Source organism: Hordeum vulgare, chromosome 7H (assembly GCF_904849725.1).
Source record: "Hordeum vulgare subsp. vulgare chromosome 7H, MorexV3_pseudomolecules_assembly, whole genome shotgun sequence".
Taxonomy (NCBI): Eukaryota; Viridiplantae; Streptophyta; class Magnoliopsida; order Poales; family Poaceae; genus Hordeum; species Hordeum vulgare.
This window is the reverse complement of record NC_058524.1, coordinates 61,440,376-61,512,464: the sequence shown is the minus strand read 5'-3', so window position 1 is coordinate 61,512,464 and position 72,089 is coordinate 61,440,376. Positions and strand designations below refer to the sequence as shown.

At 45.6% G+C, this 72,089-nt stretch overlaps 2 protein-coding genes across 6 annotated transcripts; both read left to right on the top strand.

The window, feature by feature from the left end:
- The first annotated feature begins 25,578 nt into the window (after positions 1–25,578).
- LOC123411482 (putative leucine-rich repeat receptor-like serine/threonine-protein kinase At2g24130) lies at positions 25,579–28,981 on the top strand. The gene has a single exon (XM_045104436.1). The coding sequence runs from the start codon at positions 25,742–25,744 to the stop codon at positions 28,838–28,840; it is 3,099 nt and encodes a 1,032-aa protein (XP_044960371.1). The 5' UTR covers positions 25,579–25,741; the 3' UTR covers positions 28,841–28,981.
- A 9,692-nt stretch (positions 28,982–38,673) lies between these two features.
- Positions 38,674–43,137, top strand: LOC123412639 (pentatricopeptide repeat-containing protein At2g26790, mitochondrial-like). 5 transcript variants are annotated; one of them, XR_006613556.1, is made up of 4 exons: positions 38,674–41,509; positions 42,184–42,417; positions 42,859–42,879; positions 43,031–43,137. XR_006613556.1 is itself a non-coding variant. In XM_045105587.1 (2 exons), the coding sequence occupies exon 1, from the start codon at positions 38,927–38,929 to the stop codon at positions 41,459–41,461; it is 2,535 nt and encodes an 844-aa protein (XP_044961522.1). In that variant the 5' UTR covers positions 38,674–38,926; the 3' UTR covers positions 41,462–41,509; positions 42,859–43,137. The 5 variants fall into 5 exon arrangements, 1 of the variants encoding a protein (XP_044961522.1); XR_006613557.1 differs by lacking the exon at positions 42,184–42,417; XR_006613555.1 differs by having other exon boundaries at positions 42,213–42,417; positions 42,859–43,137.
- The last annotated feature ends 28,952 nt before the right edge of the window (positions 43,138–72,089 follow it).

The following is a 72,089-nucleotide window of genomic DNA, read 5'->3' as shown; positions in this document are numbered from 1 at the left end:
TAATACAAGATCCCGCAACTTACACTAAGTTACATTGCTTGCAAGGCTTGTGTGTGATGTTGTATTACCGAGTGGGCCCCGAGATACCTCTCCGTCACACGGAGTGACAAATCCCAGTCTTGATCCATACTAACTCAACTAACACCTTCGGAGATACCTGTAGAGCATCTTTATAGTCACCCAGTTACGTTGCGACGTTTGATACACACAAAGCATTCCTCCAGTGTCAGTGAGTTATATGATCTCATGGTCATAGGAATAAATACTTGACACGCAGAAAACAGTAGCAACAAAATGACACGATCAACATGCTACGTCTATTAGTTTGGGTCTAGTCCATCACGTGATTCTCCTAATGACGTGATCCAGTTATCAAGCAACAACACCTTGTTCATAATCAGAAGACACTGACTATCATCGATCAACTGGCTAGCCAACTAGAGGCATGCTAGGGACGGTGTTTTGTCTATGTATCCACACATGTAAATGAGTCTTCATTCAATACAATTATAGCATGGATAATAAACTATTATCTTGATACAGGAATTATAATAATAACTATATTTATTATTGCCTCTAGGGCATAATTCCAACAGTCTCCCACTTGCACTAGAGTCAATAATCTAGCCCTCACATCACCATGCGAATTACATTGTAATAAATCTAACACCCATACAGTTCTGGTGTCGATCATGTTTTGGCCGTGGAAGAGGTTTAGTCAGCGGGTCTGCTACATTCAGATCCGTGTGCACTTTGCATATATTTACGTCCTCTTCCTCGACGTAGTCGCGGATGAGGTTGAAGCGTCGTTTGATGTGTCTGGTCTTCTTGTGAAACCGTGGTTCCTTTGCTAAGGCAATGGCACCCGTGTTATCACAGAACAAGGTTATTGGATCCAGTGCACTTGGCACCACTCCAAGATCCGTCATGAACTGCTTCATCCAGACACCCTCCTTAGCCGCCTCCGAGGCAGCCATGTACTCCGCTTCACATGTAGAATCTGCTACGACGCTTTGCTTGGAACTGCACCAGCTTACTGCACCCCCATTAAGAATAAATACGTATCCGGTTTGCAACTTAGAGTCGTCCGGATCTGTGTCAAAGCTTGCATCGACGTAACCTTTTATGGCGAGCTCTTCGTCACCTCCATATACGAGAAACATCTCCTTAGTCCTTTTCAGGTACTTCAGGATATTCTTGACCGCTGTCCAGTGATCCACTCCTGGATTACTCTGGAACCTACCTGCCATACTTATGGCCAGGCTAACATCCGGTCTAGTGCCCTATTTAAAGTGAATGCAGCTGTTTCTAATGCATAACCCCAAAACGATAACGGCAAATCAGTAAGAGACATCATAGATCGCACCATTTCTAATAAAGTACGATTACGACGTTCGGACACACCATTACGCTGTGGTGTTCCAGGCGGTGTTAACTGCGAAACAATTCCACATTGTCTTAAGTGAGTACCAAACTCGAAACTCAGATATTCACCCCCACGATCAGACCGTAGGAACTTGATCTTCTTGTTACGATGATTTTCTACTTCACTCTGAAATTGCTTGAACTTTTCAAATGTTTCAGACTTGTGCTTCATTAAGTAGACATAACCATATCTACTCAAATCGTCAGTGAAGGTGAGAAAATAACGATATCCGCCGCGTGCCTCCACGCTCATTGGACCACACACATCGGTATGTATGATTTCCAACAAGTCACTTGCACGCTCCATTGTTCCGGAGAACGGAGTTTTAGTCATCTTGCCCATGAGGCATGGTTCGCACGTGTCAAGTGAATCAAAGTCAAGTGACTCCAAAAGTCCATCGGCATGGAGTTTCTTCATGCGCTTTACACCAATATGACCTAAGCGGCAGTGCCACAAAAATATGGCGCTATCATTGTTCACTCTAACTCTTTTGGTCTCAATGTTATGTATATGCGTATCGCTATCGAGATTCAATATGAACAATCCTCTCACATTTGGTGCATGGCCATAAAAGATGTTACTCATAGAAATAGAACAACCATTATTCTCAGACTTAAAAGAGTAACCGTCTCGCAATAAACAAGATCCAGATATAATGTTCATGCTCAACGCAGGCACTAAATAACAATGATTTAAGTTCATCACTAATCCCGATGGTAGTTGAAGTGACACGGTGCCGACGGCGATTGCATCAACCTTGGAACCGTTTCCTACGCGCATCGTCACTTCGTCTTTCGCCAGCCTTCGTCTATTCCGCAGTTCCTGCTTCGAGTTGCAAATGTGAGCAACAGAACCGGTATCGAATACCCAGGCACTACTACGAGAGCTGGTTAAGTACACATCAATAACATGTATATCAAATATACCTGATTTTTCTTTGCCCGCCTTCTTATCTGCCAGATACTTGGGGCAATTGCGCTTCCAGTGACCCATACCCTTGCAATAGAAGCACTCTGTTTCAGGCTTAGGTCCAGCTTTGGGTTTCTTCGGCGGATTGGCAACAGGCTTGCCGCTCTTCTTTGAATTGCCCTTCTTGCCTTTGCCGTTTCTCTTGAAACTAGTGGTCTTGCTGACCATCAACACTTGATGCTCTTTACGGAGTTCAGACTCTGCGACTTTCAGCATCGCAAACAACTCGCCGGGAGACTTGTTCATCCCTTGCATGTTGTAGTTCAACACAAAGCCTTTATAGCTTGGCGGCAGTGATTGGAGGATTCTGTCAGTGATAGCTTCTTGCGGGAGTTCAATCCCCAGTTCAGCTAGACGGTTTGAGTACCCAGACATTTTGAGCACATGTTCACTGACAGATGAGTTTTCCTCCATCTTGCAGGCATAGAATTTATCGGAGGTCTCATACCTCTCGATCCGGGCGTTCTTCTGAAAGATAAACTTCAACTCCTGGAATATCTCAAATGCTCCATGACGCTCGAAGCGACGTTGAAGTCCCGGCTCTAAGCCATACAAGACTGCACATTGAACTATTGAGTAGTCCTCCTTACGTGCTAACCAAGCGTTCTTAACATCCTGATCAGCCGTAGCGGGTGGTTCATCTCCTAGCGCAGCATTAAGGACATAATCCTTCTTTCCAGCTTGTAAGATTAGCTTAAGATTATGAGCCCAGTCTACAAAGTTGCTTCCATCATCTTTCAACTTAGCTTTCTCTAGGAACGTATTAAAATTCAGGATGACACTTGCGTGAGCCATGATCTACAACACAAATATATTCAAAGTGGACTTAGACTATGTTCAAGATAATTAGAGTTCAACTTAATCAAATTATACGCTAAACTCCCACTCAAAAAGTACATCTCTCTAGTCATTTGAGTGGTTCATGATCCACTTACACTATCCCAAGTCCGATCATCACGTGAGTCGAGAGTAGTTTCAGTGGTAAGCATCCCTATGCTAATCATATCAACTATATGATTCATGATCGACCTTTCGGTCTCATGTGTTCCGAGGCCATGTCTGCACATGCTAGGCTCGTCAAGCTTAACCCGAGTGTTCCGCGTGCGCAACTGTTTTGCACCCGTTGTATGTGAACGTTGAGTCTATCACACCCGATCATCACGTGGTGTCTCGAAACGACGAACTGTAGCAACGGTGCACAGTCGGGAGAACACAATTTCGTCTTGAAATTTTAGTGAGAGATCACCTCATAATGCTACCGTCGTTCTAAGCAAAACAAGGTGCATAAAAGGATTAACATCACATGCAATTCATAAGTGACATGATATGGCCATCATCACGTGCTTCTTGATCTCCATCACCAAAGCACCGGCACGATCTTCTTGTCACCGGCGCCACACCATGATCTCCATCATCATGATCTCCATCAACGTGTCGCCATCGGGGTTGTCGTGCTACTTATGCTATCACTACTAAAGCTACATCCTAGCAAAATAGTAAACGCATCTGCAAGCACGTATGTTAGTATAAAGACAACCCTATGGCTCCTGCCGGTTGTCGTACCATCGACATGCAAGTCGATATTTCTATTACAACATGATCATCTCATACATCCAATATATCACATCACATCGTTTGGACATATCACATCACAATCATACCCTGCAAAAACAAGTTAGACGTCCTCTAATTTTGTTGTTGCATGTTTTACGTGGTGACCAAGGGTATCTAGTAGGATCGCATCTTACTTACGCAAACACCACAACGGAGATATATGAGTTGCTATTTAACCTCATCCAAGGACCTCCTCGGTCAAATCCGATTCAACTAAAGTTGGAGAAACCGTCACTTGCCAGTCATCTTTGAGCAAAGGGGGTTACTCGTAACGATGAAACCAGTCTCTCGTAAGCGTACGAGTAATGTCGGTCCAAGCCGCTTCAATCCAACAAAACCGCGGAATCAAGAAAAGACTAAGGAGGGCAGCAAAATGCACATCACCGCCCACAAAACCTTTTGTGTTCTACTCGAGAAGACATCTACGCATGAACCTAGCTCATGATGCCACTGTTGGGAACGTCGCATGGGAAACGAAAATTTTCCTACGCGCACGAAAACCTATCATGGTGATGTCCATCTACAAGAGGGGATGAGTGATCTACGTACCCTTGTAGATCGTATAGCAGAAGCGTTAGAGAACGCGGTTGATGTAGTGGAACGTCCTCACGTCCCTCGATCCGCCCCGCGAACAATCCCGCGATCAGTCCCACGATCTAGTACCGAACGGACGGCACCTCCGCGTTCAGCACACGTACAGCTCGACGATGATCTCGGCCTTCTTGATCCAGCAAGAGAGACGGAGAGGTAGAAGAGTTCTCCGGCAGCGTGACGGCGCTCCGGAGGTTGGTGATGATCTTGTCTCAGCAGGGCTCCGCCCGAGCTCCGCAAAAACACGATCTAGAGGAAAAACTATGGAGGTATGTGGTCGGGCAGCCGTGAGAAAGTCGTCTCAAATCTGCCCTAAAAACCCCATATATATAGGAGGAGGGAGGGGGACCTTGCCTTGGGGTCCAAGGGAACCCCAAGGGGTCGGCCGAGCCAGGGGGGAGGACTCTCCCCCCCCAAACCGAGTCCTACTTGGTTTGGTGGGAGGGAGTCCTTCCCCCTTCCCACTTCTTCCTCTTTTTTTTTCTTCCTTTGATTTTTCTTCCTTGGCGCATAGGATTTGGTGGGCTGTCCCACCAGCCCACTAAGGGCTGGTGTGACCCCCACAAATACCTATGGGCTTCCCCAGAGTGGGTTGCCCCCTCCGGTGAACTCCCGGAACCCATTCGTCATTCCCGGCACATTCCCGGTAACTCCGAAAACCTTCCGGTAATCAAATGAGGTCATCCTATATATCAATCTTCGTTTCCAGACCATTCCAGAAACCCTCGTGACGTCCATGATCTCATCCGAGACTCCGAACAACATTCGGTAACCAACCATATAACTCAAATACGCATAAAACAACGTCGAACCTTAAGTGTGCAGACCCTGCGGGTTCGAGAACTATGTAGACATGACCCGAGAGACTCCTCGGTCAATATCCAATAGCGGGACCTGGATGCCCATATTGGATCCTACATATTCTACGAAGATCTTATCGTTTGAACCTCAGTGCCAAGGATTCGTATAATCCCGTATGTCATTCCCTTTGTCCTTCGGTATGTTACTTGCCCGAGATTCGATCGTCAGTATCCGCATACCTATTTCAATCTCGTTTACCGGCAAGTCTCTTTACTCGTTCCGTAATACAAGATCCCGCAACTTACACTAAGTTACATTGCTTGCAAGGCTTGTGTGTGATGTTGTATTACCGAGTGGGCCCCGAGATACCTCTCCGTCATACGGAGTGACAAATCCCAGTCTTGATCCATACTAACTCAACGAACACCTTCGGAGATACCTGTAGAGCATCTTTATAGTCACGCAGTTACGTTGCGACGTTTGATACACACAAAGCATTCCTCCGGTGTCAGTGAGTTATATGATCTCATGGTCATAGGAATAAATACTTGACACGCAGAAAACAGTAGCAACAAAATGACACGATCAACATGCTACGTCTATTAGTTTGGGTCTAGTCCATCACGTGATTCTCCCAATGACGTGATCCAGTTATCAAGCAACAACACCTTGTTCATAATCAGAAGACACTGACTATCATCGATCAACTGGCTAGCCAACTAGAGGCATGCTAGGGACGGTGTTTTGTCTATGTATCCACACATGTAAATGAGTCTTCATTCAATACAATTATAGCATGGATAATAAACTATTATCTTGATACAGGAATTATAATAATAACTATACATTTATTATTGCCTCTAGGGCACAATTCCAACAGAAGGGATTCGCCAAGCATTGTCGCGATCGTTATGTTGGAGAATTGCTACAAGAGAGAGAGAGGTAGGGCGTCGCCAAGCAATTGTGTGTTGCCTGCCTCCCTCTCCCTCTCTATTTACAGTAGGAAGGGGTAAATAGGGCTAGCCTTGTCCCCTCCTCCAAGGAGAGAGGGTTCGACTGAACTAGGGAGGAGTCCACCTCCCACAAGGGAGGTGGACACCCTAGGGAAGACTCCTCCTCCACCAAGTCACTTCCTTCACCTATCCTTGGGCGCATGGGCATCTTGGGGTCGGCTGCCCAAGCCCACTAGGGGATGGTTGTCACGCCCAAGATGCGACCCTATCCTCAATTTGGCACGAAGGCCTCATCAGGGATAGAAGCGCATCTCGTTGTGTCGCAAGAATGGATATCGTTACAAGTACATGTACTGAAAAGAAGAGGTATATATATATAGAATTGGCTTACACTCGCCACAAGCTACATCAGAGTCACAGCAGTACATTACATATTCATCAAGAGTAAGAGCAGGGTCCGACTACGGACGAAAACAAACGACAAAAGAAGAACGACGTCCATCCTTGCTATCCCAGGCTGCCGGCCTGGAACCCATCCTAGGTCGATGATGAAGAAGAAGAAGAAGCAACTCCAAATGTACAATCAACGCGCTCGCGTCAAGTAACCTTTACCTGTACCTGCAACTGGTGTTGTAGTAATCTGTGAGCCACAGGGGACTCAGCAATCTCATTTCCAAAGGTATCAAGACTAGCAAAGCTTAATGGGTGAGGCATGGTTAAGTGGTGAGGTCGCAGTAGCGGCAAAGCATATATATGGTGGCTAAACTTACGAGTACCAGAAATAAGAGGGGGAAGATCTACGCATAACGGACGTGAACTACTGATGATCAAAAGAATGATCCTGAACACCTACCTACGTTAGACATAACCCCACCGTGTCCTCGATCAGAGAAGGAACTCACGAAAGAGACATTCATGGTTACGCACACAGTTGGCAAGTTTTAATTAAGTTAACTTCAAGTTATCTAGAACCAGTGTTAAACAAAGTTTCCACGTTGCCACATAACCGCGGGCATGGCTTTCCGAAAAGATTTAACCCTGCAGGGGTGCTCCAACTAGTCCATCACAAATTACCACAAGCCGCATAGAAATCCTCAATCACGAAGCTCGCGATCTCGTCGGATTCCCTAGTGGAAAACCTCAACTCTGAGATTACCCAAAGCATCACCGGAATCCCAATGCACAAGATATTTCGTCAAAGGTAAAACTAATACAGCAAGGCCGCCCGACGTGTCGACGATCCCGATAGGAGCCGTGTATCTCGTTCTCAGGACACGATGGATGAGCTAGACGTCGGGATCGCTAAACCTCCGGGTGACCAGAGGGGCGCCGGACATCGCTCAGGTGGGGCCAACACTCATGAGGAGCACTGGCCCGAGGGTTTATTAAATTAGTCCGCGGGTGCCGGTGGGTCCCTATGCATCATTATTAGGTTATTAGGCAAATGTAGTACCAAAGTTGGGCCTTGCCAGACCAGCTTTAATCTAAAACGAATTATCAAGGGGGTCCCCATAACAACCCCGATCGTGTTAGGAGCGCTCATTTATGTAACATAACAGCGGTAGCCGAAACTAAGGGGGCAAATGTGGAACAAAACACCAGGCTAGAAAGGTCGAGCCTTCCACCTTTTACCAAGTATATAGGTGCATTAAATCAAATAGCATTAATAGGGTGATATAACAAGGAACACATGTTATCACATGGAAGCAAGTGCACCTGCAACTAGCAACGCTAACAACATGGTTAAGCAAGCGGTAACATAGCCAATCAGTGGTTTGCTAGGTCGAACAGGTTGAAGGTAATCATGGCATTGTTGAGAGGCTGATATTTAACATGTGGTACGCAACGAGACATAATCCATAGAAGCGATAAAACTAGCATGGCAATGATAGTAATGGTATCTGGGGAAATGGTCATCTTGCCTGAGATCCCGCTTGGAAGAAGAACATCTCCGTGAAGCAGAAGAACTAACGTAGTCGAACGGGTCCTCACATTCCGACACGCTTGCGGAACTCTATCGAGACGGAGCAAACCGGAAACAAACATCAACACAGATATTCACCACACGATGCACAACATGATGCATAACCTACTATGATGCATGATTAGTTCCTTGATGCAAGGGATGGCATGGCAATTCACCTCACGCAAACACTACACATTAAGCGAAGCTCGATATGCAACGAGTTGCATATCGACGAAACTCCACGTTTACTTATTTAGTTCACTCCCGTTTATCTACACGCAATATTAAATGTTGTTAACATGGCAAAGGGGTGAAGCAGGTGATTCTACATGTCATCCTAGTTGGTTAACTCACAGAACATAGAACGGAGCTACGGTTACAAGAGACATGCAACACATGAATTTATGGCATGAATGTGTCATGCATGCTAGTTCATAACACCACAGGCAAGAAGAGAATGAAGCATGTGTCGCCATGGCGAACGAAAGGGAACCATGGCGGCAAAACGGAAACGGTGACACGGCAACGTTCCGGTCCCGAAAACTCGAGGAGATACCGGTGCCAACGAATAGGGAGCGCGTGTGTGACATGCCATATAATGATGGGGTGACCCCGGTTATCGGGTTTCCATGTGCCAGAGGCATAAATATGGGGGTACGTGCAACTAATGACATCTAAGAAACGAGCAACAACGCAACTCATACAAACATGCATGTCTAGGCTAAAGATGAAATCGCAGAAGGAAAAAAAAAGGAACATAGGTCGAATTGCAACATAGTGCAGCGGCCGAGGAATCTAAGTGTGTGCGTGAGTGCAACAAAAAGAAAAAGAAAGCATGGCAAAATGAGGGCTACATGGGACTTGAACCCAGGATCCCTTGGGTGGAGACTAAATGCACTAGCCAGCTCAGCTACACAATGAGTCTGATATAAATAAGTGTTGACAAGATGAATTACGCCGTGGTGCAGGTCAACAGGGATTCGAACCCCAGATCTCTGGGATGGAATCGGTTGACACAAGCCAGTGAGCTACGGCCATGAGACTGACAATATATAGCGTTCATACAGAAAAACTAGCTAAACCACACGGTGTAGAAGTGAAGCAAAATAAAAATAACCAGTGCCAAAGAAATGTGTCACGCATGGGACTCGAACCAGAGACCTCCAGGATGGTAGTTGGCCGCTCTAGCCAACTCAGCTAGCAAACTGCTTGTGAAAGAAAGTGATATCGAGGCTTTCTATAAGAAAACCTTCGGACGTTCTACAGGAAACAAAAACACACACGCACAACCTGCAGAGTTCAGTTCGTCGGGGACGAACGGATGAACGCGCGGGCGGCTGGAGGTTGGGAACGGGGCACGCATCGCGGGATCCGGTGCCTCTGGGCGCAGGACGACGTCCTCCTGCGAGGGGAGGCCAGGTCCGAGGCGGAGGAAGCTCAAGCCAGCTACCATGGATGGGAGTTCCTGCATAGAGAGAGAGGAAGAGATGAGACAGAGAACAGGGGAGGAGACGGAAACGAAGGGAAGGGGACCTAGGGACATGGGGTCCTGGCCTGCTGGTGTTCGTCGGCGGTGGTGGCACTCAGGCGGCTCAGGGCGCGACAGTGAGGGGCTCCAACGAGCTGGCTCGAACGCGGGTCGCTCGGGAGCTCGGGCTGCGGGCGCGGTGGATACTACGAGCGGGTGGACACTCACGCTACAGACGGCGGACGTGTCCAAGCGCAAGTGGCGGCTGGAGAACTACGGATGTGTGAGCTCGGGCACTAGAGGATCTGGTGGTTGCGCCCTGGGTGTTATTGGCTCGCAGAAGAAATCGAGGAGGGGTTGCGGTTGCGCAGATGGGATCTGGGAGGATACCGAGGGAGATGATTGTGGGTGGTGGCGGGTGACTGGGACTGATTGGACTAGGGTTAGGGTTAAGTTCATCTGGACCCTCCGATTTAGATTGGATGGTCGAGATAATTAGGTTAGGGAGTCCAATAGACAAACCGAAGACGTTTTGTGGTAAAACGGTGTTGATCCGGATCCAACGGTCATGATCGCCGGGTTCGGGTTCCGGGAGGTTTTCGGACGACGCCGCGCGTAGGGTCGATGCACTGAGCAGAGGGGCTAGGCGGAGATGAGAGGGAAAACGGGCACCCGACAACGTATTTAAAACACCGACAGACTCCGATGATATACCGAATACGGTGCCGCTACGGTCGACCGTTTGGGTACCAGACGGTCTCCGATCGCGACGAAATTCGACAGGCGGCCTAGCTATAACTAATCACGACCGCATGCCAAGTTTCACCTCGATCAGAGAAAGTTTTACGCACACTTTAAGACAAGATTTCGACGATGTCGCGGGCGCGTGCGAGTGCGGTCGGGCTCAGAATGGACAACGACGAGAAACGGCAACTAACATCGGATGCAGGTTTGAAAACTGGCGGCAACGAAGATGCCGATGCAATGCAGATGATGCGATGATGATGCGACAAATGAAAATACCCACACGACGAAAACGGAAAGAAAGGGGAATCTTCTGGGGCGTCGCCATCGGGCTGTCACAACTCTCCTACACTACAAGAGGATCTCGCCCCGAGACCCAAGAATGAAAGGGGGAGAGGATGAGAAAGAACAAGAGGTAAAAACTTAGTCGCTTCTTGACAAACGAGTGAAACCAACAATCCTTGAAGGTTGCGAAGAAACGAGGAATTATATGAGGAAGAAGCAAGAATTCACAGAAAATTTCGGCAGCACTTCGGTAGGAAAATGGGACAAAAAATTCTATAAGAAGGAAGAATTAGACAATATTCACAACAAACAACTAAATAGAACAAGGGAACACCATGATCTTGATAGAACAACATGATAGACCGAAAAGAGCAACATCACAAAGCCTTCGGAACAAGAGAATATGAACTAGCCCATGCGGAAGAAGAGAATGAAGAGAGAATGACAACTACTAACTCCAATGAACTTGGCAAGCATCCTTGCAAGAAGAATTGGACGGAGTTGTTGGAAAAACAACAACGAAAAAAAAACAAGACAGTAGTGGGCTTATGGAAATCATCATAACATTTATGAGGTGACAACCAACCACTAAAAGAAACAAGGGTTGATTGGGAGAAACAAGATATGAACATTTTCCTACACCAAGAGAATACATTGAGAACTTGGATTAATGACAAGCACCATGATAGCAACAATCCATAGGAAAAGCTTTAGGTGAAATCCAAACCAAGATAGCTCAATGAAGAAATCATGGGTTGCAAATATCTCATGATCATAGAATTGGTGGGTTTAATTATCTCATTCTTGAAAGGAAAAACTCTTCGAGGCTCCTACACTAACAAGACTGCTATAATACCACCTCGAAGGATAAAGGAAGAACAAATGCACTTGGAAATGCAAGAGAAAGAACACTTGAGATACTCCAACAGGAATGTTGAAGAAAACTTGAGAATGAATCACATCCTTGAAGAACCACCAGGAAAGACCTCCGTATACCAATGAATGATGCAAAGATATGAAGGTAGAACAGAATAAGATTATGGCCTTGCCAAGATTTAGATGAAGCTTCACAAAGACATACTTAAAAGAACTTGGAACTCCGGAAAAGAAAGATAGGCACTTGAGAAAAGAATTGATATCATGAGCCCTCCGGAAGAAGAATTCAGATTACTATGAACAAGAATAAGAATTATGTTATGCCCATCCTTCATCAAATTAAATTGATGAAAAAACAACGGATTAAGCATACAACTTATTCCTCTAGAAATGAATCTTGGAGAAACAGAGAGAAAAACACCACTTGAAGCAAAATTGAAGGAAGCACCGGTAAGAATTCACAATTAAATGGGAACACCACGGATTAATGGAGATACATGAGAATGAAAAGATCATGATCCACCTGAGAGAAAAATAGAACAAGGCACCAGAATAACTGAGGGACGAACGAAGAGATAACAATTAAGAAGAATTTGAGAATGAAAGCTGCAAGCTAAGAACGAACAAAATCTTCTAAAATGATGGCCTTCGGAGGATCGAGAATGAAAACAACTCAGAAAAGCACCGGATAGCAAAAAAAGGGATACTCATGATTGGAACAATTAAGATGATGGCACCAAGCTAAAATGATTAATCTCCAAGAGAATGAACCAAGGTTTGAGAGAAACACTCCTTCGGATTGCAAGCTGAGAATGATGACGAGAACAACACCAAGAATAGCTGAGACACTCCAAAATAAAGAAGAATGAAAGGTTGAGCCAATATGAGAATTAATTCAAACAGATCTTGAAGAAGGGATATGACTGATGAAATTCATACTTACGTCATAGTTGAAAAGAATTAAACATCTCCAGAAGATTACAAGAGCTATAACAGATCCTGGGAAAAACCTGTGGGTTATGGGCCCACTCAAAGAAATCACCGTTGAAAAGATTACTAGAACGGGAGATATTGCACCGGTACAAGAAAACTAGATGAGGTTAGCACCTCGAAATAACTGAAGGATTGAAAATCAGAACTTCTGAAATATCTTTAACACTCCGGATAGAAAGAGAGAGGAATTAATAAACGAGATAGGCTGAAAGAACTTCCAACGTAGGAAAGAATTACAAGGATGAATGGATAAGATGACACGGATAATTAAATTGGATTGGCCGGAAAAGATAATAAGATTGAATAAAGATGAACACTAAGCTCCTGATAATCTTCACAACGAATCACCGGGTAAGAGAGAAAGGACAGACAGCAGAAGCACAAAGAAATGAAATGCACTTGGATGAAATCCAATCACTGGAGAAAAGGGTGGGAGGGCGGGGAAAAACAAAGACAACTCGAGACAGATGAGATGAACTCCGGAATAAAATGAGGGAATGATCTGCAACAACTGGAGAAGATTGAATTCAGTTGCAGAGAAGCACACCGGTAAAATGGAATTGATACGACGACTCCGGTTGACAAGAATTGATAAGACAACTGATTGAGCAAAAGAATTAGCATTCACATAAAAATATGAGAACACCTCTTAGGAAAGATCTGAAATCACCACTTGACATCGAAGCAACTTGAATTACCATATTCAACAAAACAAAGGATGAGGCTTATGAAACAAGCCAGAACAAACTCATGAGAAAGATTTCGTCCGATATTTTCGTGGACAGGATCGCACAGGCTCGATTTTACAGTAGCCATCAAGTGCAAGGCAGTGCACCCGACATACGAAGCGTCCCTAGCAAGCTACAAGGACTCTTTAAGACACAACGTGTACCGCTGTAAGTCGACCGTGAACAAATGAATCCACTAGATGTCGAACCCCAACCTCACATCATGCATTTGTTGGAAGAATGTCCTATAAGTAACTACTTGAATTCCCACCTATGAATTCCCGAAATATCTGGTCATGCAATCTGGTACAGGGATACAAGGAGTAATAATCACACAACTCCTATACTAACCCGTCACCTGTATCACATCCGTCAACACACAACCAGAATCTCGAACCTTCATCTACAACAGACCCTCGTGATCACAACGATACAAAGTATGGCAGTACTCCCGAACAATCTGCACCAGTACTGGGGACATCGGGGTTATCTCGCCACTACTAGTATTGAAGCAATTACGAACATCCTTCGTTCTGAGATACTAAGAAATTTGAATGATAACGATGTGCTCAAGAGTCCCCTGGAGCTCAGCTCCCCTGAAACTTAAAGCAGATAGGAGGCACCAAGACAGAACTCTGTCACATCGGCATCATAAAGATTCCAAAAATACGCGTGATCCTAAAAAAATTGAGTGAGAAGAGGAGTAGAATTAAATTATTATGTCAAGATTCCTCACCAGAGCATAGAAGAGGAGAAAAAAGAATCCTACTCTTCGACATATAACTAGACTCAAAGCAGTTTTTCCATTAGACTCGACTCGGCCAATTTCGATCAATCAAGGGGCTCCTAGGTCGGTACTGCTCTGATACCAACTTGTCACGCCCAAGATGCGACCCTATCCTTAATTTGGCACGAAGGCCTCGTCAGGGATAGAAGCGCATCTCGTCGTGTCGCAAGAATGGATATCGTTACAAGTACATGTACTGAAAAGAAGAGGTATATATATAGAATTGGCTTACACTCGCCACAAGCTACATCAGAGTCACAGCAGTACATTACATATTCATCAAGTGTAAGAGCAGGGTCCGATTACGGACGAAAACAAACGACAAAAGAAGAACGACGTCCATCCTTGCTATCCCAGGCTGCCGGCCTGGAACCCATCCTAGATCGATGATGAAGAAGAAGAAGAAGCAACTCCAAATGTACAATCAACGCGCTCGCGTCAATTAACCTTTACCTATACCTGCAACTGGTGTTGTAGTAATCTGTGAGCCACAGGGGACTCAGCAATCTCATTTCCAAAGGTATCAAGACTAGCAAAGCTTAATGGGTGAGGCATGGTTAAGTGGTGAGGTCGCAGCAGCGGCTAAGCATATATTTGGTAGCTAAACTTATGAGTACCAGAAATAAGAGGGGGAAGATCTACGCATAACGGACGTGAACTACTGATGATCAAAAGAATGATCCTGAACACCTACCTACGTCAGACATAACCCCACCGTGTCCTCGATCGGAGAAGGAACTCACGAAAGAGATAGTCACAATTACGCACACAGTTGGCAAGTTTTAATTAAGTTAACTTCAAGTTATCTAGAACCAGTGTTAAACAAAGTTTCCACGTTGCCACATAACCGCGGGCACGGCTTTCCGAAAAGATTTAACCCTGCAGGGGTGCTCCAACTAGTCCATCACAAATTACCACAAGCCGCATAGAAATCCTCAATCACGAAGCTCGCGATCTCGTCGGATTCCCTAGTGGAAGACCTCAACTCTGAGATTACCCAAAGCATCACCGAAATCCCAATGCACAAGATATTTCGTCAAAGGTAAAACTAATACAGCAAGGCCGCCCGACGTGTCGACGATCCCGATAGGAGCCGTGTATCTTGTTCTCAGGACACGACAGATGAGCTAGACGTCGGGATCGCTAAACCTCCGGGTGACCAGAGGGGCGCCGGACATCGCTCAGGTGGGGCCAACACTCATGAGGAGCACTGGCCCGGGGGTTGATTAAATTAGTCCGCGGGTGCCGGCGGGTCCCTATGCATTATTATTAGGTTATTAGGCAAATGTAGTACCAAAGTTGGGCCTTGCCAGACCAGCTTTAATCTAAAACGAATTATCAAGGGGGTCCCCATGACAACCCCGATCGTGTTAGGAGCGCTCATTTATGGAACATAACACCGGTAGCCGAAACTAAGGGGGCAAAGGTGGAACAAAACACCAGGCTAGAAAGGTCGAGCCTTCCACCTTTTACCAAGTATATAGGTGCATTAAATTAAATAGCATTAATAGGGTGATATAACAAGGAACCCATGTTATCACATGGAAGCAACTGCACCTACAACTAGCAACGCTAACAACATGGTTAAGCAAGCGGTAACATAGTCAATCAGTGGTTTGCTAGGTCGAACAGGTTGAAGGTAATCATGGCATTGTTGAGAGGCTAATATTTAACATGTGGTAGGCAACGAGGCATAATCGATAGAAGCGATAAAACTAGCATGGCAATGATAGTAATGGTATCTGGGGAAATGGTCATCTTGCCTGAGATCCCGCTTGGAAGAAGAACATCTCCGTGAAGCAGAAGAACCAACGTAGTCGAACGGGTCCTCACATTCCGACACGCTTGCGGAACTCTATCGAGACGGAGCAAACCCGAAACAAACATCAACACAGATATTCACCACAAGATCCACAACATGATGCATAACCTACTATGATGCATGATCAGTTCTTTGATGCAAGGGATGGCATGGCAATTCACCTCACGCAAACACTACACATTAAGCGAAGCTCGATATGCAACGAGTTGCATATCGACGAAACTCCACGTTTAATTATTTAGTTCACTCCCGTTTATCTACACGCAATATTAAATGTTGTTAACATGGCAAAGGGGTGAAGCAGGTGATTCTACATGTCATCCTAGTCGGTTAACTCACAGAACATAGAACGGAGCTACGGTTACAAGATACATGCAACACATGAATTTATGGCATGAATGCGTCATGCATGCTAGTTCATAACACCACAGTCAAGAAGAGAATGAAGCATGTGTCGCCATGGAAAACGAAGGGGAACCATGGCGGCAAAACGGAAACGGTTACACGGCAACGTTCCGGTCCCGAAAACTCGAGGAGATACCGGTGCCAACAAATAGGGAGTGTGTGCGTGACATGCCATATAATGATGGGGTGACCCCGGTTATCGGGTTTCCATGTGCCAGAGGCATAAATATGGGGGTACATGCAACTAATGACATCTAAGAAACGGGCAACAACGCAACTCATACAAACATGCATGTCTAGGCTAAAGATGAAATCGCAGAAGGAAAAAAAAGGAACATAGGTCGAATTGCAACATAGTGCAGCGGCCGAGGAATCTAAGTGTGTGCGTGAGTGCAACAAAAAGAAAAAGAAAGCATGGCAAAATGAGGGCTACATGGGACTTGAACCCAAGATCCCTTGGGTGGAGACTAAATGCACTAGCCAGCTCAGCTACACAATGAGTCTGATATAAATAAGTGTTTTAGACAAGATGAATTACGCCGTGGTGCAGGTCAACAGGGATTCGAACCCCAGATCTCTGGGATGGAATCGGTTGACACAAGCCAGTGGGCTACGGCCATGAGACTCACAATATATAGCGTTCATACAGAAGAACTAGCTAAACCACACAGTGCATAAGTGAAGCAAAATAAAAATAACCAGTGCCAAAGAAATGTGTCACGCATGGGACTCAAACCAGAGACCTCTAGGATGGTAGTTGGCCGCTCTAGCCAACTCAGCTAGCAAACCGCTTGTGAAACAAAACGATATCGAGGCTTTCTATAAGAAAACCTTCAGACGTTCTACAGGAAACAAAAACACACACGCACAACCTGTAGAGTTCAGTTCGTCAGGGACGAACGGATGAACGCGCGGGCGGCTGGAGGTTGGGAACGGGGCACGCATCGCGGGATCCGGTGCCTCTGGGCGCAGGACGACGTCCTCCTGCGAGGGGAGGCCAGATCCGAGGCGGAGGAAGCTCAAGCCAGCTACCATGGATGGGAGTTCCTGCATAGAGAGAGAGGAAGAGATGAGACAGAGAGCAGGGGAGGAGAGGGAAACGAAGGGAAGGGGACCGAGGGACATGGGGTCCTGGCCTGCTGGTGTTCGTCGGCGGCGGTGGCACTCAGGCGGCTCAGAGGCGCGACAGTGAGGGGCTCCAACGAGCTGGCTCGAACGCGGGTCGCTCGGGAGCTCGGGCTGCGGGCGCGGTGGATACTACAAGCGGGTGGACGCTCACGCTAGAGACGGCGGACGCGTCCAAGCGCAAGCGGCGGCTGGAGAACTACGGATGTGTGAGCTCGGGCACCAGAGGATCTGGTGGTTGCGCCCTAGGTGTGATTGGCTCACAGAAGAAATCGAGGAGGGGTTGCGGTTGCGCAGATGGGATCTGGGAGGATACCGAGGGAGATGATTGTGGGTGGCGGCGGGTGACTGGGACTGATTGGACTAGGGTTAGGGCTACGTTCATCTAGACCCTCCAATTTAGATCGGATGGTCGAGATAATTAGGTTAGGGAGTCCAATAGACAAACCGAAGACGTTTTGCGGTAAAACGGTGTTGATCCGGATCCAACGGTCATGATCGTCGGGTTCGGGTTCCGGGAGGTTTTCGGACTACGCCGCGCGTAGGGTCGATGCACTGAGCAGAGGGGCTAGGAGGAGATGAGAGGGAAAACGGGCACCCGACAACGTATTTAAAACATCGACAGACATCCGACAATATACCGAATACGGTGCCGCTACGGTCGACCGTTCGGGTACCAGACGGTCTCCGATCGCGATGAAATTCGACAGGCGGGCTAGCTATAACTAATCACGACCGCATGCCAAGTTTTACCTTGATCAGAGAAATTTTTACGCACACTTTAAGACAAGATTTCGACGATGCCGCGGGCGCGTGCGAGTGCGGTCGCACTCAGAACGGACAACGACGAGAAACGGCAACTAACATCGGATGCAAGTTTGAAAACTGGCGGCAACGAAGATGCCGATGCAATGCAGATGATGCGAATGATGCGATGATGATGCGACAAATGAAAATACCCACACAACGAAAACGGAAAGAAAGGGGAATCTTTTGGGGCGTCGGCATCGGGCTGTCACAATGGTGTACCACCTCTAAGGCCCATGTGCCCCCACCCCCCCCCCCCGGGATGGGCGAGCCCCTCCCGGTGGACCCCCAAAACCCTTTTGGCACTCCCTGTACAATACGAGAAAGCCCCAAAACTATCTCGGAACCCGAATACCACTTTTCTATATATAAATCTTTACCTACAAACCATTCCGGGGCTCCTCGTGACGTTCGGGATCTCATTCAGGACTCTGAACAACCTTTTTTCATCAGCACTATAACTCAACTATCTCTATATCGTCATTGAACCTTAAGTGTGTAGACCCTGCGGGTTCGAGAACTATGCAGACATGACCGAGACACTCTCCGGTCAATAACGAATAGCGGAACCTGGATTCCCATATTGCCTCCTACATATTCTACGAAGATATTTATCTATCGAACCACGATGTCAAGGATTCAATCAATCCCATATATTGTTTCCTTTGTCCATCGATATGTTACTTACCCGAGATTCGATCGTTCATATCTGCATACCTAGTTCAATCTCATTACCGGCAAGTCTCCTTACTCGTTCTGCAATACAAGATCCCATGACTAACTCCTTAGTCACATTTCTTGCAATCTCATTGCGATGTTGTATTACCGAGTGGGCCCTAGAGATACCTCTCTGTCATACGGAGTGACAAATCCTAGTCTCGATTCACGCCAACCCAACAGACAGCTTCGGAGATACCTGTAGAGCACCTTTAGAGTCACCCAGTTACGTTGTGACGTTTGATACACACAAGGTGGTCCTCCGGTGCCCGGGAATTGCATGATCTCATGGTCATAGAAACACATACTTGACATGCATAAACCAGTAGCAATAAACTAACACGACCACATGCTACGCTCATGTTTGGGTCTTGTCCATCACATCATTCTCCTAATGATGTGATCCCCTTATCAAATGACAACTCATGTATATGGTCAGGAAACCTTGACCATCTTTGATCAACGAGCTAGTCCTGAGAGGCTTACTAGGGACAGTATGTTGTCTATGTATCCACACATGTATTTGAGTTTTCAATCAATACAATTCTAGCATGGATAATAAACGATTATCATGAACAAGGAAATATAATAATAACTAATTAATTATTGCCTCTAGGGCATATTTCCAACACCTCGAACTGATCTTCATGTGTATTCTTTTACAAAAAAAATTATATTGGTACCAAATTTGCCATGACAACTTTGATACCAGTATAGTAGCAACTTCATCAATCATGGGGTGGAAACTTTGAGTCTGATTTTTTTTTGGTCGAAACATTCCCCAATAGGAATCTTACTTTGAAGAACTCATTGATATAAAATCGGCGTTGAGAAAAGGATATCACGCGGATAAACAGTTGAAGTTACAAATCATATTAAATTGGAAATGTCATGTTATAAATGCCATATTTTTTCCACATAGTATATATGTTTGGGTGTGGACTCAACAAATATTATCAGTTTGCATGCATATGCATGTAACATGAAACATCAAGAGAATCCTACTTTGCATCCATGTTGTGAAGTACTTAGCAAAAATTATCCAGAGTCTTTAATAGAAACTGTAGCAGACCCACGCGGCAGGGTTTATACGGGCTAAAAATTGGAGCGACAGAACATAACTGTAAATGGAACAGGAATTTGAAAAAAAAGCGCGACAAATTATAATGCAAAAGCGGGCAAATCGTTCATACATAGGGGCAGATCGTTCATACATAGCAACAATATTACATAAAACGCTCGCCGGAGCTCGCTGGAGTTACCCTATCCTAGAACTTGCCAAAATCAAGCTCGCCGGTGCTGATATTATGCGGTAGCTGACTGGAGCCTAGCAGCGGCGCTCAATCGGAATAGGAGTCGGAAGTGAGGTTGACGAAGATCCTCTCCTATTATCGGCCTCGCGGCGCCACTCCTCCTCCTCCTTCTCGTCAAATGTGATGGCCGATGTAAGTCCCTGCTCGAAGATTATGATGTCGATCTCCTCCTCCCTCCCGGCCCGCGGCACTCTCGCTCCTCTTCCTCCTCCCGTGCACTACGCGCGAGCATTGCGGACAAAATCGTGTCCGCCTCTGTCGGGGGGAGGAAGTCCTCCGGCTTGATGATGCCACCGACCCACCGCTCCGGCTCCGCCTTGGCCTCTGGCTCCCTCTTCACCGCGCAGACCGGGGGGAGCTCCTACGGCTCCCTTTTCACCGGGGTGAGAGAGGAGCGTGAGCTGGACGCCCCGAAGGAGCTTTCTGAGTCAGAGTAAAGCCGCCCGCGCACGCGGTCGTACTCCTCCGTCTCGCGGCGGAGGAGCGATGTCAACAACATCGGCCTGTGGTTCGTGTACCGAAGGGCGAAACGCTTCCGTGTCGCGTCAGCCTTGACACAACGCCTGCGCTCGGGGTCGTCATCGCCACGTCGACCGGAGTTCCATGTCTCACGGATTGGTGGGCGGGGCAGCGGATTTGAGACGTTGACGTGGAGAAATATGAGGAAGAAATGAGGAAAAGCTGCATTGGAGGGATAGGATTTCGAGCCGTATCGACCTCGCGGACCCGCATATATACCGCACGGTGGAGCTCGTTTGCGGGCCACCGTAAAACATTTATGGACCAGGCCGAGTATACGGGTCTGTTATGACAAAAAAAAAAGGCTCAAACCCGTATACTTGCCGGAAATTTGCAGTTCGGACAATTTTACACTGTGTGCTCGGGTTGCTATAACAAGTCGTGGGAGAGAAATAGAGTACGAATGTTCGCTCTTTATAAACTCCGTTAGTTTAATGATGATTGGGGATTGCCTACTACTAACAAGTAGTGCTAATTCTTTGTATTATTAATTCTCCAACGAAGATGACACTCGATGATGATTAATCCATCCATATACTCACAAACATGCATGTCGAACTCCATTAGGCGGCCACCTGATCATCATAAGACAAAAAGGATTGCAAGTTAGGTCATTGTTCAGGTACTTTCACGCCCAAGTTGACATAAGCAAGCTAATTAAGGTTTGCTACATGCATACAAAGTCGGCACTGTTCGTTGCATCTATCTCATCAATCGATCGGTCGTGTGGCGGCCTTTCACCGCTAGTGTAGTTTAATGTTGTTGTAGATTTAGTAGGAACTCCAAGAAAGATTTGTACCTCACACATGCGATATACGATAAGAACTTGCATTACATATTCTCTGTCAGATTTTTTAGGCTTTTCCATCAGCATGCTTGTTGCTTTAATTACTCGGATTCAGGGTATATAACAGAAAGCGATCGACGCACTACGTACTTATGCTCAAGAAAGTTTGTTACTGATAGTTTTACTAATGTTATGAGGCTTTGACTTGAATATACAATGGCAAAGGGGCTTCAGGATAGTAGTACAAGATGTACAAGTTTATCAGAACGTATCAAAGATGATCTTTGTGGGTATGTGTATGTTCAGACTTAGTTTGTGACTCAAAGGTCATTTACTTCAATGAAAAGTGATTAGTATCTTATACAACATTGGAATGTTGACCATGCAATCACCAGACATCATATTAAGATACTTTTGGGGTCATTGCAGGCAAAGCAGCAATAAGCAAAGGTTGATGTGATGGTAATTAACGTTAATTAAGTGGCGTCTTCGTTTAATTTGCATCTACGTGTACCAATTGCGCATATCTGACAAATTTGATTTGTTCATGTTCTTTTGGTCGAAAAGATGATTCCCTCTTCCGCTCTTCGTTTTGAAGAAAGGAAAAGGTAGTAGAGCGGGAACCCTTCCAGTAATGCTTTAACTTTATCATCTTAATTGCGTTTGTTCCTGCAAATTTAGTTGTAGTTAGGTAAAACAACCAAGCTTATCATCTTCAGGTATCGCATGAGTCTAATTCACCTCAATTCATACATCTATAATGGGAAATCTGTCAAGACGCAACATAACGCAAACATGATCTTTTCGCGCAGCCCATCACAACATCGAGAACCGAGAAACTCATCACCAACTCCAATATGATCTTGTGGAGCACACGTGACAACTTCATAGCACTCAATTCTTGTGCTATTATCATGTTTTATCTTGATTATTACTTCATTGGGACCCTATGTTGTGTTTGAATTTGATATTTAAACTTCGAAACATTGAATTGAAATGTTGTTGAATTGCATGCATTGCAATTATCAATTTTCGAATTAATTCGTTGTGCCAAACTGCCAATATCGACTTGAAATGAAGTATGTATGCAAAAGGTTGGAAGAATTGGCAAATAAGTTTGTTTACCGAGTTAAGTTTTAGGGGAAGTATTAGCTCCACACGAAGACGATCTCTAGCAAATCCTGCAAAAGCTCGTCAGCCCCAAAAATTCCGACCGTTTGAAGGTTCTGGGTTTTTTTCTAGCCCAAACAGATCGGTTAAAAGAAGTCCGACTCATACAAAAATTATAGGGCCCACATATCTATCCCTCCAGCGCTATATGTACGGGGCCGGCTGGCTTTTAGGGTTAGCAAACTCTATTCCTTCCGGTGCAATCCGCCGGCCATGCCGCCAGGCCCTCCCCAACTCCGACGACAAATTCCGTCGCATCTCCTTTCTTTTCCCCTCCTTGATGATCGATGGTGCTGGCAGGCGTGGCGGACGAGGAGAGTCACCTCCGCGCAAGCTCTCACGACATGACGCAGAGGCCAACAGCTCCAGTCGGCCCGTCGTGGAGCCATGGCGGTCGAAGCAAGCACACAAACGCAACCGGCTCTCCCGGAGTAGCGGACAAAGCCCTTGGGTCGGCTTCCACGAGGTCCATGACCAACTCTTTTCGCACTTCAAGAGGTATCGGGAGGCCGATGCGAAGCATGTCGCCGTGGAGAAAGCTTTGGTGGATGGAGAAGGAGGTGGCACTGACCGTCTTGCTGCAGCTAAGAAGGAACATGACCTTGCCAACACGATCCTCAAGACCGCCGCCAAGTTCTACCTCGACGTTGACGAGTGACCATCAATTTAGGTGTAATTTGTAGCGTTGACCGTTGAGTATGTATTTGATACTAGCAAAAGGGCTCGTGCGTTGCAACGGGAGAAAAAAAATACCACACGCTTTTAATCTTTTTATAATCATTTTGATTTATTAAAATAATAAGCTAACTAACTAATGTAGTCAGTCCTATCCTATTTTGTTGAAAAATAAACCCGTCCATTGTTAATTCCGCCATGATGAAAAATTAAGCGGGACAAACAAAGCAAAACAAAGAGGCTACGTGAATTGATCAATGGACTGTTATCTTATTTCACTCATGGGGTAGAGAATGTGGGATCAGATGACAAACTGAAGGTGGTGTTTCATTCTCTGTCTCTACAACAATACAATCTTACATTCAATACGTTCATTCATCAGCAAACAAATCCCCACAAAACAAAATTTCTTGCCGGTGCTTGGCACACGGTTGGAGGCATGGGGAGGGGATCTCACCAGATGATGAGTTCCTGCCGGAGGAGGGGATACGATGAGGGGAGCAAGGGTTAGGCGCCTCTATCTGGCCATAAGGAGTCGCCGTTGCCGTGTCATAACCTCGGAGTTCCCCGTGTGAGCCATGGAGGCCCGCCTCCACCTGCAAGTACTTCGCTTCGCCGCGCCTTATTCGCGCGCCGTCGCCGTTCTGCATCGAGCAGACGCATCATCCACAATCACTATAGCTGTCGTGTTGATTTGATCCAGAAGCTGTGCTCGAGCGCCGAAACGGGGGCAACAAGCGGGCAAAGGTACGGCCGCGGAGGCGGGTGGGTTGAGATCGACAACAATGGTGGTTGAGGTCGGCCGCGGCGGCGAGTGTTGTGGCAGCGGCCTGGGCACAGGCCAGGGTGGACCAGGGTCGACGCGATGCGCTCGAGCGCCGCAACAGGGGCAGTGAGCGGGGAGAGGTACAGCCGCGGAGGCGGGTGGGTTGAGATCGACAGCGATGGCGGTTGAGGTCGACCGCGACGGCGAGTGGTGTGGCGGCGGCCTGGACACAGGCCAGGGTGGCCCAGGGTCGACGGGAGGAGGCGACGCGTACGGGTATAATTTTTGCAGCGAATCGTTTTTTCTTTTCCGTTGCAGATAAATGATGGAGCACGGGTTGAATAACAAAAATTATAGGGTTTTTTTTTATAAAAATACCACGGTGGGTTTTTCAACGAAAGCAATAGCCACTTTATTATTATATATATATATATATATTTGATTTGATATGTATGCACAATGGTTGTTGTTGAACTATTTTCTAGCGTGAAGACGCTTTTAAATATGCAGTACCAGATTTATGGAGTCTGTTTCGTCTGAAGATGAATAGGTTAAAAGTTTTTCCGCAAAAAAGAAAGAAAGAAAAGAAAAGCACCTTCCGTGAACCTTAAAACGATGTTACGGTACAAGATTTTAGCGGATAAGATGCTCTAGGGCAAAGAGGGTTAGAGATGCCCTTGGAATGGATCTAAGATCCTTAATCTTGCAAATAAAAAGGATGTGCGCGTGAAGGATAGGTGCAACAGAGGCTAGAAAGAAAGGAAGATGACCACGCATATTCTTGAGTAATGTATATAAGTCCACACCACAAACACGAGGCTCGGCTAAAAGCCAGCAAGTTAGTAGAGCTTGGGCTTACATTTGGGAGATTTAAGCGCGTGCAAATCTCCAGCGGGTCGCGCATGAAGTGACGAACCCTCAAAAGTCAAAACCTTGTACGCATGCACGCACACATGATTACGTCCAGCGCCGTCGTAGATCTCTCGTCTCCCCCTACTCCTCATACCTTAATTACTAGCCTCTGATTTGAGACGCCAATTAGTCGCATCCGATTAGATGACGTCGACCACCGTCGTCGTCTCGTCGAGCGTATCCAATTCCAAACCGCGAGGCCGGCACCACGTTTCAGCCAGGCATGCACGCAGCGCAGGCTCTCACCCACTCACGCCGCGCCGCGCGTCACGTACGGGGAGTCAAAAGCCTTGCTTGCCGCCAGCGCAATGTGCGATTAACGGCCGCCGCTGGACGGCAGTTAGGCAGGACGCCGGCGGTCGATCCTCCTTCTCCGTCCTTTAAAACCCCGCGCTGTGCACCAGACGTTGCTATCACCAACCTAGCCGGCTGCCTAGCTCCGATGTGAGCTTCAGCTCCAGCTACGTACCTAGCTATAACCCCAGCAGTGCCAGCGCCACGCACGAGCTAGCACGCGCTCTCATGGCGGCCACGCCGACCACCACAGTTCACCTTGCGTCCACGTTCCTCGTCTTCTCCCTCTTCCTCTTCCACGGCGCAAGCCCCACTCCCGTGGCCAGCGTCGGCGCCACGTCGGAGGAGGGCGACCGGTCCGCGCTTCTGGCCTTCAAGTCCGCCGTGTCCGACGACCCCAAGGGAGTGCTCGCCGGCTGGGGAGCCTCCCCGGACGCGTGCAACTGGACGGGCGTCGTTTGCGACGCGGCCACGCGGCGTGTCGTCAAGTTGGTGCTGAGAGAGCAGAAGCTCGCCGGCGAGGTCTCGCCCGCGCTCGGCAACCTCTCGCACCTCAGGGTGCTCAACCTCTCCGGCAACCTCTTCGCCGGTGGCGTCCCGCCGGAGCTCGGGAACCTATCCCGGCTCAAGTTCCTCGACGTGTCGTCCAACACGCTCGCCGGGACGGTCCCGCCGGAGCTCGGCAACCTCTCGAGGCTCAGCTCGCTCGATCTCTCCGGGAACGCCTTCGCCGGGCCCGTGCCGCCGGAGCTCGGGGAGCTCTCCCGGCTGAAGCAGCTCAGCCTCGCCCAGAACGAGTTCCGGGGCTCGATCCCGCTGGAGCTCGCGCGTGTCCGGGGCCTGGAATACCTCAACCTCGGCGGGAACAACCTCTCCGGGCCCATCCCGGCGGCCATGTTCTGCAACCTCACCGCCCTGCAGTACATTGACATGTCGTCTAACAATCTCGACGGCGCGATCCCCATCCGGCCGGATTGCCTTCTCCCCAACCTGACGTTCCTCGTGCTGTGGTCCAACAACCTCAACGGCAGCATCCCGCCAGCGCTGTCCAACTCGACAAAACTCCGGTGGCTGCTGCTGGAGACGAACTTCCTCGACGGCGAGCTGCCGTCCGACGGCATGTTCGGCGGCATGAAGAGCCTGGAGCTTCTGTACCTGTCGTTCAACTACTTCAGGAGCCCGCGGAACAACACCGACCTCGAGCCGTTCTTCGCCTCGCTTACCAACTGCACCAGCCTGAGGGAGCTCGGCGTCGCCGGGAACGACCTCCCCGGCACGATCCCGGCAGTCGTCGGCCGCCTCTCCCCCGGCCTCAGGCAGCTCCACCTTGAGTTCAACAACATCTTCGGCCCGATCCCGGCGAACCTCTCCGACCTCGCCAACCTCACCACCCTCAACCTCTCCCATAACCTCCTCAACGGCTCCATCCCGCCGGACTTAGCCCGCTTGCAGCGGCTCGAGCGACTGCACCTCTCGAACAACCAGCTCTCCGGCAACATCCCGCCGTCCCTTGGCTCGTTCCAGCGGCTCGGGCTCCTCGATCTTTCGCAGAACCAGCTCGCCGGCGCCATTCCTCCGAGCATCGTGCAGTGCGTTAACCTGCTAAAGCTCGATCTCTCGCACAACATGCTGCAAGGCGTGATCCCGGCTGGCTTGTCGGGGCTGAGCGGTTTGTTCTACCTCAACCTCTCTAACAACCTGCTGTCCGGCGCGATCCCGGCGACCATCGGCGAGATGGGTACGCTGCAGGTGCTCAACCTGTCGTCGAACCGGCTCTCCGGCACGATCCCGCCGGAGCTCGGCGGCTGCGTCATGCTCGAGTCCCTCGACGTCTCCGCCAACGCGCTCGGAGGCGGCTTGCCGGAGACCCTCGGCTCGCTCCAGCTCTTGCAGGTCCTCGACGTGTCCTGCAATGGCCTCACGGGGGCCCTGCCTCGGTCCTTGGAGAATATGGCGTCGCTGCTGCTTGCTAACTTTTCCTACAACGGCTTCTCCGGCGAGGTGCCGATCGGCGGGGCCTTCGCGGGCCTTCCGGCGGACGCGTTCCTCGGCGATGTTGGGATGTGCGCGCGGTCGGCGTCGATGGCGCCTGGCTTGGCTAGGTGCGGCGGCGCGAAGCGCAGAGTGCTCCATAACCGGCGGGTGGTGGTGCCCGTGGCCGTCACGGTCGCGAGCTTCACGGTGGCTATCATCGGGCTCGCCGCGTGCCGCGCGGTGGCAAGGACGGCGAGCGCGAGCGTGGGACGAGACGGGCGGCGCTCCACGCTGCTTTCATACGGCGGCGACGAGCCGATCGAGAGGGGCGACCACCCGAGGATCTCGCACCGGGAGCTCTCCGAGGCGACGGGCGGGTTCGAGCAGTCGAGCCTCATCGGCGCCGGGCGGTTCGGGCGCGTCTACGAGGGGACGCTCCGCGACGGCACGCGCGTCGCCGTGAAGGTGCTCGACCCGAAGACCGGAGGCGGCGAGGTCTCGTGTAGCTTCAAGCGCGAGTGCGACGTGCTGCGGCGGACGCGGCACCGGAACCTGGTGCGCGTGGTCACCACGTGCAGCCAGCCGGACTTCCACGCGCTGGTGCTCCCGCTGATGACCAACGGCAGCCTCGAGAGCCGCCTCTACCCGCGCGACGGCGTCCCAGCCCGTGGCATGGACCTGGCGCGGCTGGTCGCCATCGCCGGCAACGTCGCCGAGGGGCTCGCGTACCTGCACCACTACGCGCCCGTCCGCGTCGTGCACTGCGACCTCAAGCCCAGCAACGTGCTCCTCGACGACGACATGACGGCCGTCGTGGCCGACTTCGGCATCGCGCGGCTGGTCAAGGACGCCACCGACGGTGACGACGACAACATCACCGGCTCTGCCGATCCGTGCGACTCCATCACCGGATTGTTGCAAGGCTCCGTGGGGTACATCGCACCAGAGTACGGGCTAGGAGGCCACCCGTCGACGGAAGGCGACGTGTACAGCTTCGGCGTGCTGCTGCTGGAGCTGATCACCGGGAAGCGGCCGACCAACGTGCTCTTCCAGGAGGGGCTCACGCTTCACGACTGGGTCAGGCGGCACGACGTGGCCGCCATCGTCGCGCAGTCATGGCTGGCGGAGGCGATGTTCTCGGCGACGATGCAAGCGGACGACGTCGTGGCCCAGCTGATCGACGTCGGGGTCGCGTGCACCGAGTATTCGCCGCCGCTGCGGCCCACCATGGTGGAGGTGTGCCATGAGATCGCCCTCCTCAGGGAGGACCTCGCCAAGCACGGCGGCGCGGCTGCGTCGGTGGCGATGACTGTCAGCGAGGGGTCCTGCTCCACCACGGATTCATCGTTCTGACATGTGGTTGTAAATTCAAGATTAGTTAAAGAAAAATGACTAGTGATCAACTCTTGTTCTAGCTAGTACTAGTTTGTACACGGAATATTTGTGATCCTTCACTTTTTTGAGTCGTTTGTGTCTTTCATTTTTTTACTTCAGTTTAAATAATGGGAATGGCTAGAACTCATCTAGATAAGATATAATTTGATCTTGTTCATATAAAAAAACAAAAACAGATACAATCGTATCAACACACATGCATATTAAAGTATCACATTCAACGGCTATAAAAGGTGAATGAGACATAACTAAGTTTTAGTTACGTCTCATTCACCTTTTATAACATTGAATGTCATACTTTAAGTGGCATGTGTGCTGAAGTGGTTGTATCTTTTTTTATTTTCCATATAAATGAGATCAAACTATATCTCATCTAGATGAGTTCTAAGCACTCTTATAAAATTAACATGTGAATAAGAACAAAATCTACTCCTAGTATTAAACGATACCAAAATATGATATCTTCATTATACATGATTGAACACAAACGTCATACGTATTAATGTTGAGTAATAATCATAATATGAACACAAACTTATGAAATTCAAAAGTTTACATAAAAGAATTAATACTTCATAGTGATTCATGAGGGCGGATCTAAACCATCTTTAACTTTACTAAGCTCCCTCTTTTTGAAGCCCTCCCATTCAATTGAGGTTTTACATTTGAAATTCGATTCATAATTTTGACTTGGTCGTACCCCTTGTATCCTCTTGGGATATCTCACACAAGCGAGTCACTAGCACGTGGGCCCTCACAATCAGTATTGAAGTGGATTCCATGCGCATATCCTCCCTTCCGTTTGGTCCCCTTTGACTAACGTCGCCCCTCTAATTGGCTGCTCCCCTTTAAAGGACGTCGTCTCTCTAATTATTCGCTCCCCTTGGCACAAACGATGCGCCATCGCTACCCTTCGTTCCCTTCACCAAGGCTCCTCTTCTTCTACCAGCCTCCTTTGTGCATCCATGTCATACACCGCACCTTCACCTCCACCCCGCACCCCTTCTTGGCCCCTCTTCTTTATGTTGTCCACTGAATGGAACAAGAGAGGCGGCTAGACGACTGTTGACCGGAACACTTCACCCAGTGTGCACACCACCTACCTCCGTTGTATCCTTGTACCCTCTCCACACAAGGGGTTGCCGTCCTATTTGCCGCATCGACGCCATGGTGTTATGACCGCAACTCGGTGTAGCCTCTCCACATCCGCCTCACTAGGAGTGACATCTCAACAATTCGGATTCCCACCCCTATGTCTTTGTTGAACCCGCACTCAGAGCGATGAGAGAGCTACAAATGACGGCGCAGGGCGTAGTGGCTCAGATATTTATGAGGTCCGACAGTGAAAGTCACGGGCGCAACATGAGGAGTGGCGTCAAGTAGCGAGTACGAACAATGGTGTTTAGGTCAACTGCAACGCTCACGGCAACAACCTGCATTTGCCGACAAGGTCGTGACAATATCATATGGACCGACGGCTAGACGTGGCCCCTCGGGCCAAATCCACAACTAGGGTTGCAACAGAGAATAATTTTGCCAACCCGCTCCTTGATAACCCAGAAATGTAGCGGGTCAGTTGTAGCCTTTTCGATAAATAAAATCAAACCCAACGAGGAGTTGAAAGTATAACTAAAATTCTCTCAAATTCTATTGATCACTGATACAATTCTACGCACACTTAATGACCGCTTTAACTAGAACAAGAAATAAAACTACTTCACAAGAATACAAATATAGCTCTGTAAGATAATAAAAGTTAGGGCTCCTTTGATTTAAAGGAATTTTATATGTTTCTCGGGGACTGGAATCCTTAAGATTTTTTCCTATGTTGGCCTTTTCATTCATAGGATTAGATCCCATGGGAATTTTTTTTATGAAATCGTTTTACTACGTTTCATATGAAATCTAGCATCCACTCCAACTTTTTTTTACAATTCCCTTGATTTTTTTGGCATCGAACGTTTCTCGCTAATTCTATAGGATTCAAGCAGGCATGCCACTACAATCCTATGCTTTTCCATTCCTACATTTTCAAAATCTTGCAAATCAAAGATGCCCTTAAATGGATTTTTTGTGCAAAAGGACCAAGGGCTGACTCCAATTGCTGGAAAGGACCAGTTGCAGCGTCATTTCGCAGGAAAGACCCCCACCCCCCGTGGCGACAGGCGCGCCAGCTAACATGTGTCACCTGCCGCCACCAGGCAAGGCGGCCGGGGCCTGCCGCCACCGGACGAGGCGGTCGACAGTGATGCAAGCTTTGACACCAATCCGGATGACTGTGAGTAGCAGACTGAATTCGTATATTGGAGCACTGCTTTGGAATAGTTCCAAATGAAGCGTGATAGCAGCATCTACAGTATGACATAGAGATTTGTAAAGCACACACGGATCTGAAAGGTTCAGATTCGTTGAGTAAAACCTCTCTCACAAGCAAAACATGATAAACCCCATAACTCATTGGGTGTGAATTACATAGTGATGTGAACTAGATTATTGACTCTAGTGCAAGTGGGAGACCGTTGAAAATATGCCCTCGAGGCAATAATAAGTTAGTTATTATTATATTTTCTTGTTCACTATAATCGTTTACTATCCATGCTAGAATTGTATTGATTGGAAACTCAAATACATGTGTGGATATATAGACAACACACTGTCCCTAATAAGCCTTTGAGGACTAGCTCGTTGATCAAAGATGGTCAAGGTTTCTTGACCATAGATATGAGTTGTCATTTGATAACAGGATCACACCATTAGGAGAATGATGTGATGGACAAGACCCAAACTATGAATGTAACATAGGATCTTGTTAGTTTATTGCTACTGTTTTCTAATGTCAAGTATATGTTTCTATGACCATGAGATCATGCAACTCCCGGGCACCAGAGGAAAGCCTTCTGTGTATCAAACGTCACAACATAACTTGGGTGACTATAAGGGTGCTCTACAAGTATCTCTGAAGGTGTCTGTTAGGTTGGCGTGAATCGAGAATGGGATCTGTCACTCCGTATGACGGAGAGGTATCTCTAGGACCCACTCAGTAATACAACATATGGGATAACGACGATCCTTACGGAACGGGTAAAGAGACTTGTCGGTAATGAGATTGAACTATGTATGGAGACTAAGTAGTTAGTCATGGGTTCTTGTATTACGGGACGGGTAAAGAGACTTGTCGGTAATGAGATTGAACTATGTATGGAGATAACGACGATCGGATCTTGGACAAGTAACATACCGATGGACAAAGGGAACAACATATGGGATTGACTGAATCCTTGACATATAGGTTCAACCGATAAAGATCTCCGTAGAATATGTAGGAGACAATATGGGCATCTAGGTCCCGCTATTGGTTATTGACCGGAGAGTGGCTCGGTCATGTCTGCATAGTTCTCGAACCCGCAGGGTCTGCACACTTAAGGTTCAGTGACGTTTTGGTATAGTTAAATTATGTATGTTGGTGACCGAAGGTTGTTCGGAGTCTCGGATGAGATCCCGGACGTCACGAGGAGTTCTGAAGTGGTCCGGAGACGAAGATTGATATATAGGAAAGAGGTATACGGGTTCCGGAAAGGTTTCGGGCACTGTCGATAAAGTACCGGGAGTGACGAATGGGTCCCGAGGGTTCACGGGGAGAGGCCACCCACCCCGGGGGCCACATAGGCTTAAGAGGTGGCGCACCAGCCCCTGGTAAGCTGGGCAGCCAACCCCTATGGGCCTGTGCACCCGAATTGAGGAGGTGAGGAGGAATCCGACTAGGAGGAGGAGCCCTCCTAGCGCCTCCACCAAACCCAATTGGAGGAGGACTCCTCCTCCTCTTGGGTGTCGCCGGACAACCCTAGGGATTTCCCCTAGGGCGCCACGCCTTCCCTCCCTCCTATATATAGTGGAGAGGAGAGAGGCAGCCAACCCTAAGCCACGATGCAGCTCTCTCTCCCTCCACTAATTTATTCCACCTCTAGATCGATTAGGTAGTGCACGACGAAGCCCTGTCGGATCAGATCCACCAACACCGCTGCCATGCCGTCGTGCTGTCGGAGAATTCATATACCTCTTCGCTCCCTCTTACTGGATCAAGAAGGCAGAGATCGTCATTGAGCTGTACGTGTGCTGAACGCGGAGGTGTCGTCCGTTCGACGCTAGATCGTAATTGGATCGCGAGACGTCTTGCGTTTTGGATCGCGAAGACGTTCGACTACATCAACCACGTTTCTTAACGCTTCCCGCTTAACGATCTATAAGGGTATGTAGATGCACTCCCTCTCTCGTAGATGTTAGTCTTCATAGATTGATCTTGGTGAGGGTAGTTTTTTTTGTTTCCTATGCGACATAATGTGACATCCCCGGATTTGTGCTACAGTAACCCCTATAGTCCAGCGACAGTAATCCCACGCTAATGAAGCCACGTCATCATAAATTCTATCGTTGATCTCGTGTTAGTCGAAAACCAAGTCGAATTCGAAATTTAAAAATAAAATCGAACGAGAAACATTTTGTGATGTTAAGTAAAAATGTCGGGAGAGTTATCGAAATTCCCTAATAGGTTATAAAAATGAATCGGACATTTTTAATGGTATTAAAAGTCTTGTATAGTTAAAACAGAAAGAAATATATATAAAGAATACTAATAATAATAGAATGTCACAAAGTAAAAGAAAGAAAAAGAAATGAAAATGAAAATAAATAAATAAAAGAAAGAATTAAAAATATATATACTAAATTGTAAAAGAACGTAAATAAGGTTTAATAGTAAAATGAAATAATAGTAAGAAATAATAATAATAATATAAAAAAAACAAGGGAGACCCCCCTCGCCCAACTATGCCAAGTTGGCCCAGCCGGCCAGGCTCCCGGGAACCCTAGCGACCAAACCCCCCCGGCTCCCCTCGCTTCCGTGCCGCCGCCGCGAGAGGTTCACGCCTCCCGCTCGCTTACCAAACCCCACGAGCCCCCCTCCACCTACCGACCCTCAGCGATCCCCACGTCCCCCCTTCTCTCGGTAGCCTCACCGCACCAACCCCACCGAGAGGCTTCTCTCCCTCTCGGTCACGAGACCCCCCACCCCACGAGGCCCCCACGTCCCCCGCTCCTCCCGATCCACCCCCTTCCCCCTCGTCCTCCCATGGAGGCCGACCGACACCCATCCCCTGTCGGCCCCTCCCTCCTCCCGAGCCTCCTCATCCGCCAGATCCCAACCCCCCCACAGTCCCTTCGACCGTCGGCCCTCCCTGCACCTCGCGCCGGCCGAGCCCTCCCACTCCGGCGGCCCCCCACCTCACCTCCCCTTCGGCCCTCCCGTCGGTCCCTGATCCCGTCGGGTCCGAGGAGGACCACCCCTGCACCTCGCCCCTCCTCCTCGGCAAGCGCCTCCCCGGCGGCCTCACTCCCCGTTGCCAGAGCACCTCCTCGGCGGCGCCACGACGACCTCCGCACCGGCCGGCCCTCCGCAACCTGCGCCACCGGCCGGCCCCTCCTCGTCACACGACCGGCCTCCTCGTCAACAAGCTCACCGGAACCGCTCCATCACGCCGGATCCGCCCCGTCCCGAAGCTTCCCCTACGCCGACGCCGATCTCCATCAAGCCTCCCCCGAGCCCGTTTTTGCACATCTACAGGGCTCGATGAGAACACCCTTCCCTCCCTTTTTCCGCTCCGGATCCGTTCCGGCGAACTCCGCCACATTCCGGCACCGTTAGGGTCGTATAGGTGGAGGTTGTCTCCTTCCTCTTTCTATTGAGATGAGAAGGTTCTGTGAGAGGTTGTCTGTTAGCACAGAGGTTAGAGAAAGAGTTAGAGAGAAAAAAATGATATATGTATAAAGCATGTACGTATGTATGTATTATTATATGCATGTACGTAATAAAATGTATTATTTATGTATATGGTATATGTGTGTGTATAAGATGTGTGTACAAGAGATATGTGTGTGTGTGGCCGTTAGCCCATTGCCATGTGGGGCCAAACCCCTCACTCCCACTCTCACGGAGGCCCCACACCCGTTGTTAAGAAAATAATAACAATAAAGGTATATTTTTTTATTAAATAAATAAATAATTAGATATAATAATTAATGAATTAGTTAATGAATTAGTTAAATAGATATATAAGATAATCTGTTAATTAGAATAATGAATTAACCTAATAGAGAATGCCGCGTGGGTCCCTCACTAAATTAATCTGATTAATTAATATTTAATCTTAATTAAAACGTGTGCCTATGACGTTCGGGACCCACTGGTCAGTTGACCGGTCAAGTGTTGATGTCAGCATGACATCATGCTGATGTCATAATAACATTTTATTAAATTAATTAAATATGTTTTAAATTCCTAATTATTGAATAAAACTTTAAAAATTAATATTAAGTAATCCGTAAGTCAGATCAAAATATTTTCCGCATGAAAGTTGATCAGCAGAACGAGACGAACCCGGATACACTGTCCATTTGTGTGTCACGCGTCTCTAGCATAGCAAACATGGAACATTTTCATCATTTTCCAGTATGACCGGTAGTAGCCCGAGACCCGGAAAATATCGTCATATATTCTTCCGACCCGTCTATGACGGATGTTGCTGCGTTAGCTCATGTCTAGCCTGCATCTTGCCATGTCATGCTTTGTGTTGCACCATTGCTATTATTTATTGTTTCTTCCCCTCTTCTTAGCGGCAGACCCCGAGACTGACGCTGCTGCGGGGTACATCTATGACCCTGCTGATCAGTCCTTTGCCGCAGAGCAGCAAGGCAAGCAAACCTCCCCTTGATCATTCCTATATCGTCTATGTCTTTCTTCCTACTGCTTGCATTAGTATTTTGCTACTGTTGTAGTTAGCTCCTATATCTGATGCATAGCCTATTTTTGATGAACTGCTACTTTCAGTCATGTACCTTTAATATGCTTAGTATAGGTGGAGCAGTCATCCCCTCTGACCCCGTAGTTCAGTTGCCCCGCTTGTTCTCAAATCTCGATCCCTGATCGACGAGCCAGACCCGACACAGCACATACACCCCCTTAGTTGTACGAGCTACAGAGATACTATCGGGTACCGAGGGTGACACCTCGCTAAGTACTCCTGATGATATCTCTGTAGTATAGCTAGTCGGTCGTGGTTATCGAGGGTGATTCCTCTTTCACCATTCCCGACGATGCCTCTGTCGTACAACCCCTCAAGTGTGGGACCCTCGAGGGTGATTCCTCTAAGCCCACCTTGACGGATGCATCGTTCGGAATCCAACGAGGGTGATACCTCGGATTCCCCCCGATGGTACAACCACACAGTTACTCGACCATGTTGCTGGGATCATTGGTGATTAGTTGTAAGACGGGTGGATTCCCGTGAGACTGTGTTGATGGCCTAATTAAAATGTTAATGGATTTGGGTGTTTGATCTGGGTTGGTCGGAGACCTTTTCGCACTAACCGGCTACGCGGGAAGAATTATGGGTACTCGGCGTCGCGGTATCAGCCGAAGCTTTTCAGATGTCAGCAATCGTAGTGGCGCGCGCCCGAGTGGTCCCGAGATGCATTGCGCTTGTGATTAAGGGATGCTAGGACTGACGTCGGCCGCCCTCGCATCGTGCAGGAGCACGGAGGGGAACTGGGCCCATGAACCCTTTGCGCTTAGGATTTAGACCGGCGGACTGACCTCTCTGATTAGTCTTAGGTGGGGCTGTGACGTGTCCATATTCCGAGGCCGGGCAGGACCCAGAAAAGTATGTCCGGCCAGAGTGTTATCGAGCGTGACGGGACATGTGGTGCACCCCTGCAGGGATGAAATTAACTATTCGGATAGCCGTGTCCACGGTTACAGGACGACTTGGAGTTGTGCCCCGATCTTATACAACTACAATTGTTACTTAACTGGATCATTAGTTTGCCTCGGGATTGCTTCCTCGCAGGGAGTCGAGGGGGGATCTTTAGGCGTGACCTCACTTTAATATTGTTGCAACAATATGACTATTATGTTTTACCCCTGTTCTACTCTTGTCTATTGCTGCAAGACCTTGAAGATGCTAGTCTTCGATAGGACTAGGTCTTCCCTCTCTATTCCCGCATTGCTGCAGTCAGTCCACATATAACACCCCCCTTTGATACTGATGCATACTTAGAATAGTTCTGATGTAAGACTTGCGAGTACTTTGGATGAGTACTCACCATTGCTTTGCTCCCCCCTTTGTCCCCTTGATCCATTTGCTGCGACCAGATGATGGAGCCCAGGAGATGGAGGTCCCCGCCGACGACGACTGCTACCCCGACGGTGCCTACTACTACGTGGAGGCCGCTGATGATCAGGAGTAGTTAGGAGGTTACCAGGCAGGAGGCCTCGCCTCGTTCGATCTTTGTATCTTTTGTGCTAGCCTTCTCTAAGGCACCCTATGTTTTATGTCTATACTCAGATATTTGTTGCTTCCGCTGACTCGTGTGTTTATCGAGCTTCCGTATTCTAGCCATCGAGGCCCCTGGCTTGTAATATGAAGTTGATGTTATTTTATTTGTGTCTAGAGTTGTGTTGTGATATCTTCCCGTGAGTCCTTGGGTTTGATCGTACGCATTTGCGTGTATGATTAGCGTACGATTAAACCGAGGGCGTCACACATAACCAATCAGATTACGTCAGCGACGCTGAGGTCATGGGAGGCCACGACGAGGTCGAGCTCGTCCAATTCAAACCGGCAGCGGGCGATTGCGACGTCTAGCGGCCTTTTTCGGCGTGCGGTGATGAATTCCGGCGAGTTTAGGGCAGATTCTGGCAAACTCCGCGTCGGCATGTTTGCTCCGACAAGGTTTGACTCGTATACGGGGCCCCTCAGTTCGGCCTTCCAACCTTCAAATATAAGAGTTTCGGGTGTGGCCTTTCCGTGCCCCTGAATTAATTTACGGGGTAGACCACTTTTACGTTTTCTGTTCTGGACACTTTTTTCGATCAAAACTGAAAAAAGTAAAAAATTATGGGTTTGACTACTTATACTAGGTCTGCTAGAGATGCTATAATCACTGCCCTCAAAATATACCCTTTTTGTAATCTACTCCGATTATTCGTTGGCACACACCAAGATCTGTGCCATATATGGACGTAAACTAGATGTTATTAACTCTGGCATCATCTTGATGAGGTCATCGGAATGTTGTTCTGATACTTTTTTGTCATTTTTTTATCATTTGTTAGCATCATCCATACAAGTTTAGAGCAGCAAGGCTCCGAACTTCAGTCTTTCATATTTTTTCTTACGCACCGTTTCATACAAATTCGTATTGCAGCGTTATATATTAATTCTATACTTAAATTGAAAATAATAATAATAATTTTGCAGCGTTATATATTAATTATATACTTAAGTCGAAAATAATAATAATAATTTTATACTTTTATTACAACACACGGGCATTTGTACTTAGTAACTAGTACTTCCTTCGTCCTAAAATAAATGTCTCTTAGTATAAATTTATACTAAAACTAGTACAAAGTTAAGAAAGTTATTTTGAAACAGAGGGAATACATACTACTCCTACATAACCATGTCCAAAAAAAAACATACTACTCCCTTCGTACCTAAATATAAGTCTTTAAGATATTTCACTAGATGTCTACATACGAAACAAAATGAGTGAATCTATACTCGAAAATATGTCTATATACATCCGTATGTACTCCATTAATAAAACATCTAGAAAGACTTATATTTAGAAAGGGAGGGAGTAGCACATAACAAATGGATGAATTGGTAGTGAAAAAAGACTGGCTAAAATCTTCCTAAAGCCCTAGCCCCCAAGACCAGCCGCCGTGCCGTTCCTTGTCGTCACCGCCGACGACCCAACCCCCCTCCTCCACCCCCCAAACTCCCCAGCCGTCCCGCCCCATCGCGTCGCCGCTGCCGCCACCTCCGTCGCGTCCTCCATCATCGGGGCATCGCGCGGCGCGCTCCTGCGGCCCCCACCCCGTCCGCGGTCTCTGGCCGCCGAGCCTCGAGGTACGAGCTAGGTCGTCTCCGTCCGGCGATCCTCCTGCTCAAATCCCATTCCCGGATGCGCGCAGTCTAGATCACCATGCTGCTGTGGCGCCGCAAATGCGTTGCCGAGTGCCGCAGGCACGCCCGGGCCCCTCCCGCGGCGCAGCCATCCCCATCCCCTCGCCGCCGCCGCCGCCGCCTCTCCGTGCTCGCCGCCTGGGCGCACCACCCGGACAACGACGCCACCTCGAGCGGCGAGGAGAGGCCCAGCTGCGCTCCCCCCGGCGAGGTTTTCCGGAGAAGGGGCTGCGCTCCCGGTGAGATTACCCGGAGAAGGGGCTTTGCTCCGAGCCTGAGCTCCGCCGGAGTCGTCAGGACTCTTCAGCGCCTGGAGAGGAAGCCTGCCATCGCGTTCGCCTACTTCAAGGACACCGAGAGCATCGGCTTTCGCCATGACCTTGCCACCTACACGGAGATCATCCGCGTTCTGTCACATAAGGGCCAGGGGAAGATGCTGCTTTCCTTGTTCCGTGAGATCCTCTCGCGGCTCTCGTCAGCCGATGGTGGCGGCGGCTGCCCTGAGATCGTGCCGCTCATGCATCAGCTCAGAAGGACGTGCGCAGCTTCAGATGCTCTCTTGTTTGCGACTAATTGCTTGATCATGACATGCACCACTTGTTGCAGTGCACCGGACACAATAGGGCTGTTTGGTGAACTCTGTAGGCTTGGAATTGTCCCGGCAGTTTGGACTTGCAACATACTTCTCAAATTTGCAGCTGAGAGCGGTGACTCGGAGATTGTTGTATCGGCTTATGATCAAATTAAGCTCTTTGGATTGACTTTGGATGCTCACGCGTTAGGCATTATCACCAGGTCTCTCTTTCGAGAAAAGAAGGCAGACAAAGCATTCCAAGTGTGGGTTGAGATGATTGAAATGGGGGTGAAACCAGATATAAATGCATACTCATCATTTATAACCGGTCTGTGTGATTGCGGAAAGATTGATTTGGCTTATGCTATTCTGCAAGAGATCAGCAGGGAAGGGGTTCAAGTTAAGCCCATGGCTTATAACATGGTAATGGATGGGCTGTGCAAGGAAATGAGACTACAGGAGGTTGAAATGCTCTTGGAGAACAAGACGAGACAAGGTTTCACCCCAGATATATATGGTTATAGCTATCTCATTCGGAGTTATGGCAAAGCGGGCAACTTACTCAAGGTGTTGGATCATTATCAAGCCATGGTATCCCATAGTTTCGAAACAAATTGCCACATTGCGAGTTATCTTCTACAATGCTTTATGAATTTAGGCATGACATCTGAGGTTACAGAGCATTTCCAGAAACTGAGAGATTCGGGACTCCACGTAGATGGGGTTCTGTATAACATTGCCATTTATGCTTACTGCAAGCTTGGGAACATGGATGAGGCGGTTAAGCTACTTAGAGAAATGAAGGCTGAGGGTCTGACACCTGACAGAATTCACTATACATGTGTGATCAAGGGTTATTGTTTGAAGGGAGATGTACCAAATGCACGTCAAGCATTTGAAGTGATGCTGAAGGCAAATGTAAAGCCAGATGTAGTTACATATAACATATTGGCCAGTGGATTTTGCAAGAATGGTCTTGTTACTGAGGTGTTTGACCTTCTTGACCATATGGCGGATCAAGGGTTAGCGCCTAATTCACTCACTTATGGTATAATAATTGATGGATATTGCAGAAGTGGCAACCTTAGTGAAGCCGAGGTGTTATTTAATATAGTAGAAGAGAAAGGAATCGATCACATTGAAGTATTGTACAGTTCAATGGTTTGTGGCTATTTGCATTCAGGCTGGACTGATCATGCTTACATGCTTTTTCTTAGGGTTTCTAAGCAAGGAAAAATTGTGGATCATTTCTCATGTTCAAAGTTGACGAATGACCTTTGTAGGGATGGAAATGCCCAGGGAGCTTCAACAGTTTGCAGCATGATGTTAGAAAATAATATTATTCCTGATGTAATTTCATATAGCAAACTCATATCAGCCTATTGTCAGACCGGAGATATGCGCAATGCTCACTTATGGTTTCATGATATGGTTCAGCGAGGACTTTCTGTTGATGTTATTGTGTACACTGTACTAATGAATGGTTATTGCAAGGTTGGCCAGATGGAAGAAGCTTGCAAATTGTTTGATCAGATGATAAACTTAGGTATTAAGCCTGACGTAATTGCATATACCGTGCTACTGGATGGTCACCTAAAAGAGTACCTGCAGCGGTGCTGGCAGGGTGTTACTAAGGAGAGAGGGATCTATCTTCTTAGAGTAAAGCAGAACCGGTTGCTCAGCTCTATGGAAAAAATGGAAATTGAACCTGATGTACCCTTCTACACCGTATTGATAGATGGGCAGTGCAAAGCCGATTTTTTAGAGGAAGCCCGGGGACGATTTGATGAATTGTTGCAGAAAGGGCTTACTCCTGATCAATATATATACACAGCTCTTATAAGTGGGTATTGCAGCCAGGGAGAAATGGAGAAGGCACAAGATCTTTTTGAAGAAATGGTTGACAGGGGAATAAAACCAGATGCACTGACCTTTTCTGTATTAAATCAGAAAACCTTGAGGGAAAGGCAGTATCAGTGACATGTATGATTTCACTGCAGTTATATCCACTGAAATCACGTCAGCAAGGTAATATTTTGTAAGTCATGAATTTACTGGAAGTCTGGAACTAATTTTTATATATTTTACTTCCACTTGAATATGTGATAAAAAATATTATGATATCCATTCATGTGCTTAGTGCTTAATGCTTTGATGTGTAATGCTCTTAACATGCATTATGTTTATACAAGCTCGTGAGAATTTAGGTGCCTTACAGTATACATGTCGAATGAAATGCATAATTTTCAGAAGCATACTTGTTTAAATAGCGTCCCAAGATATGCCGTACGGAAGAAGCTGGCGAAGTATAGAATCTAGTATTTGTTAGTAAGTGAATGACAAACTTCACCACACGGGAGAGCATAATGCATGACTTCATTAGTGTATGAAGCTGCTTGTGTATATAAACACATAAATGTATCACGGAAATTTGGCATCCGTGTGCACCTCTAACGTTTTTCTCTTGGTAATATTGAAATGAAAACCAAATTGTTCAATAGATAGCCATTGTTATCTACAGTAAGCTAATTGCAGTGATCAAAGTATTACTGCTTATAAACCCAGATGTTTGAGGCTTTCCTTACCATGTGCTCTGTTGCGTCAAACTGAAATTTTGCTGTATTGAACTTCATGCTTGTACTGTAAATCCTTGCCTCTAAGCTAATTTGACTTATACTTTAAATCGTTGCACCTGGTCCCAGTTCATTCAGTGTTAACCTGGTGTTTTTAGTTGGGGATGTTACAAAGGTCACCAAATCAAATTATTTCTGCTGAAAAGATGGGAAGTTCTTCCCTGATGGGTTCCATTTGCATATCAACGACTGAGCGTTTGATTCATTGCAAAGCAAGCTGTAGAGCTTGTGGAGGCTCCGGAGGTCGTGGATGCAGCTGACCGGAAGCATTCCTTTTGGAGGCTCCGGAAGTCCTGGTGCAAGGTAGAACTACTGTTTGGCTGCGAAACTACGCAAGGGAGATTTAAATGGTGTTAAGCACTGATTGTACCCCTGTTGCTAACTAATTAAAGTTCTAAAAAAACTAATATTCATAAACATAAATTATTTTCACAACAAATGGTAATATTTGGTACAAGCACAAGCTACCTGCAATGCAAGGTCAAGAATTGCTACAGATAATATTGTTATATTTGAATCCACAGTGATTTCATGTTCATGCTTCATCCAAAGTTGCAGCATGATTCGACTATTTAGGTCGCATGGTTCTGCACCTGCAGATTCCAGGGGATTTTAAAACTGTTTGTGTGATCCATTTTCACACTTACTACCCTCTGGACAAAATTATTTGTTTTATTCAAGATTACTGCTTTTGAAGTTTGTGTATAATATAAATATTAATGGATGTGCTATGATCTTGTGCAGAAGAGACAGATCAGTCATAAGGTGGCCAAGTTCAAATTTGCTCTCTGAACACTTCTACTCCTCATATCCTGGTCTACGGTTATGATGTTGAGTTGAATGTTCATTCTTTTTGGTTCATGGAGTGAGTCGAATATTCTGGTTCTGTTTTATGTATTTTGTTAACTGACTGCAGAGGGAAGGATGCTACTGGTGAGGAAGTAATCAAGCCTTATACTCCGACTACATTGGATTCTGATATTGGATACGTTGAGCTTTGTTATAAAGGTAACTTATCGTAAACATGTTCCAACCTCACTGCATGTCTCTTATAGTTGATTCTGACGGTAAAAAGACTAGGTGACCGCTTGACTAGATTAATTAGCTTCATTGCACACCATATTATTAATTTACTTCTGAAGGTATGCTGCAGCCAAATACTCCCTCCGTTCCTAAATATAAGTCGTTTTAAAATTCCATTAAAAGACTACATGCGGATGTATATAGACATAGTTTAGAATATAGATTCACTCATTTTGCTCTGTATGTGGTCTTCTAGTGGAATTTCTTAAAAGACTTATATTTAGGAACGGAGGGAGTAGTTCTTTCAGAACATGACCAATCATGCACACTTATGAGCTGTTATATCGTGTTAACTGCTGTGTTATGATTGGATTGAACCAACCAAATTCGGTTGCCATGAAAAGCAATGCACAGATTTTTAATACTGCTCCATCTACTACCGTATAAACGGTTCATAGAATTGTCTATTGGATGGCACATTATGTACAATTTTTAGCTAACAACTACTCCCTCCGTCTCAAAATAAGTGTCTTAATATTAGTACAATTTTATACTAGAGCTAGTACAAAGTTAAAACAGTTATTTTGGAACAGAGGGAGTATCAAGGTTGCCTTATCCAACATTAGTATGTTAGCCTGTTATTATATACTCCCTCCGTACCTAAATATAAGTCTTTTAAGATATTTCACTAGGTGTCTACATACGGAGCAAAATGAGTGAATCTATACTCTAAAGTATGTCTATATACATCCGTATGTAGTCCATTAGTGAAACCTCTAGAAAGACTTATATTTAGGAACGGAGGGAGTAGTAAAATTTGCATGTGATTGAAAGTTTCAAGTGAGCTCCTCCTGCTCTTGTCATCATTAGGCCATTTAATTAAGGCTAGAACAATAATAATATGATTATTGCTTTGTTGCATGTCCATTGCCAAATGCTAACTATGGTTCTGTGCATGTATTTTATTTTCATCAGGAGGTTTCTAACTAGTGGAACCTATAGCACTATTAAATGTTGGTAGTCTGCTTGAGGATTGACTACACATTTATTAGTAATTATTGATTAAAAATCTTCCTTTGAACATTCAAACTGCCATAAAATCTCCTTCATTACTTGGTAATGACTATCATCCTTCTTCCTTGCACTTGGCAATATATGTGGCTACTAATAGACATTTCAATCCTTGTCACAAAAGATATCGTTTTGCCCCTTAGGTTACCTAACATCTTAAGCTTTTCCATTGATTTATTGGACTTATTTTGCTTGTACGAGTTGCTGGTGGAGATGATGAAGCTGGAAATGAGGGCATGATCATTTCGCGCGGTTTCTTGTGAAGTCAACCTGTAGTCCAATGCCGTTGAATTGTTTCGGTTACTATGCTTATACCTGTCAGTGTATCAGTACCTTGTGGATTAATTTATTTTTTATCTCAGCGACTTGGTGCTCCACTGCATCGTATCTGTACGCACTTGAGATCTTTGGCTTGCATTTTCCTGTGCGTCTTTTCGATATGCCTTGCCGATATCCTAGTGTTTGCCTTGGAATAGGTTATGACTTTTCAACTTTGGATTTCTGCTGCCGATATCCTAGTGTTTGCCTTGGAATAGGCTCATGACTTTTCAGGACCCCTTTGATTCAAAGGATTTTCATAGGATTTTTGAAGGATTAGAATCCTTAGGAATTTTTTCCTACGTTGATCGTTTGATTAGTAGGATTGAATCCTGTAGGATTTTTTCCCGTAAGGATTCATTTTTACTACATTTCATAGAAATTCTAACATCCACTCCAACCTCTTGGAAGAAAGCCTTTGTTTTTCCCGTGATACAATCAAACAAACTCAAACCCTATAGGAATCCAATGAACATGCCATTCCAATCCTACGTTTTTCCTATTTCTGCGTTTTTACAATCCTATGAATCAAAGAGGCCCTCAATGTTGTTGCTGCAAGACTATCTTTCATGTAGAAATTATTTGCACATTTGTTTAAAAATTCTTGTCTTAGGTTTGTTTAAAAATGGATGTATCAAAGTACTAAAATGTGACTAGATATATTCATATCTACACAAATGTAAGACAAGGTTTTTGGGACGGAGGGAGTATTATACAAATGATATCTTTGTGAAATCCATGTTATGTGCCTCTGAGCCGTGGCGCCGGCCCACGATGCATAGCTAGTTGTATAGTTCCAAATGTGATGAGGGTTTTCTGCCATTGTGGTCACCGATGTTCAACTTGAATAGTCGTGTGCGGGGGTGTGCAACCTGACAAAGGGCAATGATGGAGCTTGTGTATTGTGGAAGAATTTTTTGGTCACAAATGAGGTAAACAAATGAAGTGCCCTAAATGCTTAATTAGTTTTGACCAAAAGATGAAAATGCCCCGACATTCTTGAATAAATTCTCAAAAATGAACAATACCCTTATATTCAATCTGAGAAATTGTAAGATGTTTTGCTGAACGAAAAAAATAGAAGCAAAATCCAAATTCAGGAGAATACTTGGTCAAATTTGGCCAAAAAATGGAAGTTTCTAGAAAAAACCAGACAAATTCTAGAAAAGCTTTGCCCAATAGAGAAAAAACTACAAGCAAAATTCAGATTTTAAACCATTTTTGGTCCAAATTTGGCCAAAAAGAGTCTCTAGAGAAAACCTCAGAATTTATCAAAAATCCAAAGTACCCTTATATTCAATCTGGAAAAGAGTCGATAAGTTTTGCCAAAGAGAAAAGAAAGGAACAAAATACAAATTCAAAACCTTACAAAAAAAAATCCACGGCTGCACGCTCGTCCTTCATCATCCGGTCCATGGCCGCATGTTCTTGTTAATGCTCTTCCCAAGCAAGTACCGAGGCTGGGTTGCCGCTCTATTTTTTTACTTCATCCTCTTGGATCCTTTTGAACGGTGTGCCCCGTCCGCCAATCAACCATGGGAAGGGATTGTGGCAAGGGGACCCTCTCTCGCCTGTACTCTTTGTCATTACCATCGGCACACTCCAACAACTTCTCCATGTTGCCATAACAAAAGGACTGTCACGCAAAATTCAAGGTAGGCGCGTTGTTCTGCGCACTTCACTCTATCCGAGCGATGCGACTATTTTCATGGAGCCTGTAAAACGGGATATTGACAATCTATCCACCATCCTCGAGGGATTTGGGAAGGTCACGGAGCTCTAGACCAACTTCCACAAGAGCTCGGTCGTGCTCATTAGATGCCACAACATCCAACTTGGGACCATCCTACAAAGCTTGCCGGCTAAAACCGCGACCTTCCCCTTGAGATATCCGAGGCCGACTCTCGGTTTGGAAGCTCAAAGAGGTGGATTTTTAGTTCTTGGTGGATAAGGTGGCAGCCAAGATTCCACCTTGGGAGGGGAACAACATTACCATGATTGGTCGCACGTCCCTAGTCAAGTCGATGCTCTTCGCTCAAGCGGTCTACTACATCACCCCTCTCATTGTCCCCCCCGAGCACCCTGCGGAACACAAACAAGCTTGAGTGAGCCTTCCTTTGGTCCGATTCGGACAAGACTACGGGGGCCAAGTGCAAAGTCAACTGGGTTTTAGTTTGTCGCCCGTTTGAGCGGGGAGGGCTTGGTGTGCTTAACACGGCTAAATTCGCAAGAGCGCTTCGCCTAAGATCACTACAAAAAATATGTCAACTTGTGACCTTCTCTCAGTGACCCAAGCTGAATTGGTTGTAAATCCACGGCCATTTCGCTAGGAAGGGCTCAAACCCTGAAATCGCCTTTCATCAAATGGTCATAAAGCAGACAATAGTGGTCAACGACCTTATTTCTACTTGATTACGACCAATATAAATGGTCATGAGGTTGTGAACGTAGATGCATTGGTACTTAAGGCCACCTCCTTTTTAAATGTATTGTGAAGGAAGTAACATTTTTATTTATCCAAATGCTATGAATTTTTTACAGCGCCTTCATATGCCCAAATTATCATCCTTCTTCAAATTGGAGCTCAATCCAATCATCTATATGAGCCCAACATCAATTTCTATTTTTTGTCCAAATTGGCACATTGCAAAGCAAGTGCTATCTAGACCCCTCCTATTTCCCTCAGACTTTTCGGGTTCTCTTACATATTAAAATCATTTCTACATGCCAATATTCAGCTCCATTTGCCTAGTAAAGCTTCGTCAGCAAATTTCTAGAGTTTCTACCCAAAAGGAAGCTTTGTGAATGGAGTACTGGCTAGGATTATCCAAATGATATGAGATTTTTTCAAATGTTTCATATGCTCAAATAATCACTCTCCGCAAAATTTTAGATTTATCCAGCAATCGATGTGACCTCATCATCCAAACTTTTATTCTGGTCATATTTTCAGTTTGTGAAACAACTATATTTTATATTGCTTAATTATTTATGAAACTTTACGAGGGAATGTTGAAACCTATATAACTTATCTCCACCAAATTTTAGCTCATTTCATTTAGTTAATTTCTCTCAATAATTTTCCTAAGTTTCTGTCCAGAGAAGAGCATTGTGAAGGAAGTACCACTTTGGCACGTCCAAATAGTATCAAATTTGTACAATACCTACTTATGGCCAAATTACTATCCCCTTCGCCAAATTTCAGCTCAATTCATTCATTCATTTGAGCCCAGCTTCAACATTCATATTTCTGTTCAGTGTGGTACTTTGCAAAGCAAGTGCTACTTAGGCTCATCCGTTTGAGCTGAAATTTTCCAAGAGAGTCTCCTTAGTTGACGATCATCGTCAACCAAAACTCAGGCTCATTGGCCATGTTCATTTCCCCCACCGCTAATCAAACACTTGGCTGCTAATTCATGTTTGAGCTTAGTTCCGTCTCCTTGTAAGATTCTTCTGTTGTATTCTTCTTCCTAACACATATTTCGGGAGTGTCTGACACATCAGACATGCCTAGGCCACCCATAACACGTGGCAACGCAAGGTCACGCGGTGACCACGCAGTTGGCATGCTAGTTTGCGTGCTCTGGAGTTGGGGCCCTCGGACACCATCCAAACCTCGATGTCTTGCCACCACACCATGTATCTCTGATTAAATGGATATTTATGTACCTATAAATGATTTTTGTGAAAAATAAAGAGCAAACTATAATGCACATGCAGTTCAAATTTGACCCGCTTCGTGCTGAATCGAGGGAAATTTGTCTTTTTCACAAAAGGTGTCTCAAAGATTTTGACACCCAACCATTTTATCAATTGTACATTAAATACAATCTAATATTTTAGAAAAAATGATTCGGTCCAATTTTGCAACAAATATATGGTAGGTCCTTCATAAAAAAACTCATTTTAGGCACTCGAAAAATGGAAAATGAATTTTCCGTCCAAAGAAAATGAAAACTTCCTTAGACAACATTGTTTGTCATTTCAATATGCATCCTTGTGCATAATATGAGATCATTAGAACAAACTATGCCATGAATGTGGCCATATGATTGATCATCTTGCTTGAAAGCTATGAATCTTCACACATGATAGCTCATTTTTTAGAACACATTTTAAAAATAACTGTGTTATTAATTACAAGTTTATTATTTTTTCCTGGTAACTTGGTCACATATAATGACACAATGCGAAGGTTTTATAATTTTTTGATTTTTTGAATTTTACATGCCCATTTCAAAAGGTGGTCAAAACGACGGGCATATTTTCTTGTCGATTAAACATGTCATATTACTTGTGTTTTACGAGGCTATGCATGTATGTGGCTGTTACTATGCTATGCGCCTATGCAAGATTCTGTTGTGCCTAGACGAATGTGATTCATCTATGTATTCTTTTGCACTGCATGCTACCAAGGTTGGTACTGCTCCATGTTATAGCTTTGGTAGGATCTTTACTTATGCTTGGTGTAATGATGTCATGTACGTATATATAGAAAAAGTGTGTTAGCAATATTTATGACAAATCATGGATGGATATTTTGTCTGCCTCATCAAGAGTGGATAGTCATCCTGGCTTTGAAACATCCAACTTTTCTTATCGGTCTATAAGTCTCCATCAGAATCAGATTATATGTACTTGGAAATCTGGACTAGTTCCTTGCCCACTAATTAATTATTTGCTCTTCATCTCTGCCCACGGCGTAGCCTGACATGATGGTGAGGATGGGGAAGAAATCTATGCCCTGCAGCCCCAGGAAGTTTGATTTTTCCGTCTGCTCAGAAGCAACCATCGGCTAGACTAGAAGTTAGATCCGCTTTTATGCTTACATTAGTTTTGCCATTTCAATACACTCTAATTCTGGTAGCATTGATGTTCGCTCTTTTACAGGAGCTTCAGGCCTATGAAATTTTAAGTTTGAAGCCGCGAAACCAAGTGCAAAGCGGTGAAGCCCTACTCAATAAAGAGTTGTTTGATCAATTTGACTATAATAGACTGTAAATTGTAATATTGCAATAGACTAATTTAATGTTATTTGATGAATTATATTTGTTCTGTTCTGTTTGAAATAGTGATTATGTATGTTGAAGAAAATGTGAAACGGAAGCTTGACTAGTGGGAACCATTGAAAAATAATTTGAGCAATTTGAAAATTTTGACATGTGGGACTCATGTATGAGATTACGACAAGTGGGATTCATCTGACTAGTAGGACCAGCTTCAAAATATAATGGCTGAAAATAGAAATCAATTGATTGTAAGAAGGCCACGACCCAAAAAAAACTAAACTGTTGGGCTTGGCCCATGTAGTTGATAAAAAATGACTTGAAAAAAGGCTGAATTACTGGGCTCGACCCATATAGACACCAAATTGGACCGGGCTGATTCTAATCGATGACCTTTTCATTTGGTCGCAATTTTTCCACATCAGCTTGCCACGTCAGATCCGACGTGGTGTTGACAGATTGCTAGCGACCAAGAAATTGGTCGTAGAACCAACGACCTTTCATTTTGGTCGTTACAGTTCATTAAAGACGCTTAGCTTTTGACCAACCCATTTTGATCGTAAAAAGGTCAAAAACGGAAATTAACGACCAATCAGTGACCAATAATGGAGGTCACAAGTTGACATATTTCTTGTAGTGGATGGCCTTGTTTGAGTGGACGGAGCCCTCAAAATTGTGGGTGGGCATGGACAACCCTTGCGACTATGCTTCTACAACCGGAAGATCTTAGCCTCTTGTATGCTTCTACAACTATCCCCGTTGGGAATGGGGCGAAGACACCCTTTTGGGAGGCACCATGGATCAACAACCAGAAGCCCAAGGACATTGTGCCCCTCATTTTTGCAGCCTCGGTTAGGGAAAAATGGAAGATAAAGGAGGCTCTTTCCGACGATGCTTGAATGTCCAAGATCAAGTTGTCGGTGAACTTCATCTTGGAGCACATTCGCCAATTCGTTGCCCTTCGGAAAATTATTCATGATTTTTGGTTTGATGCTCATGCCGAGGACGAGATTGTTTGGAAGCACACTAATCAACGACGAGCAATATTTTGCGGCTTTCGCCTACGCAACCCAGTTTTTAGGAACCTTCTACTTATACCCGGGCATGGGCAGCCCGACCCGACCCGACCCGAAAATCCTGGGCTGGGCCAGGCCTATTTGTCCCATCGGGCCTGAAAGTTGAGCCCGATGGTCAGTATGGGACGAGCTTGGGCCTATGGAAAAATAAAATGACGCCGCGATCGGGCCGGGCCTAGTCGGGCATTTTCTGGATCAGGCCAGGCTTGGGCCTAAAATTTAGGTTCAACGGCAGGGCTGGCACGGCTTGGGCCTGGGTTTTTCAGGTCGGGCTTTTTTGGCCCGGCCTGAAGCCCGACCTGGCCCGAGTAATGCCCAGGTATCCTTCTACCCCCATGAAGCATGCGGTGTGGAAATCTTGGGCTCTCCCAAAAATCAAATTCTTCGTGTGGTTGGCCACTCAAGAAAAGATCTGGACTGCACATAGGTTGGCCAAGCATGGGTGGCCGAATCGTAGTCTCTCCCCACTATGCAAGTGAGAGCAGGAATCTGGTGTTCCATCTCCTGTAAAAGGATTAGCCAGCAGTTTCTCAAGCATACCCGAAGGAAATTCAAAGCAAATATTTTCAGTAGGTGCAGCAGGTTGAGGAGCAACTATTTGTGCTTCTGTTCGAGGTGAAGATACCCCGAACAAGCCCCTCAAAGGATTAGTATCCATAGTGACAAGTGACAATAAATTTCAGCACATTATATGAATGTTTCCTTACCAAGTTCCACTTACCAAAGGCGCTTCACTCCCTGGCAACGGCGCCAGAAAAGAGTCTTGATGACTCACAAGTATAGGGGATCAATCGTAGTCCTTTCAATAAGTAAGAGTGTCGAACCCAACGAGGAGCAGAAGGATCTGACAAGTGGTTTTCAGCAAGGTAAAATCTGCTGGCACTGAAATTGTCGGTAACAAGTGATTGTGTGGTGAGATGATTCGTAGAAAACAACAAGTAACAAAAGTAGCAACAGTGCAGCAAAGTGGCCCAATCCCTTTTGTAGCAAGGGACAAGCCTGGACAAAGTCTTATAGGAGGAAAAACGCTCCCGAGGACACACGGGAATTTCTGTCATTCTAGTTTCATCATGTTCATATGATTCACATTCGTTACTTTGATAGTTTGATATGTGGGTGGATCGGCACTTGGGTACTGCCCTTACTTGGACAAGCATCTCACTTATGATTAACCCCTCTCGCAAGCATCCGCAACTACGAAATAAGAATTAAGACAAAGTATAACCATAGCATTAAACTAGTGGATCCAAATCAGCCCCTTACGAAGCAACGCATAAACTAGGGTTTAAGCTTCTGTCACTCTAGCAACCCATCATCTACTTACTACTTCCCAATGCCTTCCTCTAGGCCCAAATAATGGTGAAGTGTTATGTAGTCGACGTTCACATAACACCACTAGAGGAAAAACAACATACAACATATCAAATTTCCGAACGAATACCAAATTCACATGACTACTATTAGCATGACTTATCCCATGTCCTTAGGAACAAAACTAACTACTCACAAAGCATAATCATATTCATAACCAGAGAGGTAATCAATAGCATGAAGGATCTGAACATAAACTCTTCCACCAAATAATCCAACTAGCATCAACTACAAAGAGTAATCAACATTACTAGCAACCTTACAAGTACCAATCGGAGTCGCGAGACGGAGATTGGTTACAAGTGATGAACTAGGGTTTGGAGATGAGATGGTGCTGATGAAGATGTTGATGGCGACGAGTCCCCTCCGATGAGAGGAGTGTTGGTGATGACGATGGCGGTGATTTCCCCCTCCGGGAGGGAAGTTTCCCCAGCAGGATCGTCCTGCGGGAGCTCTAGATTGGTTCTGCTCAAGTTCCGCCTCGTGGCGGCGGCGAATCCACGAAAAAGCTCCTCCTTGATTTTTTTCTGGACGAAACCCTTCATATAGCAAAAGAGGGGGGAAGTGGGCCAGTAGGCTGCCCACAAGCCCTCATGGTGCGGCTTGGGGGGGGGGGTGGCCGCGCCGTGCAGGCTTGTGGGCACCCCCTGGCGCCCCTCTGGCACTTCTTCGGCCCAGTATTTTTGATAAATCAGGAAAAAAATCCTCGTTGATTTTTACGGCGTTTGGAGTTGCGCAGAATAGGTATCTCAACTTTGCTCCACTTTCAGCCCAGAATTCTAGTGGCCGGCATTCTCCCGCTTCATGTAACCTTGCAAAATAAGAGACAAAAGGCATAAGAATTGTACCTGAAGTGAAATAACAGCCAAAGAAGCGATAAATATCAACATGAAAACATGATGCAAAATGGACGTATCAACTCCCCCAAGCTTAGACCTCGCTTGTCCTCAAGCGAAAGCCTAGCTCCATAAATATGTCCACATGTTTAGGGAGAGAGGTGTCGACAAAACAAGATACGAACATGCATGCATCATGATCATGATCAGAACAACAATACCAACATATAATATCTCATGCTAAAGTGATAATTCCTTCACAAAGTAAAGTATGGATCAAGAACCTTACCGAGAAGTAACAACCGATAGCCTTTAGTCAATGAAGCAATTGCAATTTATCACAACATCAGAAAGAGTCAAATAAGAGCTTGTAAAGCAAACCCACATACTCAGTCATTCTTTCGTTCTCTACAATTGCTACAACTCACGTGGTACTCATGAGATCAAAGTTTTAGCTGGACACAGAGAAAGATAGGGGCTTACAGTTTTGCCTCCCAACTGCTTATCTCAAGGGTAATGTCAACAATAATAATTCATGAATTCTTACCTCCAAGTTGACATATGAATATAGATCTTTCCCAAGCATATGACGGTAGCCAAGATAAAGGCGAAATAAAGAATTGGTGAAGATCACCATGACTCTTTCAAGGGCAAAAAGTAAAGGTACAAGATAGGCCCTTCACAGAGGGAAGCAAAGGTTGTCATGCGCTTTTGAGGTTTGGATGCGTGTCCTCTTAGTGCAGAGGAACGTCACTTTATATTGCCTCCTGTGATAAAGAACTTTATTATGCAGTCTGTCGCTTTTATGTCTTCCCCATCACAGGTTCGTATAAAGCTTATTTTCCACACACTAATAGATCATACATATTAGAGAGCAATTTTTATTGCTTGCACCGATGACAACTTACTTGAGGGATCTTATTCAATCCATAGGTAGGTATGGTGGACACTCATGGCAAAACTGGTTTGAAGGTTTATGGATGCACAAGTAGTATCTCTACTTGGTGCGGGAGTTTTGGCTAATATGAGGTGGAAGCAATCGTCACATGCTAAGGGATCTCTAATCATATAAGATTGTTCAGAGCCAAGCAAACACAATTCATTATGTTGTCTTCCTTATCCAACACCTACTTCTAGGCATGCAATAGTTTAGTGAGTGTTCACAATCATAGATGGTGTCAGAGATGATATATTTATATGTGAACCTCTCCTTCCTTATCACTTCCTATTAATTGCAACCATGACCAAGGTCTACGTTTGCCTACCCTCAACAAGTTTTAATCCTCATTCTTTTTTATATGTGAAGCCATCACTTCCCATAAGATCATTACATGATCTTTCATGCTTTTGTTCTATTCTCACTCTTTTGATCATGGCAAGAGGCAAAGCCCTTCAACCAAGACACTCTTTATTATATGGCTCACGAGAAAGAATACATCGGGGGAGACACAAAGCAAAACTAAAGACTAAAACACTAAGACTTTTAAACTACTAGAGAAAAAAGAAAACTGAAAAGTAACAAACTAAAACAAAGGTAAAGGCAAAAGATGTGATGGTGATACGATACCGGGGCAACTCCCCCAAGCTTGGCACAAGCCAAGGGGATTGCCCATACAAATGCTCAGTTGTCTTCCTTTGGTGGTGATGGTGGAGTTGTTGCAATCTTTGACTCCAAGAGGGCCATGAGTCTTTGATTTATACCTTGGAGATCTGCGATATGCTTTTCTAGCAAAACAACTTCACGAGTGAGACAAGTATTGCGAGCACGAGTTGTTTCACAAAACCTCAAGAGTTCAATCAAAGATGGAGACAGTAGGTGGAGGTAGGGTTGGAGGAAATCCACTTCTTCAACTTCTTCCTTGTTGAGCACAGATTGCACTTTGTCCCATGCCTGATCCTTCTCCTTAGCTTTGACCTTGGTTTCTTTAGGTAGCCTCTCCTTAGCCTCCATGACCTCCATCCTTTTCAGATCAGCATGAACTTCTCCATAGATTTGACGGAGGTTGTTCTCCCCCACAGATTCCTGGGACGACTTCTTGACCTATAGATCTGCGGCAGAAAACAGGCTCGAAACGAAAAACAGAGGAAATCTGCGTGATGCAGGGGTCAGACCAAACGGAAGTATATATAATGATTTTTTTCAGACGAGAAGGAGTACCCTGCACGAAAACAGAGTCCGGGAGGCCCACGAGGTGGCCACAAGCCCTCACGGCGCGGCCAGGGGGTGGGCCTGCGCCGTGCAGGCTTGTTGCCTCCTCGAGCACTTTCCGGACTACTTCCAATTTTTGTATTTTTTCAAATATTCCAAAACGGAGAAAAATTCCTACTCGAAAAGTTTTGGACTCTGTTTTCTTACCAAATCACATACCTCTTTGTTTTCAGAGTCTGAAACAGGCTGATAAATATCCCTTAGGTATTCTTCCGGAGTTATGGTATTGATAATATTGCTTTCAACATTTATGGGAGTACCTGAGATATAATGCTTGATTCTCTGCCCATTTACCACTCTCGGAAAATTACCTTCCGTGTTGTTGATCATGATAGCACCAGAACGATATACTTCCTCAACAACATAGGCACGTTCCCATTTAGAGAGAAGCTTGCCTGCAAAGAATCTTAAACGAGAGTTATATAGCAAGACATAATCACCTACATTGAACTGACGCTTTTGTATCCTCTTATCATGCCACCTCTTAACCTTCTCTTTGAACAGCTTGGCATTCTCATATGCCTAAGTTCTCCACTCATCAAGCGAGCTAATATCAAATAACCTCTTCTCACCGGCAAGTTTGAAATCGAAGTTGAGCTCTTTGATTTCCCAATAAGCTTTATGCTCTAGCTCAAGAGGTAAGTGACATGCTTTCCCATACACCATTTTGTACGGAGACATGCCCATGGGATTCTTATAGGTAGTCCTATAAGCCCACAGTGCATCATCGAGCTTCTTAGACCGATTCTTTCTAGACCTATTGACAGTCTTTTGCAGAATCAGTTTAATCTCTCTATTACTTAGCTCTACTTGACCACTCGACTGAGGGTGATAGGGAGACACAATTCTATGGTTGACATCGTACTTAGCAAGCGTTTTACGGAAAGCACCATGAATGAAGTGTGAACCACCGTCGGTCATTAGATATCTAGGGACTCCAAATCAAGGGAAGATAACTTCTTTCAACATCTTGATAGAGGTGTTGTGATCAGCACTACTAGTGGGGATAGCTTCTACCCACTTAGTGACGTAATCAACAGCAACTAAGATGTGAGTATACCCATTGGATTTTGGAAAAGGTCCCATATAATCAAAGCCCAAACATCAAATGGTTCAATGACAAGTGAATAGTTCATAGGCATTTCCCGATGTTTGCTAATATTACCTATTCTTTGACATTTGTCACAAGACAAGACAAACTTACAGGCATCCTTGAAGAGAGTGGGCCAATAAAAACCTGATTGCAATACCTTGTGTGCAGTTCTATCTCCCGCATGGTGTCCTCCGTAGGCCTCGAAGTGACACTTCTGTAGGATCTGTCCTTGTTCATGTTCAGGTACACAACGTCTAATAACACCATCTACTCCTTCCTTATAAAGGTGAGGATCATCCCAAAAGTAATGTCTCAAGTCAAAGAAGAATTTCTTCTTTTGCTGGTACGTGAAACTAGGTGGTATATATTTGGCAACGATATAGTTTGCATAATCAGCATACCACGGTGCACTACGTGAAGCATTGATGACATTCAGTTGCTCATCGGGAAAGCTATCATCAATGGGTTGTGGGTCATCAAGAACGTTCTCCAACCTAGACAAGTTATCTGCTACTGGGTTATCAACACCCTTTCTGTCGAGAACGTGCAAATCAAATTCTCGTAGCAAGAGAACCCATCTGATAAGTCTAGGTTTAGCGTCCTTCTTCTCCATGAGGTACTTAATAGCAACATGATCAGTGTGAATAGTGACTTTGGAATCAACTATGTAAGACCTGAACTTTTCACATGCAAACACGACTGCTAAAAAATCCTTCTCCGTAGTGGCATAGTTTCTTTGGGCACTGTCTAGAGTTTTACTAGCATAGTGAATAACATTCAACTTCTTATCGACTCTTTGCCCTAGAACAACACCAACAACATAATCACTAGCGTCACACATGATCTCAAAAGGTAAGTTCCAATCAGGTGGTTGAACAATAGTGTGACAGCCCGAAGCCGAAGTTCCAGAAGATTCCCACTTCTATTCCGTTTTTGTCGTGTGGTTAGTTTTATTTGTTGCATCATCATGTAGATTGCATCGTCGCATCATGCATGGCATCTTGCATCGTCGGTCGCCTGTGGTGTTTTGAGTGGGTGTGCTTCAAGTGCTCTCGGCGTCTTTGCGTGAGATAGGAACTCCCCTCCTCTCTTCTCTTTGATTTTGTTTTGGGGTTGTGTAAAAGTTTCCGTTTTAACCCTTTAAAAAATGCGTCTTCTTTTAAAAAAACCCTTTTATTAAATGTGGGGGCCACCCCTTGGGTTTCCTTTATTTTCCCTTTTGTTTATTTTTCTAAAACGTCTCATTTTCTTTTCTCCTTTAAAGAGCTCTAATTTTATTCTTTAAAGAAAAAAGGGTATTATTTTATTCTCAAAAAAAGGTTTCATTTTATTTGTTTTAAAATGCCCAAGCTATTTTATAGTTGGGGTATATTTTTTTAAAGGGAGCCAAAAGCATTTTTCTATTTTCTTAAAAAAACCTTTTTCATTTTTGTTGGAGTTTTCTGTTTTTTTAAAAAGGAAAAAAAAGAGAGAGGGAGAGACCCCAGCCCTTGCCCGAGCTGGCCCAGGCCTAGCAGGCCCGTGCTGCCCTAGCGACAGGAGACGGATCCAGCCGATCCCCTCGTCCTCCCCTCGTTCCCCCGTGCGCCTCCTCCCTCTGCTTCCCCCTCGCCCCGCCATGGCCTCCCTCGATCCCGCCGGTAGCCCCGCCGTGCTCCACCCCGCGCGCCGCCCTCGCTCCCGCCGCCTGCCGTGCCTCCTCCTCCTCCCCTCTCTGCTCCACCCCGTGTCGCCCGCGAGCTGCTCTCCCCGCGCGCCCGAGCCCTTGGCCTCGTCCCTCGTGACCTCGCTCGCCAGGGAGCATCTCCCATGCCCGAAGCCAGCAGGCCCTAGGTCGCCACCCAGCCCGCCGGCCGTTCCCCTCGGATCCCCGCGCCGCCTGCATGCCTCCCGTCCTCGCTGCTCGCCTCCCCGCGCTGCGCCTGCCGCCGTGCTTGCCTCCTCGCGCCGCCCTGCTGTGCCCGCCGACATGGCCGCCGCCTGCTGCTGCAAGGGCCCCTTGCCGGATGTCAACGGAGGTCAGGACCCGCCGGCCTCGTCCCGTGCTTGCTGCCATGGCCCGGCCTCCTCCTCCTTGTTGCTGTCGCGTGTTGTTGCCGCCGGATGCTTGCCTGTCGCTGGCTGTTGCCGTTGCTGCTGCGTGCTGATGCTAGTTGCGGTGCTAGACAGCTTGCTGTTGTGCCTTGCTGTGCTTGATGCCGCTGCCGTAGCTTGCTGCCGCCGTTTTGCTAGATGTTACTGCTGCTTGATGTTGCCTGCTTGCCTGCTATGCTGTTGTTGCTTAGTCGCTGCTGCTCCTTGCAAATCCTCCTGTGGCTATCGCCGTTTTCCTGTTGTTGTGCTGCGATGCCTGATGTGGTGGCTAGCATGTTTTTGCTGTTAGATGCTAATGCTTGCTGATGCTAGTTGCTGCTGTAGCTCGTTGCCTAATGTTGTTGCTAGCTGATGCTTGCTGCCGATGTCAGTTGCTGTAGCTTATCGCGTAAGCTGCTATTTGTTGCTGCTTGTTGTGGCGTGCCTCGCCCTATCGCCTTTCGTTTAGCGTCGCCGAAGACCGCGTGCTCCATCCCCGCCACCGTGGGTTGTCGACGAGATCGCGAGTACCACGACGTCCTCAACGACCATCTTCGGGAAACGAGTTCGACTACCGTCACTGAAGACCATGAACCACGACGCCGAGCGAACGACTGCTGTCGACAAGACCCGAGTACCACGACGACCACGACGACATATGTTCACACCGCACCGATCCGTTCCGCCCCGACACGCTTCGAAGGTATACCGTTGGAACGTGTCGTGAACCGAATGCTTGAGATGTATGAGATGTATGTATGTTTGCGTCGTACGTTGCCCGTTGCACGTGTACCTCTTTGGTGTGCCTCGACACATGGGAACCCGGTAACCGGGATCACCCCATTCTTTATTTAGCGTTCCCGCACACGCTTCCTATACGTTGGCATGATATCTCGTCGAGTTATCGGGATAGGAACGTTGCAGTGGCTTCATTTCCGTTTTGCTGCCATGGTTCCCTCTCGCTCGCCGTGGCGACACATGTTCCTTTCTCTTCTTGCCTCTGGTGTTGTAACTTGCATGCATGACGCATTCATGGCATATATCGTGTGTTGCATGCCTGTTGTGCCGTAGCTCCGTTCTTTGTTCCGCGTGTTAACCGTCTAGGATGCCATGTAGAATCACCGCTTCACCCCTTGCCATGTTAAACAACATTAAACATTGCCGTGTTAATAATCGGGAGTGAATTAAATACTTAAACGTGGAGTTTCGTCGATATACAACTCGTTGCATATCGAGCTTCACTTAATGTGTAGAGTTTGTGTGAGGTGAATTGCCATGCCATCCCTTGCATCATTGAACTGATCACGCATCATAGTAGGTTGTGCATCATGTTGTGCATCGTGTGGTGAATATCTATGTTGATGTTTGTTTCCGGTTTGCTCCGTCTCGATAGAGTTCCGCAAGCATGTCGAAATGTGAGGACCCGTTCGACTATGTTGGTTCGCCGACTTCTCGGAGTTGTTCTTCTTCCAAGCGGGATCTCAGGCAAGATGACCATTTCCCCAGATACCATTACTATCATCGCCATGCTAGTTTTATCGCTTCTATCGTTTATGTCTCGTTGCCTACCACATGTTAAATATCAGCCTCTCAACAATGCCATGATTACCCTCAACCTGTTCGACCTAGCAAACCACTGTTTGCCTATGTTACTGCTTGCTTAACCCTGTTGTTAGCGTTGCTAGTTGCAGGTGCAGTTGCTTCCATGTGATAACATGGGTTCCTTGTTATATCACCATACTTAAATGCTATTTAATTTAATGCACCTATATACTTGGTAAAAGGTGGAAGGCTCGGCCTTTCTAGCCTGGTGTTTTGTTCCGCCTTTGCCCCCTTAGTTTTCGGCTACCGGTGTTATGTTCCATAAATGAGCGCTCCTAACACGATCTGGGTTGTTATGGGGACGCCCTTGATAATTCGTTTTAGATTAAAGCTGGTCTGGCAAAGGCCCAACTTTGTAACTACATTTGCCTAACAACTAATGAACTGCATAGGGAGTAATTAACCCAAGGATAATTTAATCAACCCTCGGGCCAGTGCTCCTCATGAGTGTTGGTCCACCCACCTAGCAGTCGGCGGTGCCACCACGGGGCAACTCGAGGTTTGGTTCCCGTCCACTTTGCATAGACGGTGTGTCCTGAGAACGAGATACGCAGCTCCTATCGGGATCATCGACACACTGGGTGGCCTTGCTGGATTAGTTTTACCTTTGACGGAATATCTTGTGCACCGGGATTCCGGTGATGCTTTGGGTAATCTCAGAGTTGAGGTTTTCCACTAGGGAATCCAACGAGATCGCGAGCTTCGTGATTGAGGATTTTTATGCGGCTTGTGGTAATTTGTGATGGACTAGTTGGAGCACCCCTGTAGGGTTAAATCTTTTCGGAAAGCCGTGCCCGTGGTTATGTGGCAACATGGATATTTTGTTTAACACTGGTTCTAGATAACTTGAAGTTAACTTAATTAAAATATGCCAACTGTGTGCGTAACCGTGACTGTCACTTTCGTGAGTTCCTTCTCCGATCGAGGACACGGTGGGGTTATGTCTGACGTAGGTAGGTGTTCAGGATCATTCATTTGATCAACCTTAGTTCACGTCCGTTATGCGTAGATCTTCCCCCTCTGATTTCTTGTACTCGTAAGTTAGCCACCCCAAATATAAGCTTAGCCGCTGCTGCAACCTCATGACTTAACCTTACCTCACCTAATAAGCTTTGCTAGTCTTGATACCTTTGGAAATGAGATTGCTGAGTCCCCTGTGGCTCACAGATTACTACAACACCAGTTGCAGGTACAGGTAAAGGTTACTTGACGCGAGCGCGTTGATTGTTCATTTGGAGTTGCTTCTTCTTCTTCTTCTTCTTCGATCTAGGATGGGTTCCAGGCCGGCAGCCTGGGATAGCAAGGATGGACGTCGTTCTTCTTTTCTCGTTTGTTTTCGTCCGTAGTCGGACCCTGCTCTTCTTCATGATGATTATGTAATGTACTGCTGTGACTCTGATGTAGCTTGTGGCGAGTGTAAGCCAATTCTATATATATATCTCTTCTCTTCAGTACTTGTACTTGAACGATATCCATTCTTGCGACACGACGAGATGCGCTTCTATCCCTGACGAGGCCCCCGTGCCAAATTGAGGATAGGGTCGCATCTTGGGTGTGACAAATAGGTGCAGTTATCAAAGCCCTCTTAAGTATTTCGAAGGCTTCCTCACATCATCGTCAAAGACAAAAGGAATATCCTTTTGCAAGAGATTGGTAAGAGGCCTAGAAATCTTAGAGAAGTCTTTAATGAACCTTCTATAGAAACCAACATGACCAAGGAAACTTCTTATACCTTTGATATTTGTGGGGTATGGCATTTTCTCAATTGCATCAACCTTAGCCTTATCGACTTCAATACCTCTTTTAGAAATTTTATGTCCTAAGACGATGCCTTCATTAACCATAAAGTGGCACTTCTCCCAATTCAAGACAAGATTGGTGTCTTTACATCTCTGCAAGACTCGATCAAGGTTACTGAGGCAATCATCAAAAGAAGACCCGTAAACGAAGAAGTCATCCATGAAAACCTCAAAAATATTTTGACAAAAGTCAGAGAATATAGCCATCATACATCTTTGAAAGGTGGCAGGTGCATTACATAAGCCAAAAGGCATACATCGATAAGCAAAGGTACCGAAAGGGCAGGTGAAAGTGGTTTTCTCCTGATCAGATTGTGCAACTGGTATTTGGGAGAAACCAGAATAACTGTCTAGAAAGCAGAAGTGTGTGTGTTTAGACAGCCTTTCTAGCATTTGGTCGATAAAAGGCAGAGGGTAATGATCTTTCCTAGTGTCTTTATTCAGTTTCCTAAAATCGATCACCATCCTATAGCCAGTAATAATCCTCTGTGGGATCAATTCATCCTTATCATTAGGGACAACGGTAATGCCTCCCTTCTTAGGGACGGAATGCACCGGACTCATCGAATCAATGTGAGCAACATGATAAATGATACCTGCTTTCAGGAGCTTTAGTATTTATTTTCTTACTACTTCTTTCATCTTAGGATTCAATCTCCTTTGATGATCAGCAAATGGTTTGAAGTCAGGATCAGTTTTAATCTTGTGCTGGCATAGAGTAGGACTAATGCCCTTAAGATCATCAAGAGTATATCCAATAGCAGCACGGTGCTTCCTCAGAGTTTTTAGTAACTTGTTTTCTTCATGCTCTGAGAGGCTAGCACTAATAATAACATGATATATCTCATTTTCATCAAGATAGGCATACTTAAGAGTATCAGGCAACTGTTTAAGCTCGAACACAGGATCACCCTTTGGTGGGGGTGGATCCCCAAGCAGTTCAACAGGCAAGTTATTCTTAAGGATAGGATATTGTTCTAAGACAACTCTATCTATCTCATGCCTTTCATCCATATGCATATCATATTCATGCTCAAGCAAATATTGCTCTAAAGGATCAGTAGGAGGCACGGCAATAAAGGCTAAGGCAATAGTTTCATCCTTACTAGGCAACTCCTTTTCATGAGGTTGTCTACCAAACTTGGAGAAATTGAACTCATGTGACACACCTTCAAAGCGAACAGTGAGAGTTTGCTTCTCACAATCAATACGAGCATTGACAATATTGAGAAAAGGTCTACCAAATATGATGGGACAAAAGCTATCTTGTGCGGTAGCAAGAACGAGGAAATCAGCAGGATACTTTGTTTTACCACACAAGACTTCAACATCCCTAACAATTCCCACATGGGAGATAGTATCTCTATTGGCAAGCTGCATAGTGACATCAATAGGCTCTATCTCAACAGGTGCAATCTCATCTTTGATTTCATCGTATAAGGATTGAGGTACTGCACTAACACTAGAACCCACATCACATAAACCATGATAACAATGATCTCATATCTTAATAGAAACCACAAGCATGCCAACAACATGCCTATGTTTGTCTCTAACGTGAGGTTTAGCAATTCTAGCAGCATCTTCACAGAAGTGAATATTATGTCCCTCAACATCGTCGGATAGAAGATCTTTGATAATAGCAATGCTAGGTTCAACTCTAATTTTCTCAGTGGGTGTAGGTGTTCTAATGTAGCCTCCACGTATCACAGTTGAAGCTTTAGAATGATCCTTTATCCTAACAGGAAAAGGTGGTTTCTCAATGTAAGCACTGGGAACAACATGATCATTATAGGCAATGACTTTCTCTTCAACTGGAGTGGGTTTAACTACATTGACTTCTGAAGGAGGATGATATTTAAACCACTTCTCTTTGGGGAGATCAATATGAGCAGCAAATGATTCACATAATGAAGCTACTATCTCAGAGTCAAGTCCATACTTAGCGCTAAAATCACTAAAGGTATTTGTCTCAACAAAGGATTTAACGCAATCAAACGTGAAATTCATACCTGACTCCTTACCTTCTTGAAGCTCCCAATCTTCAGAGTTGCATTTAATTCTTTCCAATAAATTTCATTTGAAGTCAACATCTCTCTTCATAAAAGAATCGGTACAAGAAGTGTCAAGCATGGTGCGATCATCATGACAAAGCCGAGCATAGAAGTTCTGAATGATAATTTATCTCGAGAGCTCATGGTTGGGGCATGAATATAGCATTGATTTAAGCCTCCCCCAAGCTTGAGCGATGCTTTCTCTGTCACGAGGCCAAAAATTGTAAATATAATTCCGATCACGATGTACTGAATGCATAGGATAAAACTTTTGATGAAATTCCAATTTCAACCGATTGTAGTCCCATGATCAAGTATCATCAGATAGCCTATACCATGTTAACACCTTATCCTTCAAAGATAAAGGAAAGACCCTCTTCTTGACCTCATCCTCGGGCAAACCTGCAAGCTTAAATAAAGCAAAAACTTCATCTACATAGATTAGATGCAAGTCTGGATGTGATGTTCCATCTCGTGTAAAAGGATTAGCCAGCAGTTTCTCAAGCATACCTGAAGGAAATTCAAAGCAAATATTTTCAGTAGGTGCAGCAGGTTGAGGAGCAACTATTTGTGCTTACGTTCGAGGTGAAGATACCCCGAACAAGCCCCTCAAAGGATTAGTATCCATAGTGACAAGTGACAATAAATTTCAGCACACTATATGAATGTTTCCTTACCAAGTTCCATTTACCAAAGGCGCTTCACTCCCCGGCAACGGCGCCAGAAAAGAGTCTTGATGACCCACAAGTATAGGGGATTAATCATAGTCCTTTTGATAAGTAAGAGTGTCGAACCCAACGAGGAGCAGAAGGATCTGACAAGTGGTTTTCAACAAGGTAAAATCTGCAGGCACTGAAATTGTCGGTAACAAGTAATTGTGTGGTGAGATGATTCGTAGCAAGCAACAAGTAACAAAAGTAGCAACGGTGCAGCAAAGTGGCCCAATCCCTTTTGTAGCAAGGGACAATCCTGGACAAAGTCTTATAGGAGGAAAAACGCTCCCGAGGGCACACGGGAATTTCTGTCATGCTAGTTTCATCATGTTCATATGATTCGCGCTCGTTACTTTGATAGTTTGATATGTGGGTGGACCGACGCTTGGGTACTGCCCTTACTTGGACAAGCATCCCACTTATGATTAACCTCTCTCACAAGCATCCACAACTACGAAATAAGAATTAAGACAAAGTCTAACCATAGCATGAAACTAGTGGATCCAAATCAGCCCCTTACGAAGCAACGCATAAACTAGGGTTTAAGCTTCTGTCACTCTAGCAACCCATCATCTACTTACTACTTCCCAATGCCTTCCTCTAGGCCCAAATAATGGTGAAGTGTTATGTAGTCGACGTTCACATAACACCACTAGAGGAAAAACAACATACAACATATCAAATTACCGAACGAATACCAAATTCACATGACTACTATTAGCATGACTTATCCCATGTCCTCAAGAACAAAAGTAACTACTCAGAAAGCATAATCATATTCATGACCAGAGAGGTAATGAGTAGCATCAAGGATCTGAACATAAACTCTTCCACCAAATAATCCAACTAGCATCAACTACAAAGAGTAATCAACACTACTAGCAACCTTACAAGTACCAATCGGAGTCGCGAGATGGAGATTGGTTACTAGTGATGAACTAGGGTTTGGAGATGAGATGGTGCTGATGAAGATGTTGATGGCGACGAGTCCCCTCCGATGAGAGGAGTGTTGGTGATGACGATGGCGACGATTTCCCCCTCTGGGACGGAAGTTTCCCAGGCAGGATCGTCTTGCCGGAGCGTTAGATTGATTCTGCTCAAGTTCCGCCTCGTGGCGGCGGCGAATCCACGAAAAAGCTCCTCCCTGATTTTTTTCTGGACGAAACCCTTCATATAGCAAATGAGGGGGGCAAGTGGGCCAGCAGGCTGCCCACAAGCCCTCATGGCGCGGCCTAGGGGGGTGGCCTCACCGTGTAGGCTTGTGGGCACCCCCTGGTGCCCATCTAGCACTTCTTCAGCCCAATATTTTTGATAAATTAGGAAAAAAATCCTCGTTGATTTTTACGGCGTTTGGAGTTGCGCAGAATAGGTATCTCAACTTTGCTCCACTTTCAGGCCAGAATTCCAGTTGCCGGCATTCTCCCTCTTGATGTAAACCTTGCAAAATAAGAGAGAAAAGGCATAAGAATTGTACCGTGAAGTGAAATAACAGCCAAAGAAGCGATAAATATCAACATGAAAACATGATACAAAATGGACGTATCAGGCGTCCATCACCATGCTTGTGTGCCGGGCTATTTGGAATAAAAGAAATGCACGGATTTTCTGCAACAAGATTGTGCCGTCGCCAATTTTGCTCCGCTCCATAAAAGAAGAAGCACATCTATGGGTGACCACAAGCGCAAAAAAATATTAGGTGTCATCTTATCAGGAGAGTAATCAAAATATGTGTCGGGTCCTGTATCATACTCTCTCTTCCTCTCCTAATTAATATATAAGGAAAATCTTTTGCCTTCTTTTAAAATTATAATAATGCTAGTTGTAAAACCGGACAACCCATCGTGGTGCTTGTGAACATAGACGACTGATAATGCTAGTTGTGGGATCGAACAATCCATAGTACTCCCCCCATTTTTATATACAAGGCCACTATCAAAATTATAATTTGCATATATACAAGGCCACTAACACTAATCGATGCAATATTAATGGTGTTTTCCTCGTAATACTAGCAAAGGAGGACATTAGTTATCCCTTGCATGCATGCAGGAGTTAGATCATTGGCTTAATATGCATGAGAGAGAAAAATACACACTAATTTACACGGTAAACAAGAAGACAAGTTGTCTTGCAAGATTGACTTAGAAGGCATTAACTTTTGCCTTGGTACCTATAATGTGAGTTTGTGGCCTTGTATATAAAAATGGAGGGAGTACTAGTTGTGAATTCACACGACTCATGGTGCTAGTTGTGAGTTTGGACGACGTATAGTGTTAACTAATGGTTGGGGGCCGCCCGTTAGAGCATTTCCAACAGTCTTCCAACGCGCGGCGCGCTAAAAAGACGTTAGGAGCGCGCCGATCGGCTGTTTTCACGACGGGGAGCGCTAGCTCCAGCGGCCATTGTAAACTTTAGCGCGCGCATAGCTTCAACAGGTGCGCTAAAATGCAGCGCGCGCTCTCACACAAACAACATATGCGCTCCAAACACAAACAAAAAATCAAACACAAACAAAATATATCAACAAAAAAAGTTCAATTTCGTTACTACAATTCAAACAAATAGTTTATCTTTCAATACAACAAATAGTTCAACAATACAACATCAAACACACAAATCATGATGCTCTTTGTCGGCCATTCCATTCCCACCACTCCTCAATGAGATCCTTCTGAAGATCATCATGCGTTTCGACACGTCGAATGACATGATATGAGGCCACAAAACGGGCCACCCTTTCAGCCCTCCACCGCACTCACACGGGATGTCCCAAGAGCTCATAGTGAGAGTAGTCTAAATCTTGGCCACACTCATTCTCGATGATCATGTTGTGCATGATCACACAAACGTGCATGATGTACCAAAGCATCTTTTGATCCCAAAATCTAGCTGGTCCTCTCACTATAGAAAATTGGGCTTGCAAAATTCCAAAAGCTCTCTCCACATCTTTTCTAGCCGCCGCCTCAGCATTGTGGAAATCAAGATTTTTCTTACCTTTCAGTTTTTCAACGGCTTCACAAATGTTGCCACTTTGGGTAGATGCCATCCGCAAGATAGTAGCCATAGTTGTATGTACGGACATTTGCTACAAACTGCATGGGTGACAGTTCACCATTTGCAATCTTATTCATCAGTGGTGACCGGTTGACTACGTTGATGTCATTCAAAGATCCATGCATTCCAAAAAAAGCATGCCAAATCCAAGTCTCTTGATCGGCCACCGCTTCAAGGATTATAGTGCTTCAAGGATTATAGTGGAACCCTTTTTTTGACCGTAGAATTGCCCATGCCATGCCTTAGGACAATTCTTCCAACTCCAATGCATGCAATCTATTGAGCCAAGCATACCTGGAAAGCCGCAAGCTTTGTTCATCTCCAATAGCCTTGCAGCGTCTTCATGATTGGGAGATCTCAAATACTCCTGGCCAAACACTTGCACAATTCCGATTGCGAAGCGCTTGACACAAATAATGGCTTGACTCTCACCCATGGCCAAGGGATCATCAACTACATCAGTGGGGATACCGTATGCCAACATACGCAAAGCGGTTGTCACCTTCTGAAAGGTGCTATGCCCGAGCTCTCCGACGACATTCCTCCTTTGCTGAAAAACCGATCATGGCTCGCTAGTTTCTCTGCAGTGCGCCAGAACAACTCGGTGCTCATCCTAAACCGGCGTTGTAAGTACGACTCGGGGTACACGGGATTATTCGCAAAATAGTGCATGATCAATCTGTTGTGGGCATCGATCCAATCCCTCCAATTTTTTTGCCGACCCATAACTGAACCACTGTGTTTTGGTTTTTTATTGATGTGCATAGCTAGGATCATTGCAAGATCCTCCTTCTCTTCCATATCAAATTCTTCTTTGGAAGAATCATATGATGAACTCATCTACAATGTTGAATTTAAACTAGGCTACAAAAAACTACAAACAACATGCACCAAATTCATGTAAAAATATGAAGTTGAAGCAATACATACCTTGCGGGCGCTTTGTCGAACACCTTGCGGGCTCCAAGCGGTAGTGGGCGGCCGGACGCTGTTCGTCGGAGGATTGCCGCGCGCAAGGGGCAGCAGTGAATAGAGGGAGATAGAGGAAGCAACGGCGGCACGGGGATAGGCTGGGAAAGCGCCGGAACGGTCGCCGGAAGAAATGGTGTGGCGCCAGCGGCTGGATGGGGTAGGTCGAGTTGCGAGCGGGCGCTCGAGTGTCCAGCGTGTGGGTGCGGGTGCATCAAATAAACGAAGTGTGATGGTGTTTCGGCCCGCGCGCTGAACTAGTTATGTCGCGCGTGCGGTTTTTGCGCCTCCGTTGGAGCGCCCGAAGCGGTAGCGCACGCGCAAAAAACACTAATTTTTTAGCGTGACGCTTATATAGCGCGTCTGTTGGAGATGGTCTTACAGACCGTTTAAAAGGAAGTTGTACGCTTCTTATCTTCATCATGAAATTAAAAAAAATTGTCATGTGAACATCACATTCATCTCAAAAAGAAAAAAAACTAGAAAACTTTTTTGAAAAGAAAAAAGTCTTACTTTCATTTTAAAAAGAACTTTAAAAAATTAAAAAAATTCTCACTGTGACCAAACAACATGCGCTACGTGGCGTAGCTGATTGGTGATCATTCTACCGCTTCTTAGGCTGGCCATAGTGGGTGTAACATAGCTAGTATCATAGTCTTGGGACTAGCAAACATGCTGATGTGGCAAGTAATTAAAGAAGAGAGAGATTGTTAGAGTAACATAGGTAGATACCATATCATGTTAAATGATATGCTACTACGTGTCATGCATGTCAATAATTGAGATCACATATGATACTAGTTTATGATACTATGCATTATAAAGGTAGTATCATACAATGGCCCTGTTTGGATACTCCAACTCGGTTAGAGGTTATAGTTAGCTTCTAACTCTAGACTAACCCTAAACAAACTCTAACCAAAGAGGTGTTTGGATGAAAGAGTTAGATTGTCAATAAATGCACTTTTCCAATCATTTGGCTCCTTTATCCAGGATTTTGTGTGGTGGAGATAGAGGGAAAAGTAACTTTTTTGGGCCCCACCTCACTCTAACCCAAATAAGTACCTCTTGGGTGGGTTAGTTCTTTTGGGTGGGTTAGATGCATCTAACCAACTCTAACCCTCCTGTTTGGATATTTTGGGGTTAGTTGGGTCCAATCTAACCAACTCTAATTCTAACCCATGGATCCAAACAGGGCCAATAGTAACATATGCATGATACTACTATATGTTACTCCTCACTAGGAGCAGCCTTAGTGGATTTAGTAGTGGAATGATCGATAGGGCTGGTAGATGCGAGCAGTCGAGAAACACTTCAACAAGGTAGAACTGAAGCCATTGGAGTCATTGATCCATCCTGTTTGACTGCTTCTATACAATTTCTTCTACACAATTGACGCCATAATGCATATTATTCAACAATTAGCATAAGCGGCACACTTCGGCTGATCAACCTTTTTTTGTTTGAGAATCACTTCGGCTGATCAACTGTTGTATTGTCAATTTGCTAATTAGAAATGTATTTCTTGGACAATATTGTCGTCAGACTTGATAGAGCTACCTATATTTTTTTGCTAAATATTGTATGCCACTTGGATTAAACTGAAATATTTTAGAGTGTACTGAAAGTGCGTTATATCGACTAGAGGGGGGCGGGGTGAATAGGCGATTTTTAGAATTTCATCACTGAGGAAATTTCTTTTGAGAAAATTCCTCACTGATGACTAACTTGCAGCGGAAACAACAAAGGATGAGGAGTGCAAAGTATCACAACAACAGTTTTCAAGATGACGAATATGAAAAGCAGCTTGCACAGTACACGGGCACAGAGAAAACGGGTGAGGATTAACTCGCATGAAGAATTTGGGGTTGAGGAATTTCAAAGAAAGTCTTCAGCAAATTCTTGAAACAGTGACAATGAAAATCTTCAACATACAATATTGAGGAATTGAAAGAGATGAAGAAATAGAACCCGTATCACAGTGAAGACATTGGTTGATGACCCAGTTCCAACTGTTGTAACAGTTGTACGTCTGGTTCGGAGTGGCTTGGTATTGAAACCAGAACACACACAGTCCCGAGACACACAGTCCCTACCGTATTCTCCTTGAGCTGAAGACACACAGTCCTCGCCCAACACTCGTGGTAAGTCTTCAGGACAGACTTCCAAACCCTCACAAACTTGGTCACCCGATGATCCACAATTGACTTCTGGATTGCTCTAGACCATGATGCCTAACCTTCTGGAGGATGCATAGTCCTCAAAGGTAAAAGGCTTCGGTCCCACACAGGAACAAATTCTTCAATGATGCTCAATCACTTGGTTTTTGGTTTGTGGTTTGGTGTTTGGGGTATTTCCTCACTGATGATTTACTCTCGAAGATTCTGAGGAATTTGGGTTGCTCTAAATGATAAGTGTCAGTTTCTCACGGAGCAGCCAACCAACTAATGGTTGTGGGGAGCGGCTATTTATAGCCTGGGAGCATCCCAACATGATTTGACATTAATGCCCTTAAATAATATGACCGTTGGAGTGGATAAGATCGGTGATGTGGCGTAAATTGCGGCAATGGTCGTGACCCTCAACTGTGAGAGTCCTCATGTCTCTCATATTCCTCACTTGAGGCTTTTGGTAGGATTAGGCTTGGGTTGAGCATCATGAGGAAATTCATTCTGAAGTGTCACCTCGACCCCCTTTAACAGTACGGTGTTCCTATGACTCAAGAGTGAAGAAAATGAAACAGAAAGATTAAATCTTCACGCTTCAAACTCTTCGAATTGTTTTTCTTCAGGACGCACCGAATTCTTCATCTTCAATATCTTTATGAGGAATATCAATTTCTTCGCGATCAAAGTCTTCAGCAGAAGACCAATTTCTTCAGCGGGTGATATATATTTTTAGGGGTCGATATTCATCGAATATTTCAAACTCCTGAGTGACTTATAGATCCTGTGTACACTTACGAACACATTGGATACTTAACCTATAAGTCTTCAAACCACCAAAATCAGTAAGGGGCACTAGATGCACTTACAATCTCCCCCTTTTTGGTGGTTGATGACAATTAGGTTAAGTCTTCAACGGGGATAAAAATATGAAGTGTAAATACTCATTTTGAGGAATTTGAAATCAAGATACAGAGAGACTCCCCGTGAAGATGTGCATATCTTGAGGATTTTGCTTTTCACAGCAAATGCACATTGATGATTTATATCATGGAGATCTCCCCGTGAGTCTTGTAAATCATGCATACATATGACATATAATTCGAAGAATTTGAGGATGCATGATGAGAAATGGTATCTGACGAATTCTAGCATGCGTGCATTAATATTTTGAGGAATAAGCATGCGAAGAAAAACGTTCAAAAGCGTCAGAGTACCATCGGGCTTAAGTTACAACTCATTACATAAAAAACTTCAGAAGAACCAAGAGTTTGTAACTTAATAAAGTTCATAAGCCCCAAAATATATCCCCCGTGAAGACTAACTCTCAGATTTCTCCCCCTTTGTCATCAAGTGACGAAAAGGGACAAAACTGAGGACTAACGCCGCATGAAGACTTTCACTTCTTGGCAGTTGAGGAAGATGCGTGAGGATTCTTGGCGGGCTTCGTCCTTGGACTAGTGGCAGTATCTTATTGGTCTTCATCAGGTTCTGCAGTGTGGAATGAAGAAAATGAACTGTCCTCAAGGTCTGGAACTCGAAT

Bases quoted from the DNA above. Each gene is read 5' to 3' on its own strand.
- LOC123411482 (XM_045104436.1), top strand. From the start codon at position 25,742: ATGGCGGCCACGCCGACCACCACAGTTCACCTTGCGTCCACGTTCCTC.
- LOC123412639 (XM_045105587.1), top strand. From the start codon at position 38,927: ATGCTGCTGTGGCGCCGCAAATGCGTTGCCGAGTGCCGCAGGCACGCC.